Here is a 55,704-nt window from a genome sequence, read left to right on the forward strand (position 1 = left end):
CAATTATTTTTTAAAATTTGATCAAAAACTAACATTTGTTTAATTCTGATTCTCTTCACCGTGTAGACCAAGCCTGACGGGCATGCATTACGCCGGACCGATGCTGCATCCTACTACACACGACACACACTTCGACATAGGTCATGACACACCTGCCCTCGTCAGCAGCACGTTCGCTGCCCCACATTTCGGAGTGATCACCCCTCCCAGCTCTGGATACAACTTCACTCCCGGTGCCATCTTTGACCGTGTGAACTCTTCAACCCCGTATGCTGCCATGAAACTAGGCTTCAACGAAACTACTTCCGGAAGTTGTAAATACACTGCGAATAACTCCATGACAACGGAAAGCGTCCCTAGTTACTCTATCAAAACGAGTAATTCACCTACTTCTATACTATCACCAACAAACCATTCGTCGACGTTATTCTCATGTGAATCTTCTACAAAACAAGACAATCTGGATTCGAACCTGAACCAACAGGCTCAACCCCTCCACTTCTTTCATCAGCCACAGATCTCCATGTTTTTCCAGCAGGAGGAATCGACCAGGTACCAGACGACAGACCCTCTGGTCTCCAGCTTTATGCACCCCTCCCTCCACCCCTCCCTCCACCCCCAACCAACAGACGGACGACGCCGAGAAAGAATTTGGAAAACTCCAGCAGGAAGCAGCGGAACTGTCTCTGGACTTTTTGTCCAAGTCTCCCAAAATCCAAAATTCCAAGAAGCGAAAATTACCCCAGGAGTAAGACACCCCACGATTAAAATAATCAATGATCCGTATTGGAATCTCAGCCAATGGCAAGTTTTTGACCTGATTACCTTAATCTTAATCCAAGCCAGGCCCTACTGGATATAGAAGGTGGACACTGGAAGCCACAGCGTGCCAATTTTAGGCAAGGTCAAGGCTACTAGCCTCCAACCTCATCAGCACAAAAAAAATCAAAAAAAAAAAAAAAAAAAAATCAGCAAAAAACAAACCAACAACAACGACACCGAACGGGAACTTCCAACCCTCGCTGATCCAAGTAAAGCACGACTTGATGGAACGCGCCCCCCCCCCCCCCTACACTCTGGCATTCAGACACAACCACATGCCACCTGATTACACAACCTGTCCACAACCTGTCCACAACCTGTTCATTTCACGACATAACTAAACAACCACAATCACATATGTATAAAAAAAATCATGTGCAAAACAGCACTGACACACAACATGAAATGAATTCTCGTCACAATACTGCTAAATGCTAAACAGACAACAGTCTGAACAGCTCAATAGCTAAACAGCCCAACAGCTAAACAGCCCAACAGCTACACAGCCCAACAGCTAAACAGCCAACCGTCTGAACAGCCCAACAACTAAACAACCCACCATCCCCGTAAAAGCACACCTCACACTTCTCCTCCTGTCTCTTCTCTCTAATCTAAATCTACACCCTGAACCACCACCTCGAACCACCACCTCGAACCACCACCTCGAACCACCACCTCGAACCACCACCTCGAACCACCACCTCGAACCACCACCCGAACCACCACCTCGAACCACCACCTCGAACCACCACCTCGAACCACCACCTCGAACCACCACCTCGAACCACCACCCGAACCACCACCCGAACCACCCCTGATTCCATCACATCTACGGACTAGACGTTAGACAAACGTCACAGTTATCGATACTGTGGTTACACAAGTAATCGAAGGCTGGATTCATAAAATTATGTCCCCTGCTCAACCATGGCTTTGTCAAGAGGTCACGCACCACTAGACAGATGGCATCAGACTATAACCTCCACGTGAAACTGAGCAGCAGCTTTAAAGAAACAGACCGAGTTCGTGTGACGTCTGTAGAATCCAAAAAGATTATTTTAAAACCCTTCAGAAACCATTTCGGCCTTCGTCAGATTTCACACAATTGGGACTGGCAAACAGATACATATCAAGATACATTGATATTTGTGCTTAAAAATATGATCTCATTGTTTACGTTTTTTAAAAAAATCTCATGGAGCAAATCAAAACATCCACCATTTCAATAAAATATGGTCAGGGAGGGGGGGAGGGGGGGGGGGGGGGGGTAACCGTTGAAAAGGCTATGTCAAGTAGTTGTTAGATGAACTAACAATAAAAGGACATGTTATTGACTCTTGCCAGAAATTTTTTTTGGGAAGAAACAGAAAGACATTTACTATTAGTCTACAAACTTTTTTTGTAATTAAATGTTTAAAAATGTTACTTTATTTATTGTTCAGAGCATTGTTACATTTTGTGTAAATAAAATTAATTTTTACCTAACCATAAATATTTTCTTGTTGTTGATGTTCAAGGGTAAACTGTCTTTTGAAGACAGGTGATAGAATGAAATATTTTATAGCAAGGGAGGTAATCAGACTGAAACATTTGAAATTATATCAATGTCGAGATTTTCACAGTTGTGTCCCATAGTTTACAGAGTTACAATCCAAGGGAAACAATCCCAATCAAGAAATTGAAATGTTATCCAAATCATGTTTTCCACAGTTGTGTCCCTTTGATAATTATCTAACAGAGAAACAATTTTGTACGAGAAGTATTAATGTCACACTTTCCGCTATAGTGTCCCTTATTTGTCTCGGACTGAACCGCTGACAATGCTAAATGCAAGCTGAACGTGTGTTGTTTGTGTGTGTGTGATCTTTTGTAAACAATTCACCCAGCTTCACCAAGCAGATCCGTAAGCTAATTTAGACCTTATCTTTTACGGTAAGTAAACAATGCTCTTGACCTAAAACATTTAAAAAGAAAGTGATACTAAGTCCTCACAGAGAAGCCTATTTGTTGGATATTTATGTAATCTAGGTTAGTTAATACATCATACACTTACTACTAACTACTGATAAGTAGGCTTAAAGGCACTGCTGTGGGACTACTGTGTAGTATTTTGGAAAGTTGTGTTTAGAGTAGCAAGCACGAGTAAGTAATATTGTAGTTGTAGAATCGATAGATTATTATAGATCTATAGTTTTATACTGATACTTACTTTCTTTTTCTATTGTACGGTGTGGGAATGACCCTTGCACCATCTTTAGTGTTTTCTAATGTCTTTATAAATAAGTACATGGTATATTATATATAATGCACACAAATGTGACAGGAGTAGTATAATAGGTTATAGTCATAGTGCATAGATCTAGGACAATTTTAAACCTCGGGGCTCTTAGGGTAGGCGTGGTTCTGACATGAATGAATCGTGTGCTCAGCACTAGTCACTAGATGGGTACAGATAAGAGCTGAGTGAACTCTGAGAAGTCCTTTCTAGAGGAACTGGTGTAGGCATCACATGTTACAGATGCTTGCAGTTTCTAAACACAAGGATAAACTTATATATATTATTCCTAATTTGTGTTTTATTTGTGGTCAAGACAACATGCTTACAAGTGCTTAAGTACTCGAGTTTCTGCCATATATTTTTGTGCTAGACAGCATTTATTTTTGTGCTAGACAGCATTTATTTTTGTGCTAGACAGCATTTATTTGTGTGCTAGACAGCATTTATTTTTGTGCTAGACAGCATTTATTTTTGTGCTAGACAGCATTTATTTTTGTGCTAGACAGCATTTATTTTTGTGCTAGACAGCATTTATTTTTGTGCTAGACAGCATTTATTTGTGTGCTAGACAGCATTTATTTTTGTGCTAGACAGCATTTATTTTTGTGCTAGACAGCAATTATTTTTGTGCTAGACAGCATTTATTTTTGTGCTAGACAGCATTTATTTTTGTGCTAGACAGCATTTATTTTTGTGCTAGACAGCATTTATTTTCTCCGTCAGCCTCCAGTTACAACAATGCCATCACCCCCCCCCCCCAGCTTACCAGTGTGAGATCTAACAGAGTTAAGCTCCTTGGTCACGACAAGGCCGCCATTGTTATCACCGTGTTGAAAGTAGGTCAGGTGGTTTCTCTCTGCTATCAACACGGCTGTCTCGACACACCTGCGTCCTACATTTACCGACAGCCTTGTCTGACCTACATTTTACCGACAGCCTTGTCCTAAATTTTACCGACAGCCTTGTCTGACCTACATTTTACCGACAGCCTTGTCTGACCTACATTTTACCGACAGCCTTGTCCTACATTTTACCGACAGCCTTGTCTGACCTACATTTTACCGACAGCCTTGTACTACATTTTACCGACAGCCTTTTCCTACATTTTACCGACAGCCTTGTCTGACCTACATTTTACCGACAGCCTTGTCCTACATTTTACCGACAGCCTTGTCCTACATTTTACCGACAGCCTTGTCCTACATTTTACCGACAGCCTTGTCCTACATTTTACCGACAGCCTTGTCCTACATTTTACCGACAGCCTTGTCTGACCTACATTTTACCGACAGCCTTGTCCTACATTTTACCGACAGCCTTGTCCTACATTTTACCGACAGTCTTATCCTACATTTTACCAACATCCTTGACCTACATTTTATCGACAGCCTTGACCTATATTTTACCGACATCCTTGTCTGACCTACATTTTACCGACAGCATTGACCTGCATTTTACCGAAAGCCTTGACCTACATTTTACAGACAGTCTTGGCCTACATTTTACCGACAGCATCGACCTACATTTTACAGACAGCATTGTCCTAAATTTTACCGTCAGCCTTGACCACATTTTACCGACATCCTTGTCCTACTTTTTACCGACAGCCTCGCCTTACCTACATATTAACGATGACCTTTGAACCTACAATTTGGTTACGGCGCTGTGGCAGAATTTCTGTCACTCTCACATTCCGGTGTTTAAAAAAACTCGTGTAATTTAGGCATCAAATAACATTATAGTTTTTTTTTACCATCCCCGTCGTCTGCCCGAATGACATCAGATTGTAATCCCTCTTTACGTCGCTTTATTGACACGACGTTGTAACGTCACCTGTTGCCATCAGTACAAAAATACATCCGTGTAAAAAAGTCAGCTGAAATGTGAACCGCTGAGTACAATATTTCATATGTCACAATTAGGATCAAGTTTCATCAAAATATTGCTAAGTGTTTCTCATTTATATATCCTAAAGCACTATTTATGGAGTAATTTAATCTTTTTTTAATACACTAATAAACGTTATTTTAATGGACTTTCCTTTTTCAAAAACTGAGTGTAAAGATATTTCTAGTTAGGGGTCATCGATAAATGACGTCACACTCGTAAGGGAGAGGGGGGGGGGCCGTAATTTTTTCACCGTGTGTGATGAGGGGGAGGGGGGCGGGGTTCAGATGGTGCGACGTCACATGTTTGCATTATAAAAAAGCAATGTTAGAAAACGAATTTTAGACCTTTTAAACTGTTTTAATAAACTGTAATACGAATTGATTAAAATACTCAATTTTGACAGAGTTTAGACAAGATTTTCAAAAAATATCGATGTTTAAAAAAAAATTCAACTGCAATTTTGAGGGGGGTTGTAGGCTGAGGTGTGACGTCATTTTAGGGGGGTGGGGTCTGGCTTTTGTGACGATGTGTGACGGAGGGGAGGGGGGAGGTAAAAATCGTCAACAAAAGCGTGACGTCATTTATGGATGACCCCTTATAGGTTAACTGATGTGATAGTTAGAGTCAACACTGTTACGTCCCTTACATGTCCCCTGCTTGTGTGTGTGTGTGTGTTGTGTGCTGGAACGACAGGTACCCTCCCTTTGGTGTATAGTTGTATCCCTTGGTTGAGTGTGTTTACATGGAGCGAGAGGTGTTCACGTGAGGTGTGTCAGGTGACGGGTGTCAGAGCGTGTGCCAGTGTGTGAATCAGTTAGTTGTAGTGTGGCTGTGGACGTGGAACGTGGAACGTGGGGGTTGAGATCTGGATGTGAAGTTGTGCTGTGGCTGTGGACGGGGAGACGTTGAGTATCTTGTTATTTTATGTTGTAGACTCCATTTGCTCTTTTATTATTCTTATTACTGTATACATTTATATTAAACATCTTATTGTTATTATTATATTTATATAGTGTTAGTTGTCTTTGTTTGTCGCTACATATATATATACCCTAGATTCTAGAACCCAACATTTGGGGGCTCGTCCGTTTAGCATGGCTACTACCAGGAGTGCCAGAAGACAGCTAATAAGTGATTTGAAGGAGGAGGGAAAGCTAATTGGGCTGACCGATGACAGTTTGGCGGAGTGGGTGAAGGAAGAGTTGAGGAGGGTGGAAGATGCGAAGGTCGAGGTTGTAGCAAAGGTATGTAACCCTGTACCCCGCTTGAGGGACGTGGCGGCGATGACGGTGGACGAAGACCTGGGTGCGTATGTGAGGCATTTTGAGAGTCAGGCAAAGAGACAAGGCATTGACCCCAAGGACTGGTCGCTCCTTCTGACGGACAAGATGAGTGGACAACTGAAGACTTTCCTCGTTGAGACGGGACTGAACTTGCATCATGACTTCGAGTCAGTAAAGGTAAGGTTATTCACGCACGCAGGTTTCAACGAGGAAAAGTATAGGGTCAGATTCCACCAGCTAGTACCAACACACGACGACATGAGAAGCTTCGCAGTCAACACAGAGGCCGCTTTGAGAGCGTGGGTCCAGCAGTCGGGAATAGAGGAAACGTTTGAGGACTTGGTGAACCTCCTGATAGTTGATCGGATTAAATCGGTTGTTACTTGTGATCTGTTGGAGAGGCTGAATGGTGCTGCTAAGGTAAGTGTGGAAGATAATCTTAAAGTTATTGACAACTATAAGAGCACTCAGAGCGCTAGAGTGGCGAGGCCGGTAAGCCAAACCCCTCCGTACGTCGCTGCAAGTTCTTCAGCGGAGAGGATACCCTGGCAAAACAAGACACCGCGATCTCCAGGACGCCACACTTGCCCTTCCACGGAAGAAATTGAGTGCTACTCATGCGGGGGAGTTGACCATATAGCGGGAGTCTGTCATACCTCCAGACGAGAGAGGAGCGAATCAAGTAAACGACAGGCACGACAAGCTGGTTTACAACCGATGCATGGTGTCAGCAAGGTCAGTCTGAGCAGTAAATGCTACACATGTGGACGTTATGGACACTATGCCCGGGATTGTCATAGCAATAGTAATAGCGGCTTTACTTGGAGAAATAGGTCAGATAAAAGAGCTGTTGTGGAGTATGGAAACAACAAAAGACCTTATCGGTGCTACAAGTGCAATGAACAAGGTCATATTGCCAAAGAGTGCAGTATGGATATAGATACAGGCGCCTGTTATAGCTGTAGAAAGCCAGGCCACATACAACGAAACTGTCCCAACGGGACCAGTAGAGCGAGCAACTGGCGTACTGAAAATGTACATCGACGGTCAGATGATCTCAAGTGTTATTGCTGCGGTGGTGTTGGTCACATATCACGGGTGTGTCCCACAGCTCAGCGTGATATGTTAGGAAAATTTTCCCGGCTTAAAGACTCGCATATGAGAGCGAGGTAAAGCACGAAATTTGGAGGCGTATCCTTACAAAGGTAGTGTCCTTGGTAAGTTTTTTTTGTTAAGATAATTTATTCAATCAATGTTAATTTTTCTTTGTTTTTTTTTTTTTTTTTTTTTTTTTTGCAGAAGCTGTGTATGATGATTACGGGCTGGAGATGATTAATGTAGTTAAAACGGCTATCGAGAAAGGAACTCAGTTTGATCGCCTTTAAGGAAAGATGACCATCTATGGCGACGTACGCATCTGCCGATGGACCCTTGCACTACAGGAATTAGCCTGTACTGTGAAACATATCAAGGGAACTGAGAACTTTGTAGCAAACAATCCAGCAAGAGTGTTTTACGCCAACTAGTGTATATGATATTGAGAAATTTATCATTGTTGGAGATAGTATGATTATGTTAAGGAATTTACTATTGGGGCATTATAATGTGATTATATTGAGAAATGTTTGAGAAAGGTATTACTGATGCAGTATAGAATGATTATGCTGATTAATTTTTTTTATTGTGGCTTCTCACATGTATCATTATAGGTTGAGATAGTCAGACCACGAGCTTGGTGCCCGGCCGGAGAAAAACCATAGTCCACTCTCAGGACCGAATTGTTCAAGCTGGATACACGCCACACTCTGGATCAAACTGTCCAGGCTGGATACACGCCACACACTGGATCAAACTGTCCAGGCTGGATACAAGCCACACTCTGGATCAAACTGTCCAGGCTGGATACAAGCCACACTCTGGATCAAACTGTCCAGGCTGGATACACGCCACACGGTCAAAACGAGGCTTCCTAAGGACTAAAGAATAAGTAGTCGAGCTCGGGCACCAACAGTGGCTAATGGAACAAGAGATGTTTGATCTCTTTTGAAGAAAAAGAGATCTGAAGGTGGAGGGGAGGGATGTTACGTCCCTTACATGTCCCCTGCTTGTGTGTGTGTGTGTGTTGTGTGCTGGAACGACAGGTACCCTCCCTTTGGTGTATAGTTGTATCCCTTGGTTGAGTGTGTTTACATGGAGCGAGAGGTGTTCACGTGAGGTGTGTCAGGTGACGGGTGTCAGAGCGTGTGCCAGTGTGTGAATCAGTTAGTTGTAGTGTGGCTGTGGACGTGGAACGTGGAACGTGGGGTTGAGATCTGGATGTGAAGTTGTGCTGTGGCTGTGGACGGGGAGACGTTGAGTATCTTGTTATTTTATGTTGTAGACTCCATTTGCTCTTTTATTATTCTTATTACTGTATACATTTATATTAAACATCTTATTGTTATTATTATATTTATATAGTGTTAGTTGTCTTTGTTTGTCGCTACATATATATATACCCTAGATTCTAGAACCCAACAAACACGAACCCTGTCTTTGACCCTAACACCCTTGATGTCATATTCATGGCATCGACCCCTGTAGCTTGATAGGGTCCATTAAAGGAAAGATCCCTCGGGTTGATTCAGCGAATGTTGGTCCTCGTTATCCCCTCCTCCAGTTTTCTGATTAAATGACTGATATTTTCTGATTAAATGACTGATGTTTTCTGAGAGATTATACGACTTCAGTTTTTTATAGAGTTTATATGACTGCTGATTTCTGATAAAAGATGCTGTAGTTGTGATGTTGTGGCAAGGATGTGGTGATGGTTTTGGCGTGCTACGAGGTTGTTGTGGTGTTGTTATTGTCGTGATGTTGTTGTCGTGATGTTTTTGTCGTGATGTGGTTATCGTGTTGTGGTTGTCGTGATGTGGTTGTCATGATGTTGTCGTGATGTTGTCGTGATGTTGTTGTTGTGATGTTGTTGTCTTGATGAGGTCGTGATGTTGTTGTCGTGGTGTTGTTGTGATGTTTTTGTCGTGATGTTGTTTTCGTGATGTTGTTGTCTTGATGTGATTGTCGTGATGTTGTTGTCGTGGTGATGTTGTTGTCGTGATTTGTCGTAATGTTGTTGTTGTGGTGTTTTTGTCGTGATGTTGTTGCCGTGATGTTGTTGCCGTGTCGTGGTTGTCGTGATGTTGTTGTCGTGATGTTGTTGTCGTGATGTTGTTGTCGTGATGTTTTTGTGATGTTTTTATCATCATGTTGTTGTGTCTCTGACTGTCATTTTTGTTGTTGTTGTTCCTAAATCTAGTTATTGGATCTTTTATTACAGCCAGAGCTGATTTAAAAAATGCAAAGAGCGACGAAACTGCAGGACGCAGCCAGAACTTCAGAACCACCCAGCCTCAGGAAGTCTGACCCGGGCCGGTCTACATTCAAAGAGAGGCTGACCATAGCTACAGCCGCCATCAAGACGGTGGCCGGCCTGTCCCTGGGGTACTACGTCCTGTATTACCACGTGCCAATCCCCGTGCCGTCCCTCCCCCAGACACTGGACCGCCTCATCTACACGCTCCGGTTTCAAACGTTCCCCTGTCTGACCTTGATCGTCGGGATCCTAGTCGTGGCCTTGACCCGGTTATTCACCACCGCCATTGACCCAATCAACGGCGGCGGTGAACATCACGTGGCTGTGTACTCGCGGTACCTGACCAACACGGTGGAGCAGTTCCTTGTCAGTTTTGTGGGTCAGCTCATCCTGGCCACGTTCCTCCAGGAGCACCAGATGAAGAACATCCCCATCCTCGCAATCTTCTTCGTCTTCGGACGCGTCGCTTTCTTCTTCGGTTACCGGAAGTCGTACCTGAACCGGACAACCGGTTTCGTGGCGACCTTTCTGGTCAGTATCGTGGTGTGGATTGTGGTGGTTTATCACGTGGTGTCCAGCCTTTTCTCTTAACACTCTCAGCACAACCAGTGTTTCTTCAGGACTTTTTTCTCCGGGGGGGGGGGGGGGGGGGGGGGCGGACAACATTTTCGGGTGGGCGGACACTGGTAAAAGTATATATTTTTATATAATAAATCCATTTCGTTCCGGGGGGGGGGGGGGGCGGTAGAAACACTGGAAGAAACTCTGACCACAACCATTTCAATCGTTCACTGGACAATCTAGCATTTATATTCTGAATTTCTCATCCAATCTTCATTATATTTACAATTGACATGACAAAATACGACTTCTCCATTACAAAATTTTTGCTTTAGGTTTTCACCAAAATAATTTATTTTATAACTTCTATTTACATTTTAATTTGTTTAATTAGGAAGACATATTTTTCTTTGATGGGAAAGATTGAAATTTCTGTAGCGTCTGTTATTAGTAATGCCTACCTTTATGTTAGTATCAGTTGATTAATGTTTTGTATGCATTGTGATTTGCTGAATATTTGCTCCAATGTATTTTTTGCTGCCAAACATAGTATTCATTTCATATTTTTTTTGCCACTTTATTATTGGACAAGAATGTGACACCATAATTTTACATATAGTTTTCCATGAATTAAAAAGGTTTTGTTTAAAATGTATTGTACTAATGTGGCTTTGCATACAGCTGTACAGGAAAAGGGATCCTAGGCATAATTGTGTAGGGCTTCACTGAGGCCACTCAGCTCTAATGAGTACCCGACATGACTGTAGGAGGTCCAGTCAGCCCTATTGGGTACCTGAAACTTTATCCCTGCCCTACCCCAAACTTAACTTGCCATGACTAACTCTAACCTTTACACAGTAAAAACTAACCTACTAGTTTAAACTATGTCCTTTTTGTCTTTCATTTTGATGTTGTGCTTTAAATAGAATTGTATAAAGAAAAGAATGGCAAAATTTTGTACTTGTTTGCTTTTACTTTTCAAATTATTCACTTAATTTTCTTGTCATACTTGGGCTTCATCATAATTAATTTTTATTTTTACTGGAATAAATGTTTGTATTTTTAAAGTGATTGTTATTCTTTATTAGCAGTTTAAAATTTGGTGCCAGCTTCCTTACCTCACTCTGTGTTTTCTATTAATTATAAGATCAGCACTAGTACCACTGATAAGGAAAGTTTTTCATACTTTAGGTTCAGTGGCGTAGGTAGGGGATGGGGGTTTAGGGGGGTCATAACCCCACCATAGACCCCTCGGTATATATATATATATATAAAGTATAAGTGGGGTGCAAATCGAAAGTTTGAGGGGTGTGCAAATCGAAAGTTTGAGGAGGTGGGGGGGGGGGTGCAAATCGAAAGTTTTTTCCCCGGGTAAAATTTGGAACCCCCCCTTTGAGACGATCCTGGTTACGTCACTGTTTAGGTTTACTGTAAGCCATTGATACTTTAAAAAAAAAAATTTCAGTCGAGAAGAATTTTTTGGACTAGAATTTGTTGGACCATATTACACTAAAGCATTTAGAATATTCCAAGGTTTTATATATGCAGTCTGATAAAATTTTTTTATCTGGAGTCTGATAAAACTTGTTTGTTAAGTCTGTGATAGATACAGACAGAGGTGGTTTCAACAACAAAGGGAACAGGTATCATGGAGAGAAATATCAGCACAGCTGTGTGGAGCCTGTTGTGTGAGGGAACTGTGTGAGGGAACCAGTTGTGTGGGATAGTGAGGTTTTGGTTACAACCAGTGACGTCACAACTTCAGCTTACACCCCAGTCCAACAACTTAAAATTTGGTTTTGGTGTCACCCCACTCTCCTAGTATTTTAATATTTTTATTGGATAAAATATAGTCGTGACAGTAGTTTAAAGACTTTTTTAATTAGGCATCACCCAGTTACCCATTACAGACAGCATCAACCCCCCCCCCCCCCCCTTGTGACATTACTAGTTAGAACTGTAACAATAAGACTCAAAACAGAAAAATAACCCTTTCATGTTTATTTTTATTAAATCTCCCATAGGTTTTCTAAGCATCGTAATGCTGGTGCTTTATTTACATACTTGTAGCTACCAGAGTCAATAGCAGAAAATATTTTATATACATGTAAACGTATACAATCAATAAACTTTCAATAACAGTTTAAAAAAATTGCATATACGTAAAAAATGTTCTTAAATTTCAAAATATGAAAAAGTTAATGCACAATTTTAATAGATCTATTTAAAAAAATTATTTTCTCAAAAAAAAAATGTGCAAAATGAGCGAATCAACAATTTAAAAATATTTCTGATCACTTTGACGTGTCTTGTACATAAAATAACAAGGCTTGCAACAATGGCTAAACCATCACCACTGGCAGTGACTGTACAATTGTAAAAGGTTTTGTTGTAAGTGGTAGCAGCATACTTGATTAGCAGAACCCATCACAATGAATGGCATTAACTATAGCCAATATCATAAATCATTGTTAAAGTTAATGACTATAATTGTGCACTTCTCTTTGGTTACAATAAAAAAAAATGCTCAACATTAAATTTACAACCAAGTTCTGTTTGTTTAGCTCACACTGTGCACACGACCTTGAACTGTGAACTTTAACCTTTCTTCCATTCTGGTTTTCTCTTCTCAATGAAAGCCCTGATGCCTTCACCACCATCTTGCAGCATCAGGTTTTTCACCATAATTTTCTCAGAATATCTGCGGACATCAAATTATTTTGTTAGAAGGGTGTTGATTAAGATTTTTCACCATAATTTTCTCAGAATATCTGAGGACATCAAATTATTTTGTTAGATGGGTGTTGATTCAGGTTTTTCACCATATTTTTTTCAGAATATCTGCGGACATCAAATTATTTTGTTAGATGGGTGTTGATTCATTTCTCTCCAGCTGTTTATAGTTTTTGTATTACAACGGGTGTTTGGTTTAGCTGAGTAACATCTCTCCATCCAACACCACTGCTGCTGTTAGTAGACAAAGGAAAGACTGGGTTGTAGTGCTACAATGGATTGTTTCCCCTTACAGTTCCACAGTATCTGGGATTGGCTCTATTCTGGGTGCTGCTATTGAAAGTGAAACCTGTGCCAGCTCTTTCTACAGTAACTGTGTACATCATTTACTTTCCTATTAGTTACCTTACAGAAGTCAAAGCACAGCTATGATGGCATGGTCTAGCATTGAATCATGGGCTTGCTAGATTGAATGTTATGAGTTGGGTGCCCTGACTAACTAAAACATGAGACATGAACCAACACTGATGTAAAGAGACATGAACTAACACTGATGTAAAGAGACATGAACCAACACTGATGTAAAGAGACATGAGCCAACACTGATGTAAAGAGACATGAACCAACACTGATGTAAAGAGACATGAGCCAACACTGATGTAAAGAGACATGAGCCAAAAGAGACATAAACCAACACTGATGTAAAGAGACATGAACCAACACTGATGTAAAGAGACATGAGCCAACACTGATGTAAAGAGACATGAACCAACACTGATGTAAAGAGACATGAGCCAACACTGATGTAAAGAGACATGAGCCAACACTGATGTAAAGAGACATGAACCAACACTGATGTAAAGAGACATGAACCAACACTGATGTAAAGAGACATGAACCAACACTGATGTTAAGAAACATGAACCAACACTGATGTAAAGAGACATGAGCCAACACTGATGTAAAGAGACATGAGCCAACACTGATGTAAAGAGACATGAGCCAACACTGATGTAAAGAGACATGAGCCAAAAGAGACATAAACCAACACTGATGTAAAGAGACATGAACCAACACTGATGTAAAGAGACATGAGCCAACACTGATGTAAAGAGACATGAACCAACACTGATGTAAAGAGACATGAGCCAACACTGATGTAAAGAGACATGAGCCAACACTGATGTAAAGAGACATGAACCAACACTGATGTAAAGAGACATGAACCAACACTGATGTAAAGAGACATGAACCAACACTGATGTAAAGAAACATGAACCAACACTGATGTAAAGAGACATGAACCAACACTGATGTAAAGAGACATGAGCCAACACTGATGTAAAGAAACATGAACCAACACTGATGTAAAGAGACATGAACCAAAAGAGACATAAACCAACACTGATGTAAAGAGACATGAGCCAACAGTCTACCTGCTGTTGTAAAGAGACATGAGCCAACACTGATGTAAAGAGACATGAGCCAACAGTCTACCTGCTGATGTAAAGAGACATGAGCCAACACTGATGTAAAGAGACATGAGCCAACAGTCTACCTGCTGATGTAAAGAGACATGAACCAACACTGATGTAAAGAGACATGCACCAACACTGATGTAAAGAGACATGAACCAACACTGATGTAAAGAGACATGAGCCAACAGTCTACCTGCTGATGTAAAGAGACAGGAACCAACACTGATGTAAAGAGACATGAACCACCAGCCTACCTGTAGGCATTCTTCTTGTCCATGGTAACCTGAGCATAAAAAGCTGCTTTACCCAGCGCCACAACATCTTTACTAGTTTCACAAATTCTTTCTGCGATCCTCATTGTCTGAAGTACAAAGAAATCATCAAGTCAGAAACATAGTACAATTATGTCTAAAGCACATAGAAATCATTAAGTCAGAAACATAGTACAATTATGTCTAAAGCACATCAGAAATCATTAAGTAAGAAACATAGTACAATTATGTCTAAAGCACATCAGAAATCATTAAGTAAGACAGATAAAAAGTTTGAGTCTAGTTCAATCTGGACAAGAGAAACTAACTTTAAAACATTCTGCGGCTTTTTTTAGTTGTGCCACACATGTTAAATTCAGCAAAACTTTAAAGCATTTTAGTAATATAACTTTATACTAATTATCTAAACTGAGAAAATTTATAATTTTTACAATGAAGTTTTTTTAAAAACAAAACAAAGAAAGAGTATTTTTTAATCCTGAGTTTTTATAACCTTTTAACTGTTCAGAAAGTAATAAAAAGTTTTTGAACTTAAACCCTTGAAAAAAGCAGAATGGCTGAAGATCCATCCCTCTCAATACCTCATATCTCAGTTGAAAACAAGTGTTTAATATAAATAAGTGTCACACATAAATATTGTCAGGAAACTCCACAAGGAACTATGAAATGATTGTCAGAATACACAAATAAAACTTCACAAGGAACTATGAATATGAAATGATTGTCAGAATACACAAATAAAACTTCACAAGGAACTATGAATATGAAATGATTGTCAGAATACACAAATAAAACTTCACAAGGAACTATGAATATGAAATGATTGTCAGAATACACAAATAAAACTTCACAAGGAACTATGAATATGAAATGATTGTCAGAATACACAGAGAAAACTCCACAAGGAACTATGAAATGAGTGTGAGTAAATCAAATGTGAACCTGCCTTACCTCTTGTTCAACTTGTGAATCTGGGACCACCTTGCTGACCAACCCGTACAGTAGGGCATCTGTGGAAAACACAGGAACTTTGGTTTTAAAGACAAGTTTTGGAACAATTTTAAAAGTGAATGTATCAATTAAAATTTAATTATAAAAAAAAAGTAATTATGATTTAATTAGAAATAAAAGTGAAATAGTAAACAAGACGAGGAGACCTCCAGCAGAAATGGGGTGTCCAGTGAATAACATCTCCATGGCAACCTTTCTTGGCACTGACCTCCCTAAGGCGACCCCAGGGGTTGTACAAAATAATCCAACGTTGACCCTGTGAAACAACACCCCCAGGTTTTATAATCTGGTATTTTCCTGATTATTTTACTGATTATTTTACTGATTATTTCATATACAATAACTAATTAAAACCTTTCATATTTAAAAACAAATTTATTTTCGGTTAAAAGCTATGCAAGATGATCACATTAAAATTAAGTTATGACATAATAGGTTGCTTCCCCTGAGCATAAATAGTTGCCCCATTACAATATTACATCTCACTAGCCAACAGCCATTGCATAATTTTAGTGCCAGTTACTAAATTTTTAAAACTAATAATATTTAGAGAGCCTGAATTGAAGTTATATTTTAGGTATGCAACAGTGAATTGTGGAGACTACAGTGAAACAAATTTGAAATATAGAATCAGAACAAGCATGGTACCCGTTGTCTCCTCACAATGTAACAAAAAAAAGGAGGGACCCATGTTTTTAGTTTAAGACAAATTGACAAGTTCTTACAATGTTTTATTTTTAAAATATCGGGTTTGTATAGCTTGAGATAAACTAAACAATCAACTTTTACAATAATTAAAAACAATATCATTGCTATTAATTAAGTCTTTACTGTTGCAAGATATGTTGTGACAGAAGACGCAACGGTGAATTATTTGAATAAATCAGGAAAACAAGTCCCTACCCTGGAGTGGCAAACTGGGAGGACTGTGACGCCACTGCTATGTCACATGACGCCACTAGCTGACAGCCTGCAGCTGTTGCTAGCCCTAGGGAGAGAAATAAAATCTGTTGGGTAAACAAAAAATAAGGAACAACATATTTTTAAATTCTAGTGCCTTGTTAGTTAACACAAAGATCTTAAATAATTTAACTAAGGTGTAACATTCCCTTCAGAGAGGCACAAAAAAAAAAGGATTTATAATTTATTAAGCTGTCAAAATTTACAATCATGTCATTATCTCCCTTTAATATATAATAAACATTTCTAGTTAAAGAAATAAGAGAACGCCATGAACTACATTTTTGCTTATACGGTTCAGTTAAGGACCTGACATCTGTGTTATGGTTTTGAGCACATTCTGGTAATGTTTATCATACCAGAGCTTAGCAGCTGTTAGCTCAGATAAACCTACACCATCATGCTACAATTTAAATTAGAGCTCTGGTTACAATTACTTGTTACAATGGTTCAATTATTATTACGTGACTTCGAATAAAGTTGGCCTAAGCTTACAGTCCCCCCCCCCCTTCCTTCCAATTAAATTTGTCAACCAGTTTACATAAAGTCAGGTAGAACAAGGGATTGTATTCAGCCCAGTCTTACCACACATCACGACCTTCAACAAATCAAATTTTAAGTCAGGTAGAACAAGGGATTGTATTCAGCCCAGTCTTACCACACATCACGACCTTCAACAAATCAAATTACCTTGAACTTGGGCAATTACTGGCACAGGTAAATCCTACAGGAACAAAGAAGCAATCAGTCAATAAATTATTTTCAATTAGTTAATGGGTCTTAAAATTTAAGTTAAAAATGTTTTTTTTGTTCTAAAACTAAATTTTGCAACTAAATTTTATACCAACCTAAAAGTCACTGTTTTTGGAAATCTCACATAACTTTCCAGGTTGAATAATCATTTTGTGCATCAATTAATGCCATTAAAAATAAGGCTCAACACAATTTTTCATAAAATTAAAATTGAAACTTGAGAGAATATCTTATGCAACTTGTGAAACTTGAGAGAATATCTAATGCAACTTGTGAAACTTAGAGAATATCTTATGCAACTTGTGAAACTTAAGAGAATATCTAATGCAACTTGTGAAACTTAGAGAATATCTTATGCAACTTGTGAAACTTAGAGAATATCTTATGCAACTTGTGAAACTTAGAGAATATCTTATGCAACTTGTGAAACTTGAGAGAATATCTTATGCAACTTGTGAAACTTGAGAGAATATCTTATGCAACTTGTGAAACTTAAGAGAATATCTTATGCAACTTGTGAAACTTAGAGAATATCTTATTCAACTTGTGAAACTTGAGAGAATATCTTATGCAACTAGTGAAACTTAGAGAATATCTTATGCAACTTGTGAAACTTAGAGAATATCTTATGCAACTAGTGAAACTTAGAGAATATCTTATGCAACTTTATGAAACTTGAGAGAATATCTTATGCAACTTGTGAAACTTAAGAGAATATCTAATGCAACTTGTGTAACTTGAGAGAATATCTTATGCAACTTGTGAAACTTGAGAGTATATCTTATGCAACTTGTGAAACTTAGAGAATATCTTATGCAACTAGTGTAACTTAAGAGAATATCTAATGCAACTTGTGTAACTTAGAGAATATCTTATGCAACTTGTGAAACTTAAGAGAATATCTTATGCAACTTGTGAAACTTGAGAGAATATCTTATGCAACTTGTGAAACTTGAGAGAATATCTTATGCAACTTGTGAAACTTAGAGAATATCTTATGCAACTTGTGAAACTTAAGAGAATATCTAATGCAACTTGTGTAACTTAGAGAATATCTTATGCAACTTGTGAAACTTAGAGAATATCTTATGCAACTTGTGTTAAAATATTGAAGTTGGTCAATGGTGTTTATCTCACTGTTGTAGTGGACCTACTGAGTGACCTGTGACCTGTTGTAGTGGACCTACTGAGTGACCTGTGACCTGTTGTAGTGGACCTACTGAGTGACCTGTGACCTGTTGTAGTGGACCTACTGAGTGACCTGTTGTAGTGGACCTACTGAGTGACTTGTGACCTGTTGTAGTGGACCTACTGAGTTACCTGTGACCTGTTGTAGTGGACCTACTGAGTTACCTGTGACCTGTTGTAGTGGACCTACTGAGTTACCTGTCTTGATGTGACCTGTAGTAATGGACCTACTGAGTTACCTGTATTTGATGTGACCTGTTGTAGTGGACCTACTGAGTGACCTGTGACCTGTTGTAGTGGACCTACTGAGTTACCTGTATTTGATGTGACCTGTTGTAGAGGACCTACTGAGTTACCTGTATTTGATGTGACCTGTGTGAATGCAGCAAGCACCTACCTGGATTAAGTTCATGACATCTGAACAGGTAGAGAACACCTTCTCGTGGAACTCCAGACCTTTCTCTTGTGTCTGGGAAAGATTCAGTTGTGTTATATTGCTGGTCAGTATAGTGTCATACTGGTCATCAGTATAATGTCATTAGGTGGTCAGTAGTTTCATATTAGTGGTCAGTATACTGTGAAATTAGTGGTTAGTATAAGCTCACATTGTTGGTCAGTGTAGTGTCATATTGTTGGTCAGTAAAATGTCATAATGTGATCAGTATAGTGCAGGGGTCGGCAACCTTTTGAGACGGAAGAGCCAAAAGTTACAATTTACAAAATTACCCAGTTTTAAAGAGCCACTAACATTTTTATTTCAATAGTATGATATTTGATTAGGATTTTATATTTATATATATATACATATATATATATATATATATATATATATATATATATATATATAAATATATATATATATATATATACTAAACACTCTAATATAATAGCCAGTGTTTATCATTTATTATTATGCGTTCAACATCGAGTGTTGCAAAAAAAATGTATAAAATTATAAGTTTTAAAAATTAAATATGAAAATTATTAATATGTGTGCATGGAGCTGAAGAGCCGCATCTTGACATCAAAAGAGCAGCATGCGGCTCGCGAGCCGCAGGTTGCTGAGCCCTGGCCTATAGCAAACTCTGAATGCTGTTAATTCAAGTGTTATACGTAACTACTGTTGAGTTGATCCATTGCTGATCCCCCCTTATTTAGTCTTACCCGATAATAAGTTATTTTGATAGTAATTATTATTGGAAACCGATAACTGATGAAGTATTGGAACTGGCATCAAGCGTAGTGCGTTAAAGATTAATTTGGTTTTTTATAAACAAAAGTCACAGTTTATATACATAGCTTACATTAAAATAAAATATTTACGATTTAAAGAAACAAAAATGTTTTGTAATAACATTAAAAAACATGTATTACATAGTGTATTTACAGTTTATTCTTTTACAAAATAAAATTTATAGGATGAAATTAAATAGGTGCACCTAACAGTAATAAAGAATGTGATTATTTCCCCTACTTTTGATTGCTGACCTTAAATCTTGTTAATATTTCATAGTGAAATACAAATTTATGTAGCATTGATTAGAAAATCGATTTTTTTTACGATGAGTGTTGTTGTGCTTGTATGTGATGTGATGTACGATGAGTCTTGTTGTGCTTGTATGTGATGTGTGTGATGTGTGTGATGTGTTTGTTTTATGTGTTGTGTGTGATGTGTGTGATGTGTTATTTTGTGTCATACATTTTAAACTGGAGTATTTAACACATTTTTTAAACTGTACTTAAAAGATTCAACTAATTAGTCATTATCTAAACTTGAAATGCATAGTTGTTGTTTTTTTAAATTAAATATATTGCTTTTTTCCCGCTTTAGTGTCTCCCTTACCCCCGGCCATATTGGTGTCACCCAGAACTGTCTGAATTCCCCCCCCCCCCCCCCCCTTGTTGTTACTGTTGATAATCTAGCCAACCGATGCTGATAAATTTTTATTATAACATAGTGTTTCTTCAAGACTTTTTTCTCCGGGGGGGGGGGGGGGGGGGGGGGGGGGTGAGGCACTTTCGAGGGGGGAGGGGGCGAACAAAATTTTTCTTGGGTGGGGTGGGGGGACACTGGTAAAAGTAATTATTTTCTATATAAATTCTGTTTCGTTAGGTAGTTGTGGGGTGGGGGCGGTATACTTTCTTCGGCGAGGGGGGGGGGGGGGGGGGCAGAAACGAAGAGATGCCTTAAAGAAACTGAACACAATTTCAGCAACTGTCTGTACCCTTGTAAAACACTGATTGTAGTAATACTGGCGGTCAAAACAAAATGTGGCCCTCTTTTAAGTTTCTGGTGTATCTTTTCTTGATAGAATCATGTTTCAATATAACCAAAGACATGGTTGTATTCACACTGAGAATGTTACTAGACACTTTCTTCATTGTTACCAGTACTAAACAAGAATTATCGCCCCTGACACATCGATAATTCAAGTTGCTTCCCTTCTGGTTTTAGTTCGTAGTTTTTTGGGGAAGGGGACAGAACCTTGAATATCTTATTTTGTTATATCCCTCACTTGTCATTGAAGCTATGTTTTGTTTGTGGCTGACGTTGAAAATGTTGAAAAGCAGGTTAGACACGTTTTAAATGATGTAAAAAGACGAATCAACAACTCTGTCATATATTAACCTGAATTTTCAAACAAAACCATCTTGATGAATGGGGGCTTTGGGTGTCCTAATTTAATAGTGGAATCTACTTTTTTTTTAAAGTTGGGTTTTTGTATTACTGGTCCTAAAATTGTACCCAACATCGCTTAATAATGTCGACGCTATCCTTACACCAAACCTTAGAATAAGTTCTACCATTAATCAAACCACAGCCCTAGCTCTAAGTCTGATATCTGATATACACAACACACCTGTAGTTTTATGTCACGTGATTGTGGGGATTGTTTGGATTGTTTGGATTATTTTGTTAGTAAATTGTTACATAAGGATGATTATGATACACAAGGATGATATTGTTAAACGGGGATGATATTGTTACTCAATTTCGATATTGTTACACATGTTCGATATTTTTACACAAATGATGATACACAGAGGACTAGCCAAGGGAGGCGTCTAGCAAATGGGGAAGAAAACAAAATAAAAAGTAAACTCTGAGCTTGCTCTGCTGAAGTACTACACCATAGAAATTAAGTGTTTGTTGAACTGTTTACTACATAAGTTGTGTGATACCAAAACAAAAACTGTTCAAGGACTGTTAAATAGTGAAAAACTTTATTACGGTACCCATGTTATTTGAGAAAAATATAACGCAACAGTTACTTTGTGGAACCTTTCGTGGAATCTTGTCTTACCAGTGTCAGATGCCTCCTCTTAAATGAACTTTATTTTTACAAATAGAGTTTTTTCGTTAACCTTTTACTAAAACTATCTTATGCTTGTTACTTCCCATTTACAAATACAAAGCAACCAAGGGGAAAAAGTCTTCAAAGATGATTTCAAAAATTCATTTTAAAAAAAGAGTTTCAATATTAATAAAATATAAATAAGTGAATTTTTATTTTATTTTAGAAAACATTGCTGTTATCAAATCCTGGTCAAATTTTTAAAGTACATAAATTATAGAACTCTTTTTTGACTGTATAAGCCATAGCTTTTTAAAATGTTTTATTTGTAGATATGGGATAGTCTTAAATACACAAGGTTTTATCAGGAATTTTTTCAATCATCACCAATATCATCATCATCATCGATGCTATACTACTATTTTACAATAGACATTAAAGATACATATAGAGAAACAAGTAAACTCTACTTCACGTGCCCTATAGACCAGGGATCGGCAACCTTTTGAGACGGAAGAGCCAAAAGTTACAATTTTCAAAATTTTCCAGATTTTAGAGAGCCACTAACATTTTTTAAATTTCAATATTTTATTTTTTTATTAGGATTAGGAAAATAAATTTGATTTATTATTTAAAATAAATAGCTTTATATATGAAATAATATTTATTCATATAAAAACATACACTTGTTTTGCCAGAATAATGAAATTAGTGATAAAAAAATAAAAATATAGGACTGTCACAATCCACTTTAGAAACTGATAACTTTTTGCCCTTCTTTACGGACATCACCGGTCAGGAGGTGTCTCACATAGCCAGGCAGCCCTCAACATGGCTAACTCCGACTAACTGGCTTGGATATTGGTTTGATTACCGTGTATCTGTCGCTTCTGTCCTACCATTCTCACCAGGCTTATTTTCCACCCAACTGAACACAGGGTAAACTCGTACCCCACCGTCCAGTACCCAGTTCAACAGTAGAAAGCTCATAACTAAAAAACAACGCCACTCATTTAATTATATTTGAAAAAGTCAGCACTTTGGCAGTTGAAAGCATAGAAAGGTCGCTACGGGGCTGTCCACAGTACGGCTGTGGGGCTGGGCCTGGTGCCCAAGCGTCTGTCCGTATACTTTCTACTGCACCAATTCTCACTGTTTTCTAATGAGTTTTTTCTTCTGTTTAAACTTGTGTTTCTTTACAGTATAATTTTTGTTATGAATTTTGAAAATGAAATGATATAACTATTAATATTTGTGCAAGGAGCTGAAGAGCCGCATCTTGACATCAAAAGAGCCGCATGCGGCTCGCGAGCCGCAGGTTGCCGACCCCTGGTATAGTGTAATATTTGTTGTCATTAACAAACATGCCATGAAATTTAAAAAACAACTGACCAGTTCCTTAAGGTCATGTCCGGCACTGAAGACTGGACCACTGGCTTTGATGATGACGACACGTAGTTCCTCCTGGTCTCTGTCTAGGTCCTGTAGCAGGGACTCTAGCATAGCCAGAGATAAGGCATTTCTGGGGGATTCAGGGCAGAAATATACAGTCACTGACATCAAAACAATTTATAATTATGATTTCAAACTATTAGGATAATAAATACTAGCCCCCTTCCCCCAAAAACTAATCACTAAAGCCTATTTGACTCTAAGACTGGTGACCATGTAGATTCTTCACACATTTGAAATTAACAAACCCTACTTCATTTGTAACAGTAGTTTAACATCAACAAATTTAATAATTGTTTTAACAAGAGATCTATTTTATTTTTTAACCTTTTCCGAGATCATTCAGGCATACTGTGCGTATCCTGTTTAACAACAACAAATTTAATAATTCTTTTAACAAGAGACCTATTTTATTGTTTAACCTTTTCCGAGAATCATTCAGGCATACTGTGCGTATCCAGTTTAATAAAAACAAATTTAGTAATTCTTTTAACAAGAAATCTATTTTATTGTTTAACCTTTTCCGAGAATCATTCAGGCATATTGTGCGTATCCCGTTGGAATCTGTTGTGAGTGTCAGTGGTGGTTGGGCAGCCTCAGCCTGAGCTCTGAAAGCTGGAGTTGAACTGAACAGCCTGCAAAACTTACACAATCAAGACAAAAACAATGTCATTATAAGACCAGTGAATAATTTCAGTATAGCAAAGTTTATATAGCAACAATCATAGGCAAAACAAAATTTGTTAACACATACACAAATTTTATATATATATATATATATATATATATATATATATATATATATATATATATATATATATATATATATATATATATATATATATATATGTATATATATATATATGTATATATATATATATATGAAGAGTTGATTTTCAAAACGCGATAAGCGCCATTTTTGAAAAAAATGAGATAGCGTGCCCATATTGTAAAGCTACTCAGTTACTATTAGGAAAACTTAATTTTAATCTTCACGGCGCAAAATTTTCATTTTATTTCTATTTTGTAGCTTAACAATGTAACGTTTACCTATCTATCAGCCAGATAGAAGGAGAACGTCCCCGGATTCTTTTTTCGGGGTTATATGCAAATGCCTTACGGCCTAAATGGATGAACACTAACACAACGGCACACTAGGGCTCGAATTCGATGTCTAGGGAAAACTAGTGATACTATTGAAATTAACACTCATCCAATCTGCATACAACCTTTAATAAGCGAACACAGTTGTGGCAGAACACAAAGTTAAACTAGATAAAATATTTAATGTATAAAATATCAAAACCCAACTTACAAAATGTAAGAAAAAACACTATCACAGATTTCACCACTGTAAAAACTAGCCACAGGCCACACAACACTGCTATAGCTTCAAGAATTACTTGGCGACAAGTAATATTATACTAGAAGACTAAATCAACTTAAGAAAGCAAGGCACACACAGGTCTTAAGTTCTCTCACGTTCAAATGGTCAGAATCTATTGCCGGACAATATGGACGGCTTGGTCGTAATGGACCGTTTGATCCTGGTAGACTCTTGATCAAGGAAACTGCCCTGCCACGTGTGGCGAGTGTGCGGGGCAATTAAAGACTTCTGCCACAGGGGAGGTCATCCTCAACTCATGTAGCCATTGGTTGGGAGGGTCATATGATCAGAATCATTCAATCAGATCTTAATGGAAAATTTCTACGTCTTAGACACCCTTAATACGACAGTGGAAAATCCCCAGGAGTTGCACAATCATTACATATAAGGTATTATACAATGTCAAAATAAAAATGGAACCTGACTCGACCTAAGTAGGTCACAACAAAAGCTGGATATACCTCATTTTGCAACGAAACGCAAATTTTGGGACAAAAAAAAAGCATCTTTTTATGCAGGTACATTTCAAAAACCATTCTAGTCCTATTTATATGAGGTTTATGAACCTAAAGACAAGCTGTACTCTTCAAATTAAAGTCTCTCGTTAGAGACTTGCATCATTTTTGAAAATTGTTCAAATAACTGAAATTACTCACTAAAAACACTTTAAAGTAACAGAAAAACATGGTACAATTGTAGTGAGATGATAACACTGGGAATATAAGTGGGTCTTAATAAAATAATAAACTAAAATATTGGACATCATATGTATTATTAGAAAAAAAAATGGATATACAGCGTTTTGTAGCTTAACAAAAGCTGGATATACCTCATTTTGCAACGAAACGCAAATTTTGGGACAAAAAAAAAAGTATCTTTTTATGCAAGTACATTTCAAAAACCATTCTAGTCCTATGTATATGAGGGTTATGAACCTAAATTGACAAACAGTTTTAGCATATTGTACAATGGCTTCGTGTAGGAGAAAAGTGCGATTTTCTCGAAACCCAAATTTTGGATATATTGCATTTTGAAAATCAACTCTTCATATGTATATGTATGTATATATATATATATATATATATATATATATATATATATATATATATATATAAATATATAAAGTCTCCCCCCCCCCTCTTTATAAAGGCTTGCAGCTTCCAATGACGATAACTAGCTTATTTCTATAACATAATTACGTTTAACTGTCTAATCTGCGGGTGGGAATTCCATCTGCATGAGTAATCTGTAATAGGTAATCTGTAATAGGTTACATTTGGAACTGTGCCAATTTTTTTAGATATTTAACAAAATGAGTCCACTGGAACAATTCCTGTACCTGGTACCACAATAGGCCTTTCAGGTTTTTCCAGCATTTCTTTAGTGATTATCTCCCCCACTTGATAAGATCAATCAAGTAGATAAAAGAACAGCTTAAAACTGAAATGCCTCCTGTGTTGTTATTAAGACTGTTTTTTTTTAAACTAAATATATTATAACGACAGTATATTAGTTTTTAATTCTTAATATTTTCATCTGAGCAGAGTAAAATAGTTGATATCTTGCTCTTAATTTAGTTAGGGTTATACTAGATCATGTAGTCCGTATGAACTACCCGAAACCACCAAATCATGTGTTTAAAATTTGCTGCGATGTTAAAATAATAAACAATGGAAAAATGGATAAGTAAGGGACTACTGCTTAGTATAATATCCCAGAAACCACCAAATCATGTGTTTAAAATTTGCTGCGAGGTTAAAATAATAAACATTGGAAAAATGGATAAGTAAGGGACTACTGCTCAGTATAATATCCCAGAAACCACCAAATCATGTGTTTAAAATTTGCTGTGATGTTAAAATAATAAACAAACAATGGGAAATAAATGGATCAGTAGGGGAACTACTACTTAGATCAAATAAACATAAATCAAAAACTTTACTTAGTAGTAGGCCTATTATAAATTTAGATCCAGACTAGTAACTAGGATGAACTATTTTTGTGCAATTTATTCTAAATTAATTATATCTGTTTGGTAGCTAAAGATCTTAATTCTTATATTCTGAGACAGCAAAACAAAAATGGTATCATTGTTTCAAGTCATCAGTAATCTATATTAAGTAGATAACTTACTAGGTCACTAGAGTAGCCTAATCTGGTAACAATATATATATATATAATACTATAGGGGTCGTCCATAAATGACCTCACACTGGTTAGGGGGTTGGAAAGGGGGGGTCCGTAATTTTGTGAGGGTGTGTGATGAGGGGGAGGGGGGAGGGGTTCAGATGGTGCAACGTCACACTTTTGCATTATAAAAAAGCAATGTTAGAAAACGAATTTTAGACGTTATTTCGCGTTTTAGAAAACTGTTTTAATAAATTGTAATAGGAACTGATTAAAATACTATATTTTGACAGAGTTCAGCACAAGATTTTGGAAAAATATTGATGTTTTAAAGAAAAATTCATCTGCAATTTTGAGGGGTGTAGTAGGCTGAGGTGTGACTTCATTTTAGGAGGGAGGGGTCTGGCTTTTTGTGAAGATGTGTGACGGAGGGGAGGGGGGAGGTAAAAATCGTTTTAAAAAGCGTGACGTTATTTATGGATGATCCCATAGATCTAATTACTAATTAGAATCTAATAGCTTCACTATAGTCCACTCTATAACTATAATAAAATATGAAGTATAAATTGAAGGAACCTTACATATTACATACATTCTACTTCTACTGATCCCCCCCCCCCCCCCCCCCCCACCCTGAAGAGATGCCTGAAAGAAAGACTGTTCTCATACTTTTGAGATCTACAGATTGTTACAGTATTTTTAGGCCTACTACCTCTACTAGTACTAGATCTAGATCTACTAGATTCTACTACTACTCTAGAATATAATACTGTAGATTCTGTAGACCAGATCTAGCTAGAGTCTAGATTCTTCTACACTTGTTTGTAAATTTTGTAGTAAATGTACTTTTAGTTTTTAGGCCTACAAAATAATATTAATATAGATCTACAAACTACAATAATACAAACAAATTTTAAAAATTGATATTTTTAAATTTTTTAACATAGATTCTACATGTCAATATCATTACATTGACTGAATTACATAATACATACATACACAATAATACACAACACATTGACATTAGGCCCTATTCATTATTTTAATTTTTACTTAAATCTAGATCTAGATTTAGACATTATCAAAACTCAAAACAACAACTTAAACAACTTGATTCTGGATCTAGTGAAATCTAGTCCAGAAAAATGCTACCCTTCACGTTTGCATGTTATCTATTAGATCTATTCTATGACTTAGTAATCTTACTTTAGCAAGAGTTAATCTAGGGTTAACTTTTATTAACGAAATCTTCGATGCCAAGACACTCATTTTGATAACAGTTACAAGACCTTAATAAAGTTTCATTACAACTTTCCTCAGGCCGTCCTCTGTAAGGTCAAAGGTCAAGGGGCAGAGAGCAGGATCTTCAAAATAAAAATAATGAATAATGTCATTCGCATTTTACTATTATAATAATTGTCAAGTAGGCTTTGGTAGTAGTAGTATGTCTAATAATGTAATCAATACTAAACTTGCACGGTCATGTAGATTGTTTATCTACTAGATTCTACGTGTTTACAAACACGGGAATAATTTTTCAGGACATGATTTTTGTAAAACATAATTCCAGTGGGTTAAATAAAACAACGTGTCTATCAATTCGAATTAAAGGTAGAAGTATTGTTTGATTGTGTAAGCCAGGGGTTCCCAACACTGTGCCCGCGGGCGCCATGGCGCCCGCCGAACGATTCGTATGTGCCCGCCTCTCACTATTCGGCAGAGACAGAATTTTTTTTCATAAACATTATTGAAAGGTTGAAGGGGATGGAAATTGAAAGTTTGAGGGGGGGAGGGGGGGGGGTGCAAATCGAAAGTTTTGTCCCCGGGCGCTGGGAAGGGTCGCTACGCCTCTGGAAGGAGTTTGTCGATTTAAAATAGGTGGTGCCCGCCAACCTACCGATATTTTAGAATGTGCTCTAGAGGTAAAAAAGGTTGGGAACCCCTGGTGTAAGCATTTCAAATCTAGTTATCCATAGGGTTGGATGGACACAAAAAATGTGTAAAAAAGTAAAAACCAAAGTTTGCTGCCAGCGATACATATTATATATATATATATATATATATATATATATATATATATATATATATATATATATATATATATATATATATATAGGCCTACATATATTAAATCCATACGTCGTATATATATATATTGGCCTACATATAGGGACAATATATATTATATACAAAGAGGACTGGACTATATATATGTATACATTTTTATATAGGCCTATAAAAGTAAATGATAATTTTTTAAACGTTAAAAATTATTTTAGAATTGTGGCTAGTTTATGGAGGAAATGGGTTTGACATTTTGTGACGAAGTGACAGCAGGACCATAAGAGACATCATTGGCAAACATGACGTGACGTCATTTTTTACGGCCCACACAAGCATCTGTCTTTATTGACCTCTGACCTCCAATGTGAAATGTCTACAGTGTAGCTAAAGTGCTACACACAAAATAAAAGTACATACTGGAAGCTACTCACACAATGATATATAATTATAACCCCCCCCCCACATTGAATAAAAAAAGTATATACGTCAGTCGTTTTGCTGAGATGAAGGCCATTTCTTTAGAGATGAGGCTCCAAAGTTCAATAACTCTCCTATCATAATACTCCCTAAAGGGCTTTTCGTGTTAGTGTTTGCCGTTTGTTCTCACAATCGATTTATTAAGGGCGGTAATTGCCTTTTTATGGTATCAAGGATTTCAGCAAATTATTTTCTCAGACCATTATCTACATTGTTATAGGCAGAATTTTGTCATTAGAATTTTTTTTTAAATTCCAAATATTATATATATATATATATATATATATATATATATATATATATATATATATATATATATATATATATATATATATATATATATATATATATATATATTTATATTTATATTTATATTTATATTTATATTTATATTTATATTTATATTTATATATATGTTCGTGTGTGTGTGAAAGTGTATGCAAAATCAGCTTGACATATCTAGGAAGTGTAGTAAGTAAGGATGGGGGGGGGGGGGGGCGCAGTTGAGGACATCAGTAGCTGTATCAGCAAGGCTAGGTAAACATTCAACAAGCATTCGTGGCATTTTTCGTCAATTTCCCAAAATAGTAGCCGCGCCTGTAAGCACGACAAATCTGCAATGACAAAAATCGCCAGCCTTTAGGGTACCTCACGTTTGGTCGAAGATTAGCTAGCCTCTCGGCACGATGACCTATATTTTACTCGACATTCCACGAGTAGACGTCTAAAGTGTTCTAACTAATTAGGCGATAAGAACTTAATTAGTTACCTAGTACCAAAGCAATCCCCCATTCACAGATCTAATAATAAATAGCTTTTCGTGTTTGGGCCGGTGTGATAAAGCGCTATTTTAAGTAACGCAAATTTCGATGACGTCATATCAATCATAGAAGGAAGGGGACAAAAAACCGAGTCTATATTAACGTCACCAAATTTTAATTACAGTGTGAACCGTTGTTAGACTTATGATGTGTCAAACAGAGCATTGTTAACAGTAATGCAATAATGGCACCCCATTAAACTCTATTGATATATTTTTAGAACAGTAACCCTTTAAAAAGCGTCTATAAGGCTGCCTTTATTCACAGGCTTGTTAGTTGATCATAGTGTTTTTGAACGTCAGGTTTACAATATCTTTGCTATCAGTTTTACAAGTTGTGTAAAATGCAAGTTAACTTTTTTTCAATTTATCAAAACGACATTTAATTCCCATCAAACTTATTTTAATAAGTTACATCGCATTTTCCAAAATATGTTTTAAAAAACTGGGTAGTTTTTAGCGCAATTTCCATTCTGGAGAATTGCGTTTATTAACCCGTCATTTCTGGATGTATGAATGAATGGATGGATGGATGTGTGTCCGCAGCTTTAAGCCGTATCTCCTCCTCAACGAAGCAATATCGATGACTAGTTCCAAAAGCAATTATGTTAAGCAAGCTACGAGGATGAGCATAGGCCATAAAAATTCCGGGTTTCTTTCATGTATTTCCCGGAAAAGCCAAAAAACCTCGAAAAAATGCAGTTTTTTGCCCATATCTCGGCAACCAGACCACTTAGCGACTTGAAACATCATGTACCAATCGATTTCTGCCATAATTTAGAACTATATTGCCGAAGAAAGTTTTCAAAAATATCCTCTCGTTCGGGCACAAATTTTAAAATTACATAAACACCTACAAACCGATCGTTCTTCTAGCTTGAACGCACCCCAGCATTATACGTCAGAGCTATTTTTAGATAACATAAGGAAATTGCGCATATTATGTCACTAGACTTTTTTAATTAACTTGTTTTTTGTTAACTGCATCAATTTCAATTCATCAAGTGATGGACTGTTAGTTTAATACAGTATAGGGGTAAGGGTTAGAGCCAGACCCAGCCAGTCAAAATATCGTTACAGTGCTACTAACGCAGTAAGGCTTAAGAATACGGTTACATAAAAAGTATAAAATTTAGAAGGTTCGGGCCTTTGCTTAACATGATCATTCCAAAAACTGTTTGATGTTTAATTAACTTTAATGGTCGTCTTCAATTTTTTTTCAAAACTGCGCTTAGTATTTTTAAATGTTAAATAAAAATCAATGTAGGAGCCATTAGAAATAGCCTACATTCATTTACATATTATTATGTAAGTCATAAAAAATATCAAAAGGACTTCCTTATATATAAATCTAATACATTGGTTGTCTGACTGCTTGAATTAGTTTTTACTACAGTTGAAAATTCAGGAATTTGTTTTGTTCGTTCGGCAATGAATGAGGTCTGTGTAGTAAAATTACGACGCGTTCGCTTGTTTTGACTTTTTCTTCCAACCAATGACAATGAACTTTTCAACATTCTTGGCTCGCGCTACCCACCCCTGTACCGTACCACTGCTACGATTGATCCGATAGGTCACAAGGTCTAGGCTGCGCGTGGTGAATGGTACGTGCCGTTTGGTTTGATTGGAGATTTGACACAGTTTACAACCGTACACACGAAATACAGAAGTGAACCTACGGGGTAAGTGAGAGTTTTCCTTCTTTTTTACACTTATGTTTACGGCATACATAGATCTAGATAATAAATAACTCGGCTAAAACTTAAATAAATTTTGTATCAAATTCCATGCCATGTTTTGCTGTCTATAATGAAATAGCCACTAGACAGACCCTCCAGTTCAGTGGGGTAACAGTAACAATCGAATATCCGTGCTTTAAACACCACAAAGACCACAGCACAATAGAGTATCGTATCTGCAGTTATCGTTGTTAGTACTGTTAGGGCTCGGGTTCTGATTAGGGTTGGCGTTAGCGCTAGGGTTGGATAAAATATCTTGCGTTATGGTAAGTGTTATGACCAATGGTTAGGGTAGCAATTTTTAGCGAATTAAAAATCAAACATTTCCATCAGGGTTTCTTTCAGATATTTTCTCTACGGGAGGGGGGGGGGGGGAGAGGTAAGCTTGCGGACTTATTACCCCCTCCCCCCCCCCCCCCCGGAGAGTGAAAGTAACTCAGAGGCGTAGCGAGGGGGGGGGGGGGAGGACGGGACATATGTCCCCGGGCGCCAACGCCGACCTTAGGGGGCGCCAAAATGGGTTGGAAAAATAAATTGAAAGCTTGAGGGGGGGGGGGGTGCAAATCGAAATCTTGGGGGGGGGGGGGGGGAAGTGAAATTTTGCTAAAAATTACTACTGCAAACTTTTTAAAATCCAAAAGTCACCCATCATTCTCAAAAAGTCAGAACCCCCTCCCCCCCCCCCCCAGTAGTCCGTATTTACGGTAGATCATAAGAATAGTACAAGTAGTGGTGTGAGTATTGCCGTGAGTGTCTAGGATGGGTGTATTTGATGGCCAACTAACGGGTATATTGGATGGCCGACTGACGGATGTATTGGATGGCCAGCTGATGATTGTATTGGGTGGCCGACTGTCGGGTATATTGGATGGCCGACTGACGGATGTATTGGATGGCCAGCTGATGATTGTATTGGGTGGCCGACTGTCGGGTATATTGGATGGCCGACTGACGGATGTATTGGATGGCCAGCTGATGATTGTATTGGGTGGCCGACTGTCAAGGGTCCATCACACATTCAGTTTGTTATGATGAGTTTACTGGAAGTCCAATACCCACAGTGTCGTTACCATTTCAAACTTAACGGTCAATAGAGAGATAAGATAGAGTTCACTTATTTCTGTTGCCAAGATGTAGGGATAGTGCGGCCATTTCTACGTCAAATTAATTTACCTATCGTGAGTTAGATAACCAGAGACGTAAAATGGACTCGAGCCCGAGTTTCAAACACGAAACTTACGTGTTAGCTCTGGTGCACGCTACCATCCTACCACGACGCCGCATGGTATATAGGGGCTATAGGGGCGGCGATACTGTGAGCTCACCATGGCCACCGACATAATATAACAACGTCGTAAACTAAACCTGAGTAAACTAAACATAACCCAAACCTGAGTAAATAATAACCCTAACTGTCCCTAACTATATGGCAGAGTTCGATTTATCCAACTGCTCCAAACATTTTGAAGTAAGTCTTAAAGGAGAAGATAACTAGGTAGAGACTGGAGACGCATACATTTTATTTTCACGGACTAATAATAGAATAATTAGAATAGTCAGTTCAGATGTTAGCTGTTCAAAGGTTAAAGAACGAAAGCCCATACGGCGTCTGTTAGCGGTTTTGAGACACCCTCGTTCCCTAACATACCCCCCCTCCCCCAACATATTCCCACCTCACAACACAACCCCTCACACGTACAGCGTCTCTACGTCAGTATTGTGGCACCCCCGCACCCCACAAGGAAACTTATCACTATATTCTGGAGTTGGTTTCTTTAGTACATTATTCCTCGACCACACAGTTGAAGTTCTGTTGTTATTCAATACAGAATCAGCCTTGTCCCTATCAATACAGAATCAGCCTTGTCCCTATCAATACCTCACCACAGCCCTAACCTGCACCCCACATGTGATCTCTAAACCAAACTACTGAGTAGAGCAGTCACTACACAATTTCCTGCTTATCAGGAAAATACCAACATTCTAATGTTGTCTGGTATTTTTTCACCATATGCAACATATTGGTCTAGCGTTTTGTTTGTTTCTAGATAATTATTCTAGTTTAACCGCTCCAGAATAGAGACACCTGAATATAGGCATTGTTAGGCACTATTCCAGCAATTCAGATACCTGATTGTAGGCATTGTTAGGCACTATTCCAGTAATTTAGACACCTAATTGTAGGCACAAAACACCTGGATTTAGGCACTATTCCATCAATTTAGATACATGAATGTAGGCACTAAACACCTGAATTTAGGCACTATTCCAGTAATTTAAACACCTGAATTTAGGCACTAAACACCAGAAATTAGCCCCTATTCCAGTAATTTAAACACCTGAATTTAGGCACTAAACACCAGAAATTAGCCACTATTCCAGTCATTTAAACACCTGAATTTAGGCACTAAACACCAGAAATTAGCCACTATTCCATTCATTTAGGCACCTGATTGTAGGCAAGGGGCACCTGAACTATTCCAGCAATTTAGACACCTAATTGTAGGCACTAAACACCTGCATTTAGGCACTAGATACCTGATTGTAGGCAAGGGACACTTGAGTTTAGGCACTATTCCAGACAGTGCGACAGACTTCCTGGAAAGATAAAGTTACCTCGGTAAAGTAGTACCAGAGATTGTGTTGTTACCTGATTAGGCACGATGTGTTTGTCAGTTTGCTCGGTGTCAGGGTTGTTGGTATGTTGTCAAGATAAAAACAATGTTTCTATTACGGTTACAAGTGGTAGGCATATGGGAGGCGTAGTTAGGGTGGATTAGGTGCTACAGGTAGGGTGGATTAGGTGCTACAGGTAGGGCGGATTGGGTGCTACAGGTAGGGTGGATTGGGTGCTACAGGTAGGGTGGATTGGGTGCTACAGGTATGGCGGATTTGGTGTTACAGGTAGGGTGGATTAGGTGCTACAGGTAGGGCGGATTGGGTGCTACAGGTAGGGTGGATTGGGTGCTACAGGTAGGGTGGATTGGGTGCTACAGGTAGGGCGGATTGGGTGCTACAGGTAGGGTGGATTGGGTGCTACAAATGCGGTGGACTGGGTGCTACAGGTAGGGTGGATTGGGTGCTACAGGTAGGGTGGATTGGGTGCTACAGGTAGGGTGGATTGGGTGCTACAAATGCGGTGGACTGGGTGCTACAGGTAGGGTGGATTGGGTGCTACAGGTAGGGTGGATTGGGTGCTACAGGTATGGCGGATTTGGTGTTACAGGTAGGGTGGATTAGGTGCTACAGGTAGGGCGGATTGGGTGCTACAGGTAGGGTGGATTGGGTGCTACAGGTAGGGTGGATTGGGTGCTACAGGTGGGGTGGATTGGTGCTACAGGTAGGGTGGATTGGGTGCTACAGGTAGGGTGGATTGGGTGCTACAGGTAGGGTGGATTGGGTGCTACAGGTAGGGTGGATTGGGTGCTACAGGTAGGGTGGATTGGGTGCTACAGGTAGGGTGGATTGGGCGCTACAAATGCGGTGGACTGGGTGCTACAGGTAGGGTGGATTGGGGGCTACAGTTAGGGTGGATTGGGTGTACAGGTAGGATGGATTGTGTGCTACAGGTAGGGTGGATTGGGTGCTACAGGTAGGGTGGATTGGGTGCTACAAATGCGGTGGACTGGGTGCTACAGGTAGGGTGGATTGGGTGCTACAGGTAGGGTGGATTGGGTGTACAGGTAGGGTGGATTGGGTGCTACAGGTAGGGTGGATTGGGTGCTACAGGTAAGGTGGATTGGGTGCTACAGGTAGGGTGGATTGGGTGCTACAGGTAGGGTGGATTGGGTGCTGCAGGTATGGTGGATAGGATGCTCATGACATGTGAATTATTGTAAATTATATATAATTAGTTAGAATTACAATTACAGCTACCTGTTGCTATGTTGCTATATCGCACCTTTTCTTGCGAAAACCCCACAAATATTCATCGTAAGGTCTGTTCTTATCGGTAGCACTGCTAGCAACCATACGGCTCACAAGGCTAATAATCCCTACATCTTGTTAGATAAGCTGAGCCTACAATCACACACGGTAGTTAAATTAACTACCTGCAAATGGTAGTTACATCAACGAATATCACGGTAGTTACACAAACTATTTTTACAGTAGTTAAACCAACTACCACTAACATAAACTGCCAGTATGTTAATCAAAATGCTAAATATTTTTTGCCTCATAGCCCTACAATACCGTACTATTTTTAGTCTGGGTATAAATCAGGAACTGCCTTCCCTTAACTACTTACCTCATACTTCAAGTCTACATGTACATATTTATGAGTATACTTGTATTGCGTAAATATTATGTGGGCCTATAGGATATATATATATATATATATATATATATATATATATATATATATATATATATATATATATATATATATATATATATATATATATATATATATATATATATATATCTGTAAAGACGCTATGAAGAGATCGAACGAGTAGGTCGATGTTTTGTCTGACATTTTGATTTCAATAGGTCGATTGAATGGTTCACGCAAATCCGCCGTGACTTCCTGATTGTCAGCTGACAAATCTTTCAGCCATTGTGCTATCTGACAGAGCCGTTAACCGTGGCCCAGTGGCTCAATTCAACCCTTATGATATCTGACAGAGCCCTGCGGCTCAAATCATTCAGTCACTGTGCTGTCATTGTTGTTAAACGTGGCCTCGACGGCTCAAAGGCTCTCAAATGTTTGTTTCACTTTACAATATTGTGACCACTTCTGCTGTAGATCCTAGTTAAAAGAAAATCAAACGTATTATCAAAATAGAAAAAATTAGTTAAAAAAGAAAATTAAGTAGTCGTTATGACTATAGCATTCTATGCACTATGTGGATAGTTCTAACAGAAACTAACGCAACTGATCTATTAGTTTCATGTATAACTAATGCCAGCACGGTTTATTAATTTAGCCTATCGAAATGTATCCCACTGCATGTCAATCCAGTCACCATCATGGTCAGATAAAGATTTTACTGACCGCACTCTTTAGCACAAAAATATGTGAGTTTAAACTGAACAGAGAATAAAAGTATATTTTTTTCGGCATCCCATGTTGAAATTAAATAGGAATGTTTGAGAAGAGGCCCTGAACAGCATATAGTCAATCCGAATCGAATATCCCATTTTTGGTTTTTTTTTTTGTCTTTGTGGAGTTTGTGTTTAATTATTGGAACATTCACTTACATAATGTGTGGTTGGGGTAGAAAAAAATCTTATGTCTTCGAGGGTACTGCAGAAATTGATTTGTGTCTTGGAAGATCCTGCTGAAATCGAGTGGGTCACAGTCCGGTAACTCACGGTAGATCACAACCCAATGAACAGTGTCGGTCACAGTCCAGTAACTGATGGACCGTGTACAGATCACAACCCAATGAACGGACTCGACTCGCCGGTTCAGTTGACCGTGACGCGGCCGTGTATCTGATCTACGAGTAGGTCCCCTGCCAGGTCTATCTCGCCAGGTCTATCTCGCCAGGTCTATCTCGCCAGGTCTATCTCGCCAGGTCTATCTCGCCAGGTCTATCTCGCCAGGTCTATCTCGCCAAATCTCCCCCACAAAAATTTCCAGCGAGCTCCAATAGCAGCTGATCTATTCACGTATCTCTGGACTTAATCCACTGTCGGGTCTCAATACCTGAAGGTTTCTATAGCAAAGAAGACGTCATTAAGTCGAATTTTTACAGTCAGTTTGTCACACGGGTCATGACCACTGTCACACTCGGGTCATGACCCGTGTCACATCTCGCATTACAACCCCTGTCACACTGGTGTTATGACCCTTGTCACACTGGTGTTATGACCCTGTCAAACTAGGGTCATGAGACATACCCACTGGCTTAAAATGAACATTATAAAATTTTATTTTCTCTTTTTAAATGTTAAAGATATTTCTCTGTTCAAAGCTCCACTTTTTATGTGGAGTGCTAGTTATTTTCCTTGATAAAAACAACTGCATAACCTCCCAGTTCTTTGGTTTAAAGTTTGAACATTTTTCTAAGCTGGCCTTAACAATATTTTAAAACCCGACTAAATTTGTTATAGGATTTAAATTGCATAACTTAATTCTACTGCTGTAACTTGAAAGTCACACGTATTTCACATCGTTACCCCTACCCCCACCACTACCCCCACCCCTACCCCCCACTCCTATCTCACCACCAAGAAGACAATGCTCTCACGTCACACGAGCTATTTTTATTTAGAAAATTATAGAGATTGAACCGTATGGCGTTATGACAGAATGTGTACACAACGGGGGGGGGGGGGGGGGAAATGAAAGAATGTCTAGTGACATTTTAACTTTGGTGTGAACACATACACACGGGACTGCCGCGTGGTCACGACACCGTCACGGTATGATCACGCTATCAAGACGGTATGACGTGATTATTCCAGGTGCCACGATCACGTCAAGGTTTGTGGCACCATCAAGGTACGACGTGAATAAGACACAGTCTTCACGACACCGTGACACCATCATGGCGGTAAGATTTCTTGACGCCCGTCACGCTGTTGTGACGGAGCTACGCGAGTAACGACCCGGACCCACAAAATATCTCGTCATCCACGTAATACACACAAAAGGGAACCTAATTCATCATTTTTAAACCCACTTCAGCCATGAAACAAGTTCTAATTTTGAACTCCCCGCTCTTCAACTTTCTCTCCCGGCCACTTTTAACGACGGGGGTGATAAAAATGTAGACGACCCTGTGAAAGATTTACACCGGGTATGTTCTTTGTTTAAAGATTTACACCGGGTATGTTCTTTGTTTAAAGATTTACACCGGGTATGTTCTTTGTTTAAAGATTTACACCGGGTATGTTCTTTGTTTAAAGATTTACACCGGGTATGTTCTTTGTTTAAAGATTTACACCGGGTATGTTCTTTGTTTAAAGATTTACACCGGGTATGTTCTTTGTTTAAAGATTTACACCGGGTATGTTCTTTGTTTAAAGATTTACACCGGGTATGTTCTTTGTTTAAAGATTTACACCGGGTATGTTCTTTGTTTAAAGATTTACACCGGGTATGTTCTTTGTTTAAAGATTTACACCGGGTATGTTCTTTGTTTAAAGATTTACACCGGGTATGTTCTTTGTTTAAAGATTTACACCGGGTATGTTCTTTGTTTAAAGATTTACACCGGGTATGTTCTTTGTTTAGATTCCAGATATGGAACCCAATCTCCCGGAAAAAAAGATCGCGATCATAAAATACAGGACTGTGCTATTCATTTTGTTTTTATTGCGCTGTTTGCGTGCTTGATCTCTTGTTTTTAACACGTTTTTATTAACTCAGCTTCGCGTGTGTTTGTTGTTAAAATTGACATCGAAAATTAGCCCACTTCTGATTGCTCTATAGATCTGAAATTTGGCATGCAGGTTACTTTCGCCTAACAATTTCAGATGCAATCATAAAAACTAGCAATTAGAGACCGTAATTAGCTTAATTTAATTACGCCCAAAGGACCATAAAATTGAGGACATGATTTCTAAAGATACCGACAAGACTGGAGGCTTGTTGACACAGTTACTTCGGCCCCAATCGATGTGAGCGCGCTGGCCGTGATCGTATAGTGGTTAGTACTTCGCGTTGTGGCCGCGACAACCCAGGTTCGAATCCTGGTCGCTCAAGATTTTTTTAGTCCGTGTATTTATAAACACTTAGTCAATTCATACTTAATAAAGTCATTAGATAAAGTAGAAAATAAACTATATAAAAAACTTTTTTAAAAAACACGTTTTTCATGTGTAGCAACGGACTAAAAAGGAGAAAATAAAATACTTAAAAAAAACTTTTTAAAAAACCACGTTTTTCTTGTGGACTAAAAAGTAGAAAATAACTATTTACATACATTTGATGACAAAAAACGTGGGTACGTTCACCATCAAATTTCCCGACCCATCTGCCCGACCCACGTTTTTTGTCATCAAATGTATGTAAATAGTTATTTTCTACTTTTTAGTCCACAAGAAAAACGTGGTTTTTTAAAAAGTTTTTTTTAAGTATTTTATTGTTTTGTTGTACTACAGCTGTCCGGGAGGTGTGGAGGTTTGGTGTGTGTGTGTGGCAGGGGCAGGGGGTCAGTTGGTGTTTTGTTGAACTACAGTGGTCCGGGAGGTGTGGGGATTTTGGTGTGTGTGTGGGGGGGGGGGGGTGTCAGTTCTATGGTTGTGCAGGTAAGGGTTGTCCACAAGCCTAAACAATGGGTTGTATACCTTTGAAGATGGCGCAACCATATTCTGATATCTGAGACGACACTGCCATTGTTGTTTGAATGTGAAAGACTGGCTTTGTTTTGTATATGACCACCTTTTGTTAGTCAGTGACTATACTTGGTTAAGTGTCTTAACTACCCAGATAAAGTGACCGTCTTTACTTCTAAGGTTTAAAATAACATATTTTTTTAAAATTAAGTTTTTAGCCAGTAAACTTTTGCAGCTTCCTAGGATCTCAATACTATTGTCGCTAATCCGAAATTGCTGAGTTAGAGCCCCCAGGCAAATGACGTTCGTTAGCGGGGTACACCAAACCATCTAAGAGAGAAAACTCCGAAATCAAACAGCGATAGGATTACCAACTCTGGTTTCCTTTCAGCAGCTTCTGCTACTGAAGTAAGTAGTAAACGTATTGCTTAAAGTTCCTTTGGACTGTACCTGCGAGATGAAGAGATGGGTCACGATGTATGAGCAAATCATAAGTTCTATATCAAATAACCTGGTACCCCCTTCCCCTCCTTCTCCCTGTGATTCCCAATGCCACACGCAGCAAATTGAAGTTATAACATTAGCGACACACATGATGGATGTTCAGTGAAGTGAAACGTTCTACAACTGGTCTGTTGATCACTTCTCGCACCTTGATGTTTTATAACATCTGGAGTTGTTGACCTATGCACGTAGTGTATCAAACTGTCACTTCTTGTCTTACATATGTTGTACGATGCTTGTTGTACGATATGATGGACGCTTTGTTGGACGATATGTTGGACGATATGATGAATGGCATGTCGTTGCTGTATGACACGTTAATGTGCACCTGACGTGATTTATGAAACATTTTTTTTATAACTAGCCTGATTATGCTGTACAACAGGCAAACTATATCTTGCTGCATGACAGACACACGACATTGATTGCTGTTTGACAGACAGTTGATCTGGCCTGATAGTTTGTTGCATGTTGCATAACAGGCACACGATATATTGTAACGTGACATTTACAGCCAGCGTTGTGTGACAGAGCTCAAGTGATAATTTGTTGCATGCCGCATGACAGACGCACATGTCAGCGTTGCATGACAAAAAAATTAGCTATACTATAATATGTCACAACATATAAAGCACTTTCATAGTTAATCGATCTAAATATAGATTTAATAACCGGAAGTAAGCAATATTATTACTGAGTTATATTTAGTTTCCCCAGTCGTTGTTTGAGGAATATGTTGGTTTTTTTTTGTGTTTAAGTATTGACTTTTTCATGAAAATATTATAGTAGTTTATTGAAAGATGTGGCTTGCGATGACTTGTTTAAACACTGTCAAAATGAATGTATTCTATGGAAACAATTCGCAATGTTATTAAAAAAAATAAACTGACGCTTACTTAAAATGAATATTGCAAACCGCAAAGGAACTATATCGACCTGAAAGAGACAAGAGCTAATAGACATAAAATAAAACAGAAGAAATGATTGGCATCAAAGCGACATCGACTTTAAAATGTTGAAGTGGACAAAAAACGACACGATAAAAGATGCATAAATAATAAATGACAATTGACCTAAAATTGACACGATCACGTGACCTCTATTGTTCCTGTGTTCGTGTTTCAACTCGTCTAAAAAATGTCAAAACATTTTTCCGCCATTTTGTCTCGTCTTGCTGGTCATAGCCCGGCTAAAAGACAAAAATAGCCAGAATTTGTTGGAATCTCGACTTTATATCGGCTATCTATGAGTCTCGTCACGTCTGCCCACCACGCTTGATTGTCTGGAAACTTCGACGTTATTCGGTCAAGGGGGTCACGCTTGAGTTGCGCTTAGTAACGGTCAAACATTCGCATTAAAACATAACAATTTCTAAGAGTTTTATTATTAATGTTTTATTTAAAAGTTCCGTTAAACGTTTTAATGAGAAAACGAATTGTTGAAGCGTATGTAAACTTTGTTGAATTAGTACTGTATATCACTACCTGTATCGTATTCAATACACATAAGTAGGTTAAAAATAGTATGCTAATTAAGATATTTGACCTATCTAGGTCACAATTTTCGTAAGACGTTCAGTATGTATATAGGTCAACTTGACATATTTCGGATATAACTTTAAGTAAGGTGTGGGTGTAGGAAATTTTCGTGACCTTTTTAAAATTACGGGGGCTTACAGTCATGTTAGAGGAATATGCAAATATAACTTTATAAATAGGTTTGCAGAAGTATGCCACTATGTCAAGAGTGCAGGCTGGCATTCGTCCTTATCTAGGTTTTTGTTTTTTTTCTACTGGACTCGCTTTAAAATAATTTGTAAATAGGTTTCATCATCACTTCACTGTCCCCCCCCCCCCTCCTCAAAAGCTGAGGTATTGGCCGCCAACGAAAGATCTCCACAGTCCTCTGTCCTGCTGGGGTATGGGCCGCCAACCAAAGATCTCCAGTCCTCTGTCCTGCTGGGGTATAGGCCGCCAAATAAAGATCTCCAGAGTCCTCTGTCCTGCTGGGGTATGGGCCGCCAACCAAAGATCTCCAGAGTCCTCTGTCCTGCTGGGGTATGGGCCGCCAACCAAAGATCTCCAGTTCTCTGTCCTGCTGGGGTATGGGCCGCCAACCAAAGATCTCCAGAGTCCTCTTTCCTGTGCGATCTTCACAATTTGCCTGCATGTTTAGCCCATCTTCGTAGTTTGAAATAAGTTTGTTTTTACCTAACTTTTGTTTGCTCTATGTCCGAGGTTTATCAGGAAACTGAGGTCCGGATTTTTAGCCTGACTACCATCGGTTGTCTCGATTTTACAGTTTATAAGGAATTCGGAAGTCATACATATTATTGGGAAAAATGAAAATTAATTAATTATTAAACTGCAGTTGTTTAAGCTGGCTTCGGTAAATCAAATATGATGGTACCGATACATCAAACAAAATGGGATTAAATCGAACTTAAATTCGATGAAAAATAAAAAAAAAATAAAAAACAATTGAGAAATGGAATAAATAAAATGTAAACAGTTACACCTTTTAAAAAAAATTAACATAGTTTAAAGTATATATGTTGTATATAATTATAAATTCTATTTTTTTCGGGGTGGGGTGAGTTGGGGGGGGGGTGACGTGCTTCGGGCCCGACACCCCCCCCCCCCCGCCCCATAGATACCTGAAAGAAACTCAGCTCTAAATGTATGAACTGGTCTCCGTAAGTTAGTTTTTTCACTGTGGAATTCTAAAAGCACAACGGACGATACAGGTCTGGTGCCTGGTTGACAGAATCAACATAGGTCAAGGTCTTCTTACCAGGTAGGTCAAGGTTAGCCGGATCTGCTTGTTGTGGGCACCGATCGATTTCTCTCCCTAACCCCCCCCCCCCCCCCACCCTACTCCTCAACTAGAAATATTTTTATTGACTCAACTGTCGTTTGGTAATTGGATCATAATTTTGGAACAATTAAGAAGTGAGTAAATGAATTTGTTCGCCGTACCCAAATACTCGTATTTCATGATTAATCCTTATTAAAGCACTCTGGCTAAACATAAGTTTTGGGTTAGCAATGGGGTTAATTATCGTAAATATCCTCGTTTGTTGTTGGAGACTGTTTTTAAAAAAAAAAGTGGGTGATAGACAAGATAACTTTAAAAAAAAAAATTAATAAAGTTCCTTACACATTTTTGACGTTGATTTTAATGGTATACATCGCGTGGAACCACTTTGATGTTTTTATGTTAATTTTAACAGGTAAAATCTTAATTTATAGGCTACATTATGTCAATTTTAACACACCAGTTTATGTTAATTTAAAATTAATATAATGTGACCTGTTAAAATTAACATAAAAATACCATTTTGTTAATTTTAACAGGTCACATTATCTTAATTCATAGCCTACATGATGTTTATTTTAACACACCACTTTATGTTAATTTAAAAAAAAACACATTATGTTAATTTTAACAGGCTACATTATGTTGAACGCACAAAATAATTAATTCATAAAAAAATAATTACGCGACAAATTATGTCTAATTGAATGTCACGATGCATTGTCTTCATGTCTTGACCCACGTACCAACTACGAACTGTATCTGTCAGTCATAAGTGCCTGCAATTTCGCACGGGCGTTTCGATCTAGACAGACGGACAGAGGAAGTGAGTTAAATAAAAGCTTGTAAAAATGAAAGCTAAAATAAATGTTGAAATTCGCTGGTTTATAATCCGGAAACATGTTTCTGTTATCAGCCATGTCTAAAATTAGCCCAGCCCGTTTCTTAATGTTTACTAGCACAATAAACTGTGATACAAATTTCACAGAATACGACAAGTACGGACCGTATAACCTCCCCTGTTGCTAAATTTAGGACCTTGACGATCGCAAACAAATCTCCGTTGTGATGATTCGACCCCCCCCCTCGCCCCCCCCCCCTACCGTCGAGTCGTCACAACATTAGCACTAGAATGCACGACCGTTGTTCCAGCGATAGGTCACAGAAAATTAGAGTTGCTTTCTTTCCGCTTCATTAGCTTTGGACAATTGTGGTTTTCTTTAGTTTGGATTATCTTTCCTTGATTCAGTTTGGTTTGTACGTACACCATATATATTTGTATGTATATACAAATATGTGTAGGTATATAAGTGAATAGTCTATCTCTCTCTCATATATATATATATATATATATATATATATATATATATATATATATATATATATATATATATATATATATATATATATATATATATATACAATACATCTACACATACGTACAGAGGTGAATATATATATATATATATATATATATATATATATATATATATATATATATATATATATATATATATATATATATATATATATATATATACCCTGTTTTTGTTCCGTTCTACCAATGGCAAAACCAGCCTTTGAACCTGTTACCTTTCAGGTTGTAACTGCACGCTCTAGTGGTTGACCAGGTGTTATTGATTGACCAACAGTTACCTGATTATCGCAGTCGCTTTAAAGTGACTGGCTCGTTCATTAGTATTGTGATTACCATATAAGGTATGATCGCTTTGTAGGTACCTACTAATTGATTTGACGTCATCTCAACCTATTAGTACAACAATTAACCGAATTCCTTTCAGCGGGATTTTATGTAGGCATGACACAAAAACAACAACAAAAAACAAACAACAACACTGTCAGGTGTGGGCGTGGGTAGACACCACCGCCACCTGACATGTGAGGAAGGTGTGGTTAGACACCACCACCTGTCACGTGAGGAAGGTGTGGGTAGACACCACCAACCGACATGTGAGGAAGGTGTGGTTAAACACCACCACCTGTCACCTGAGGGAGGTGTGGGTAGACACCACCACCTGACATGTGAGGAAGTCGTGGTTAGACACGACCAAATGCAGGTGTGGGTGTGGTTAGACACCACCACCTGACATGTTAGGAAGGTGTGGGTAGACACCACCACCTGCAGGTGTGGGTGTGGGTAGACACCACCACCACCACCTGACATGTGAGGAAGGTGTGGGTAGACACCACCACCTGCAGGTGTGGGTGTGGGTAGACACCACCACCTGCAGGTGTGGGTGTGGGTAGACACCACCACCTGCAGGTGTGGGTGTGTGTAGACACCACCACCACCACCTGACATGTGAAGAAGGTGTGGTTAGACAGCACCACATGCAGGTGTGGGCGTGGGTAGACACCACCACCTGCAGGTGTGGGTGTGTGTAGACACCACCACCACTTGACATGTGAAGAAGGTGTGGTTAGACAGCACCACCTGCAGATGTGGGCGTGGGTATACACCACCACCTGACATGTGAGGAAGGTGTGGGTAGACACCACCACCACCACACGTGGAGTTTTAAGAACGAACACAGAAAGGATCAGATCGAATCTTGACGGCCGCGATCGATTGGACCAGCTAAATCATTCTGGTTGGTTATGTTGTGGGTTAGGGGAGGGGGGGAGGGGGAGGGGTGGTTAAAGAGGGCGTCCATTGTCCAGTACCGTGTGGTGTTATTCTGAAAAAGTCAAATATCGGACACAAATCAACGTTTGTTACCGGTATAAAACCTATCTGACATCAACCTGTTTCCGTTATAAAACCTATCTGACATCAACCTGTTTCTGTTATAAAACCTATCTGACATCAACCTGTTTCTGTTATAAAACCTATCTGACATCAACCTGTTTCCGTTATAAAACCTATCTGACATCAACCTGTTTCCGTTATAAAACCTATCTGACATCAACCTGTTTCCGTTATAAAACCTATCTGACATCAACCTGTTTCCGTTATAAAACCTATCTGACATCAACCTGTTTCCGTTATAAAACCTATCTGACATCAACCTGTTTCCGTTATAAAACCTATCTGACATCAACCTGTTTCCGTTATAAAACCTATCTGACATCAACCTGTTTCTGTTATAAAACCTATCTGACATCAACCTGTTTCCGTTATAAAACCTATCTGACATTGATCAGATAAAAAAAAATTAAATACGTCACTAGTTCAAGGGCGATAATAGAGTAAATTTTAAGACAACAAGAAGAGTAACTCCACTGTACTAACATTCTATTAATAACGTAGTGGTCTTTATAATTATAAACAAGCTATGTTAGTCTTTCTGATCTTTTCCTAAAATCAGACATTTACAATAAAATCAGACATTTACTATGAAATCAGACATTCGCCGTAAAAATCAGACATTCCCCAAAAAAGGAGACATTCGCAATTTAAAAATAAGCTGATACTTAAAATGTACAAGCTGTTTAAAATTCCGTACAAACATTGTGTTCACTTGAAGAAAAAAAAAGAGAAAAAAAAAAGTGTTCACTAGTTTGTTCAACGTTTCCTCGCTGTCTACGCAGTTGGTGGAGTCACATGACCTATTGTTGTGTCTGGTTTCCTGTCTACACGACACAAACAAGGCCCATAACTAGCATTCCTGTCTGATTACGTTTAACCTGAGTTATCCCCCTCCGCGTTTCGCCACACTCTGGTATGTTGGGTCGTGGTAAAAAATCGATTGGATCAATACTGATCAGGTTATTGTTCTCATCGATACAGTGTTAGAGCTGTTTGAAGTGCTTAAGAAGGCTAGACTGATGGGAGGGGGGATTTAAAAACAATCTGATATTGTTTTTTTTGTTGGTAAACAGGGTAAACTGCAGTCATGAAATAATGGATTTTCAAACTTAAAATATCATGAGATATGAGAGTTATTTTTTTTATCAACCTCTATTATGAAACTGATACTTTGAAATCTCGATGTTTAGAAATCTAAGACTTTTAATCTTCAATATTACGAAAAATTGGACTTTTAAAGCCTTGATATGAAAAAAATGAGACTTTCAAGGCCTTGATTAAAATGTGGGTGGATGAGGTGGGTGAAGGCGTTGATGAATGGGGTGAGTGATTGTGTGTGTGGATAAGGTGGGTGTGTTAGGGGTGGGTGGATGGAGTGGTGGAAAAAGTTAGGTGTAAAACAGAGTTTCTTCCAGTTCTCTTCGGGGGGCTCCAAGAAAGTCTCCCCCCCCCCCTGCTGAACGAAATGGAATTTATATAGAAAATATATACTTTTAACAGTGAAATCTACTTCACCCGCCTCATGAGCCGTCAGGTCCGATAGTGAACTGTACTTTATTCATTAAGCGTGGGTTACCAAACAGTTTTTAAACCGTTTTGAAAAAAAAAATCTTGCGCTAATGTAGTGACGTGGGCAGGTATATATATATATATATATATATATATATATATATATATATATATATATATATATATATATATATATATATATATATATATATCGGTTTTAACAGCGTACAAGTGTTGTTTATATGAAATTCTTAACTTTGCAATAGTAGCGATAAAAGCAACACCCCTACCAATAGCTGTACTTAACATGAGACAACACCCCCACCCTTCCCTACTCCACTGCATTAACGTGAGAAATGCTGCATGTAAAAACAGAACAGATTAGTCATCTAGTATAGAAACAAGTATTCAATACATTACCGAACAATTTTAGAACCGCCATGACAATGTAAAAACAAGAACCTCTTGTCTCCAATGTAAGAACCCCTGAATCTGATTAATCTTCCAATAGAGCTAAATCCGTGTTTACCTAACCACGGATCAATTAAAACCAGCACCGACCCGCGTCCAAGACTATCAGATATTAGCAACTAGTTGAGGCCAATAGCAGGGATTAGAGAGAGATCGACAGATCAGGAGCCGATCAATCGATTATTTAAGCTGATCGATATTTCATTGCTGTATGTGCCGAGAGGAGTCACGCTGACTCTTGACTCTAGTGTCAAGTCAGTTTTAATTTGGGAAGTTTTGGGGTTAATGTTTTTAGTGTGCTCAAGTTGGATTCGATCCAGCAGATTTTTGTCTGTTAGATTTAAATTCCTAAATCAGTGTTAGTGGCTGGTCATAGTGTGGTTACCTAGAGGGAAATGGTGTGGCTCAAATGATGATAGGGCTACCCTCATGTGTGGCACATACAATGGTATGGCTACCCTCATGTGTGGCACATACAATGGTATGGCTACCCTCATATGTGGCACATACAATGGTATGGCTACCCATATGTGGCACATACTATGGTGAGGCTACCCATATGTGGCACATACAATGGTATGGCTACCCTCATGTGTGGCACATACAATGGTATGGCTACCCTCATGTGTGGCACATACAATGGTATGGCTACCCTCATATGTGGCACATACAATGGTATGGCTACCCTCATGTGTGGCACATACAATGGTATGGCTACCCATATGTGGCACATACTATGGTGAGGCTACCCATATGTATGGCACATACAATGGTATGGCTACCCTCATGTGTGGCACATACAATGGTGAGGCTACCCATATGTATGGCACATACAATGGTATGGCTACCCTCATATGTGGCACATACAATGGTATGGTTACCCTCATATGTGGCACATACAATGGTATGGTTACCCTCATATGTGGCACATACAATGGTATGGCTACCCATATGTGGCACATACAATGGTATGGTTACCCTCATATGTGGCACATACAATGGTGAGGCTACCCATATGTATGGCACATACAATTGTATGGCTACCCATATGTGTGGTTACCCAGAGGGAAATGGTATGGTTCAAATGATGATAGAGCTACCCACATGACACATACAATGATATGGCTACCCACCCCTCGTGGCCCCGGGCTAATTATGCCCACTGTCATGTCGACATCACGTTTACCAGTTGCTGACATCACTTAGTGACTAATGTGATCGCATTGATGTTACCCCCGCTTACAACTTGTGTTAAGGATATGACATTGATGTTACCCCGCTTACCACTTGTGTTAAGGATCCCACATTGATGTTACCACGCTTACCCCTTGTGTTAAAGATATCACATTGATGTTACCCCGCTTATCCCTAGTGTTAAAGATATCACATTGATGTTACCCCGCTTACCACTTGTGTTAAAGATATTACATTGATGTTACCACGCTTACCACTTGTGTTAAAGATATTACATTGATGTTACCTCGCTTACAACTTGGATACCACATTGATGTTAACACGCTTACCACTTGTGTTAAGGTTACAACATTGATGTTACCCCGCTTACCACGTGTGTTAATATCACCCCTTCTCACCACACGGTAACATAGGCGCCTACCTTTCCTAGAATCCTTCACTACTACCTCTTACTAAAACATCAAATTTTTTTTTTACCTCCGCTTATTATTCTTCGAAACTTATCCCATTATGTTTGCCCCCTCCCCACCCCACCCCCTCATAATGCATCCGGTATATGGATACATAACGTGGGATATGGATGCATTACGTGGGGTATGGATACATTACGTGGGATATGGATGCATTACGTGGGGTATGGATACATTACGTGGGGTATGGATAGATTATGTGGGATATGGATGCATTACGTGGGGTATGGATACAAGCCAACTACACGGCTACATTAATGTATTATTTAACCAACAACACAATTATAACATAACGTAAATCAATCAAATCGATCATCTATTGCAATGTTTGATCATTGTTTCAAGCGTCAACCTATCACGCATGAATGACTTCAGAAAATTTCAAATTCTGACGCACCCTGGTTATGTTATTTTTATTGTGATCTTAAAGAAACTGAAAATGTTTTTCATTAGAAAAATAAAAATAAAATACACTGCAGGCACCATTCACTTGAAGGATTGGTTAAAAGAAATTGTTTTATGTTTCTATTGACAGGTTACAAATGACCTGCCACTGTAGTACACAAGCTCTTAAGTGCCAAATGTATTTTAAGACATTTGTCACCTTTGCGGGCTGAAGAAGACGTCAAAAACCACCTGCGGACTTACGAGACGTACGCATGCGTTAAAATCTGACGAGGACAAATTGGCCAAACAAATGCCTGCAAGGGTCGGTAAGCCGCTTGGAGTAAACGCCAGCGGCGATAACTCGAGCGACAGACGCGCGTCACGTACGCCGCTGCGCCCCCACACCTCCATCGGGCTTACGTCCCCTGAAGCCGGGGACTACGACATTAACTTCTACTCCAGCAGGTACAAGCGGTGTGTCAGCAGACGATCTGGAAAACAGAAGGAGCCCACGGTGACTGAAGGCGTCGTACTTGGCAGCGGTCCTTCCCATGGCGGGGTTCCAGACTCTAGGAATACGCAAGACGTGACGGATCAGAGAACCCATCGCCCCAACCATGAGCAACATCACACGGATTTAACCTTTGAACCCGGGTCTACCACTCTCAGACCCAAATCGTCGTATCAGAAAGTCAAGAAAGATTTTCGTTCGGAGAGTACGACTTCAACGAAAGTCTCCGACGTGTCGGGTATATACAAGTATCACTACATCTCACCTGAGCACAGCGCGGCACACAGACACACGAACAAGGTAGACAACAGACAGGCTCTCACGCAGGCGACCGCGGTTCAAGACACGCTCAGACGACGGGGCAGCGGCGGGGTGACCTTTGCCCTCCCAGACGACACCCAGGGCTCGACTCAGGTTTACGATCTGACGCATGATTCTATTTATAGAAGGATGAGCGCCCCGGAGTTACCTCCCATCTCTAGCAGGGGAGACAAACGTAAGACGTCTAACAACAGTCTCAACTCTTCCGGTAAGTGGACTCATTTTTTTCATAGAATTTATTCGCTACTTCTTCGTTATGTCGGCCTAGCAAGTATTGTACAAACTACAACACCATAGAGTATAGAAACCTACATTAGTAAGTACTAATTAACGCTTTGCTACCGGTTAGCGCATACCCCTAGGCACTAATTAAGACGTAGGCCTAGGTACCCAATTTAACAAACAGTTGATAATTAGATTCTATTCAAACGGTCGCTACTTGAAATGCTTTAGGCTGTTAGGTAACTAACGGGGAAGTGCCACCTCTTGTCTGACTATAGTTGAACAATAAGTTTTAGTCTCCTTATTATCCACTCGGTATTAGAACTAAATTAGATGTTCCAGAACCTCAGAGATTTAAGTTCAGCTAATAGAATAGGTGTTATAGAACCACTGACTTAAGTTCAGCTTATAAAATGGATGTTCTAAATAAAATAGATGTTCTAGAACCAGTGATGAGATCGTGCACACAAAACAGGACAGTTTTAACAAACCCCTGTCTCATACAACACTAGGGTACCATCACCTACAACCCCAAAACCACATCTCTTAGACGTCCCCCCCCCCCCCATACCTTCTCTCCCAGAAATACAACAAGTAGGGCCAAATACAAAAAATTAAGTTATAAAAGTGTAGTATGGGAATCATATTACTTTAGACAGAATTGCTTGTCACACTTTCATTTAAAAACAACATCAGAGACATATATTGAGTTAAAAGAAAAATATGCAAGCCAGACGTTTCATACTATGTATCCAACAACTCTTGAAGCAAAACTGTATCTAATGGAAAAAAAAAAAGAATAAACAATACCAAAGTTCGTGTTATACAACATAGTTACATAACATTGTTATTAAACACCCCACCCCCTACCTCATATACCACAACATAACACATGATAAATATAACTCTCCTCATGTTGTGTAATATGTCCCGACCCCTTGACAAATGCTACATAATATTCAGCGTGTAAAATCCCCCCCCCCCCCCCCATTAGCCATACACGAGTTTGGATTTCTGTAAGGTTTGCCGAACACGTGATCTGACGTTCATTGCTTGGATAAACGTTTTCATTTAACATAAATTTATCTGAACTTATATCAAGCCAATATAATGATAAATATTATAATATATTTATATCATTTATTGAATTTTATACCGATTGGTAAATGAGACACACTCTTGAAATAAGTTGGCCTATGGGAACCGTACTTAAGCAGTGTTTACGTCGGTGACAGACTAGATCAGTGCTAAAATTAGGAAACAGACTTAGTGTTGGTAAAGAAACAGGTTCAAATGGCGTCAAGTTTAAGAGAGCAGCAGACCCCGGTGGTCATTGCCTTTAGAAATAACTTGACACTGAATCATTGGGAACTTTTGGCACAGAGACACGACTTGCGCGTTTGTGTGTGTGTGTGTGTGTCCAATCGCTGAGCTAGTTATTTTTAGTCTCTAATACAGAAGTCATGTCCAGTTTGGATATATATATATAAATATAAATATAAATATAAATATATATATATATATATATATATATATATATATATATATATATATATATATATATATATATATATATATATATATATATATATATATATTGATATAATCATGACGTGTGATCTTGTATAAGAGGTTTTTTTTTGTTGCAAGACCTTGCATTTTTTAGGCACATAGTTCCGGTAACTTATTTAAAGTTACAGAACTGTTGTGAGAAATAGACATTTAATCCCGTGGCTGTTACTAGCTGACCAGGGTGATAGAGGGGGGGGGGGGGGAAGTCAAGGTCAGTGGCTGGTCAAGTCATCCACCCATCACTAGCTGACCAGGGTGATGGTGGGGGGGGGGGGGGCGGGCGTCAAGGTCAGTGGCTGGTCAAGTCATCCACCCATCACTAGCTGACCAGGGTGATGGTGGGGGGGCGGGCGTCAAGGTCAGTGGCTGTTTAAGTCATACACCCATCATTTGCTGACCAGGGTGATGGTGGTGGGGGGCGTCAAGGTCAGTGGCTGGTCAAGTTATCAACCCATCACTTGCTGACTTAGCTTATGAGTCCAGCCAATAGTAACCTCTACAATCAGATTTAGAGCAGCTCGCGCAGGAGCTTATCATAGTATCTTTCAGGCATTGCTTTGCCCTCCCCTCCCCAACCCGGAGCACATTAACCAGATACCCCCCCCCCCCTGGATGTCAGAGAAAAAATATATCCGATATAGTAAATATATATTTAACAAGCTTATGCCTACTCCCCACCCCCACATACTTAAAATTTAAATGCGACCACCCCCCCCCCCCATTCTCAAGTGCTGACGCCCCCAGAAAAAATGTCTGAAAGAAAGCTTTGTGCCTATAACCTGATTAAATAGCAACAGTTGTGTACTAGCCTACAATGTCTAACTCTTATCTATAGAAGAGATATTATTTACATCTCGTCTTAATGAGGCTAATTTAATGTTCTTATAAAAAATTCTTAATCATTAATTAATTTGAATAATGATCTTGGCGAAATGTTAATTGTCAAATAAAATAAAAGATGGAGCAGCGAATTACCTCCACAATGACGTATTTTGTTTCTATTTTAGGCACTTCTCTCAACCTCAATACCGGAAACGGAACGAAGACATTTTCATCCCTGAAGACGAACTACCCAGTACTGGACGGGGGCAGCAAAACACCTGGCCAGGTCAGCGTGACCCCGGGCTCACAGAACAAAAAGAAGAAAGGGCCGCTACCCCGGAACTACAGCGACCCGTCGCTGAGCGGCGCCCTCATCGCGGGCTCCAGTCAGGAGTCGATATCCACAAATCTCTCATCCATGACGGGGGAGGTGGGCGTGTCGGGGTCAAGGAAGTACGGGCACCGGGCCATGTCATGGAGCACCGCAGACAACATGGGCTCCCAGACCAAGCTGGAGACCCTCATCGAAGGCCAGTGCGTCGGGGCCCCCCATAACGGTAACTATAGCAACCAGACGCCCAGGGCGCCGCCGATTTACAAGGCCAACAGCAATAGCAGTAGTAATAATAATAACAACAATAACAACGACGATGCTGTCGTTCTACCGCACGCCGCGCCAGGCCGGAAGGACACGGCACGGTACCAGACTCACGCGCGCAACAAAAACCTGCCCAACGCCACGGAGCACAGCCCGAGGGGCCGGGCGGCGCAGCGGTCAAACTCAGAGCAGACCCTGGGTGGCAAGCTGAAGCCAGATCTCATCCACCAGTCCAAGGAGAGAGCCATCCAGAGGGTCATGTCCCGAAACTTATCCATGGATCGAATCCACGGTGGGAACGTCAACAAAACCAACCCGCCCCCCAAACCTGTCAATACCAACATGCGACGCGCCAACTCTATGGCCGCCATCAACAACAACAGCAGCAACAACAACAACGACGACGATGATTTCTCAGACGATGACGATTTCAACACCCGTCTCATCAACTGGCTCAACATCGTTAACAGCGTGGACGAGTTCGATACCGATCCTCAGGATGTGTGTATCGAATACGCGGACGAACTCCCAAGGAAGGATACGGCGGTCCACTTGGTGCATTTAGAGCAGTGAGGACTTGGGGTAGGGTTTATGAAGGGTTGGGTTTATGAAGGGTTGGGTTTATGAAGGGTGGGGTTTATAAAGGGTTAGGTTTGTGAAGGGTTGGGTTTGTGAAATATTGGACTTCGTAAGTGTTGGATTTTTGAAGGGTTGGGTTTGTGAAATATTGGACTTCTTAAGTGTTGGATTTTTGAAGGGTTGGGTTTCTGAAGGGCTGGGTTTTTGAAGGGTTGGGTTTTAATCCTTTTAAAAAATGTGATTTCATGATTAAGCGCACGTGTGATATTTACATTGTAAGTCAACTTCATGGCTCTACAGTGTTTTGGTCGAAAGAATATATATATATATATATATATATATATATATATATATATATATATATATATATCAGATTTCCTACGTAGTCAACCCATTAAACAATTCTAATTTATATACAAATAACTATGCCATATTTATTAGAACACTAATCAGACCATTTTCACTACATTTTAAATATTTTTTTATAGTTTATCCTAACGAATGTTTTATGTGGTGAATTTCGTTTCTTGCTTTTACAATTTTTGATACCACTTTATGTATGGGTTGTCTATCTCTGGCCTTTTTGTCAAGTTATAAATAGCCGTGTAGTTTAATGCCGTTGAAGCTGTATTGATGGTGTGATGGTTATAATAGACCATAATTAGTCGAATGGTCAGTGGTTTAAACCCAATCGGTTCCTCCTTCAAGTTGGTTAGTGTGAGGTTTTAACCGAGGTCTGTTAAAGTAAAGGTGGATGTACGCAAGATAATTTGGTGTGGTCT

At 39.0% G+C, this 55,704-nt stretch overlaps 3 protein-coding genes across 4 annotated transcripts; 2 read left to right on the plus strand and 1 right to left on the minus strand.

Annotated features, from left to right (window-relative positions):
- The first annotated feature begins 9,595 nt into the window (after window positions 1–9,595).
- LOC131951449 (transmembrane protein 79-like) lies at window positions 9,596–10,236 on the plus strand. The gene has a single exon (XM_059313862.1). The coding sequence runs from the start codon at window positions 9,608–9,610 to the stop codon at window positions 10,214–10,216; it is 609 nt and encodes a 202-aa protein (XP_059169845.1). The 5' UTR covers window positions 9,596–9,607; the 3' UTR covers window positions 10,217–10,236.
- A 2,249-nt stretch (window positions 10,237–12,485) lies between these two features.
- Window positions 12,486–28,179, minus strand: LOC131951524 (enoyl-CoA hydratase domain-containing protein 3, mitochondrial-like). 2 transcript variants are annotated; one of them, XM_059313902.1, is made up of 10 exons: window positions 28,050–28,179; window positions 23,848–23,972; window positions 23,270–23,399; window positions 18,979–19,050; window positions 17,331–17,364; window positions 16,584–16,668; window positions 15,827–15,936; window positions 15,621–15,679; window positions 14,652–14,758; window positions 12,486–12,887 (listed from the first exon to the last, which is right to left on the minus strand). In XM_059313902.1, the coding sequence occupies exons 1-10, from the start codon at window positions 28,110–28,112 to the stop codon at window positions 12,785–12,787; spliced, it is 888 nt and encodes a 295-aa protein (XP_059169885.1). In that variant the 5' UTR covers window positions 28,113–28,179; the 3' UTR covers window positions 12,486–12,784. The 2 variants fall into 2 exon arrangements, with proteins under 2 accessions (XP_059169885.1, XP_059169887.1); XM_059313904.1 differs by lacking the exon at window positions 12,486–12,887 and adding an exon at window positions 12,952–13,027.
- Window positions 28,180–31,811: 3,632 nt separating this feature from the next.
- Window positions 31,812–54,934, plus strand: LOC131951214 (homeobox protein 2-like). Its single transcript, XM_059313555.1, has 3 exons — window positions 31,812–31,886; window positions 50,446–51,337; window positions 53,931–54,934. Exons 2-3 carry the CDS (start codon window positions 50,608–50,610, stop codon window positions 54,914–54,916), a joined length of 1,716 nt encoding a protein of 571 aa, XP_059169538.1. The 5' UTR covers window positions 31,812–31,886; window positions 50,446–50,607; the 3' UTR covers window positions 54,917–54,934.
- Window positions 54,935–55,704: the final 770 nt, after the last annotated feature.

This window comes from Physella acuta, unplaced genomic scaffold, assembly GCF_028476545.2.
Source record: "Physella acuta isolate Inbredline_101_S28 unplaced genomic scaffold, ASM2847654v3 ptg000065l, whole genome shotgun sequence".
NCBI classification, from domain to species: domain Eukaryota; kingdom Metazoa; phylum Mollusca; class Gastropoda; family Physidae; genus Physella; species Physella acuta.

Excerpts from the sequence above, each read along its gene's own strand:
- LOC131951214 (XM_059313555.1), top strand. The coding sequence starts at position 50,608 with ATGCCTGCAAGGGTCGGTAAGCCGCTTGGAGTAAACGCCAGCGGCGAT. Across the intron at positions 51,338-53,930 it reads CAACAGTCTCAACTCTTCCG|GCACTTCTCTCAACCTCAAT; the intron begins GTAAGTGGACTC and ends TTTCTATTTTAG.
- LOC131951524 (XM_059313902.1), bottom strand. The coding sequence starts at position 28,112 with ATGAGTGTCTTGGCATCGAAGATTTCGTTAATAAAAGTTAACCCTAGA. Across the intron at positions 17,365-18,978 it reads ATGTCATGAACTTAATCCAG|GATTTACCTGTGCCAGTAAT; the intron begins GTAGGTGCTTGC and ends TTGTTCCTGTAG. Across the intron at positions 12,888-14,651 it reads GACAAGAAGAATGCCTACAG|ATATTCTGAGAAAATTATGG; the intron begins GTAGGCTGGTGG and ends TGATGTCCGCAG.
- LOC131951449 (XM_059313862.1), top strand. The coding sequence starts at position 9,608 with ATGCAAAGAGCGACGAAACTGCAGGACGCAGCCAGAACTTCAGAACCA.